This window comes from Apodemus sylvaticus, chromosome 10 (genome assembly GCF_947179515.1).
Source record: "Apodemus sylvaticus chromosome 10, mApoSyl1.1, whole genome shotgun sequence".
Lineage (NCBI taxonomy): Eukaryota > Metazoa > Chordata > Mammalia > Rodentia > Muridae > Apodemus > Apodemus sylvaticus.
Window position 1 is genome coordinate 27,093,435 of NC_067481.1, and position 70,509 is coordinate 27,163,943.

The 70,509-nt window shown below is 48.4% G+C and overlaps 1 protein-coding gene across 4 annotated transcripts; it reads left to right on the top strand.

Annotated features, from left to right (window-relative positions):
* The first annotated feature begins 3,771 nt into the window (after positions 1-3,771).
* Positions 3,772-42,546, top strand: Igf2bp1 (insulin like growth factor 2 mRNA binding protein 1). 4 transcript variants are annotated; one of them, XM_052195636.1, is made up of 15 exons: positions 3,772-3,946; positions 5,061-5,121; positions 29,244-29,292; positions 29,676-29,727; positions 30,683-30,746; positions 31,603-31,884; positions 32,617-32,751; positions 34,677-34,799; positions 35,583-35,718; positions 37,139-37,261; positions 37,581-37,700; positions 38,437-38,511; positions 39,149-39,280; positions 39,573-39,686; positions 42,454-42,546. In XM_052195636.1, exons 1-15 carry the CDS (start codon positions 3,772-3,774, stop codon positions 42,544-42,546), a joined length of 1,734 nt encoding a protein of 577 aa, XP_052051596.1. The 4 variants fall into 4 exon arrangements, with proteins under 4 accessions (XP_052051596.1, XP_052051597.1, XP_052051598.1 ...); XM_052195637.1 differs by having other exon boundaries at positions 37,584-37,700; XM_052195638.1 differs by lacking the exon at positions 38,437-38,511 and having other exon boundaries at positions 37,584-37,700.
* Positions 42,547-70,509: the final 27,963 nt, after the last annotated feature.

Here is a 70,509-nt window from a genome sequence, read left to right on the forward strand (position 1 = left end):
TTTATTTAACTTCGGATTTTTAACTCATACACATTTACTGTGAAGGTCCATCTTTCCCTAAATAGAACAGTAGGGGACCCCCCCCCCCATGTCTATCTTTAATATCAAGACCAAAGCAAAACATTAATAAAGGGAACTGAAATGTTTTCTCCTACACTGCCCTAGGAATGTGAGTTCTAACAAGAAATAAGCTTCTGGCAGGTTCATTTTAGTGTTGGGCACATTCATAGCAGAATAAAGCATCAGGCTACACCATGGAGTTTCCCCCAGCCCCAATCTAAATAAATAGCCATGACACCGAAGCAAAACTCATGAGGGGGTTTCAAAACTGCACCTCACCCCAGCCGCCTCTATCTCCTCTTGCCTCCTCAAAAACTTTTGTAGTCCCTGACTGTCAACACAGAAGCCCTGTTTTGTGGGGGGAAGGGGGAAGGGTGGAGAGAGGATTAGAATTTAGTGCAATAGCTAACTCTAAAAAGAATCAGTGTGAATAGAAATAATTGGTACTTTGTTAATGAAATAATTTTAAAAGATTTAAAAAACAGACTGTTAAGTACTCTATTCTGAAATTTGTCATTACAAAAAAAAAACTTTTAAAAAACTGATTACTTCTAGCTAACTTTAAATTATTTCTTAAATGGAAAGAGAGTCAACTTAAAAGTGAATTTAATTAATTACTATTTTTAAGTTTTGCTTCTCTTGAGCTTTAGGACAGTAAAGGATGGGCTACATTTTGCAGGAGCTTACAAGTCTGGGTAGGAGGTTTTTTTTTTTTTTTTTTTTTTTGAGGGTTAAGTTGCTTTTGTTTTAGCAAGAAAGAGTAGTGGTTAGGTTACCCAGGGAGATTATCTGAGATGTGGTTTTATCAACCCCTAACGATTTAAAGTAAACGGAGCAAAGAGTACCTAAAGTTTTTGGGAGCTGGGATGTCCTGCCAAGGGAATTTCTTCCTTGTCCCCCAACACAAAAGATCGGGAGACAGTTACTATTTATGAAGACCCAAGGACTGTAGCTTCTAAGACCATCTTTTAGCCCTTACAAAAATCCACACTTCACTAAGAAAAGTCCCTCCCTACTGGACTTTTAATTTTCTTAAATTCTTTTTCTTCTAAGTTTGTTTTGCATTAAAAAATGTTTACTGTTGAGTGCCTACTATGCGGCAGGCACAGTATCCAGCTCCTTGGCTTAGTTTGTTAAGAATTACACTGTGATGAAGAGCTGACAAAACACCAAGTTGGTGGGAAGGCTGGGGGAATGTCTGGGAGGGCCTGTGGGGACAGAAACACAGACATCTCCCATCTTCCTGGACAGAAAACACTTTTTTCCTACTAAGCAACTAATAGCTTGTAATATTTAGATCCCTGTTGCTTCATGGGAAGAAAAATGTCACAAAAACAAAAACCCCAACAAACACGTGGCTGGCTAGAACAAAACGCTGATTCGAGAGAGTGGGTTCTGAAGGTGGTGGAAGGAGACTCAGAAGCCGAGTTGGAAGCCCCCCCCCCCCCATTTCTTCCTGGAGCTCCGGGAAAACGAGGAGGGGGGACAAAGGTGCTGGATGTTGTGTTTTAACTCCCGACTTTTCGAATGGTAGGGAATCATCCGGCAGATGGGCGGTGAGCTGAAGTCGGAGTTGGCTTTACAGACTCTGCAAACGAAAAAAAATAACAATAAAAAATTCAAGCCATTTATATCAGTGTAGTCAACACGTGTTACGGAGCCGGCCCGGGCCGCAGGCGACTGAGACAATGGGATCGGGATGGGGAAGGGGAGAGTGACCCCCTTCCTCACCTGCCCTCAGGACCCGTGTCCCGACAACCCTCCTCCCACTCGCAGACTCGCGCGGCTCAAGCAACATCTCTCTTTCTAGGGGTGTTGCCGCTCGCCCCTTCTTCTCCACGTTGGCCAGGCAGGGGGCTTCTCCGGGGTCTCCATGCCACGCTCTCCACCACCCCCTGGCGTCGATCCAGCCCCAGCCGCTGGAAACTCGGTGTCCCCCGCGTAGAGCCGGGAATCCCGGTCCCGAGTGTGCAACGCGTCCCGCGCTCCGCTGCGTGTCGCGGACTCCTAACGCGCGGCCCCCTCCCCCACCTCACAGACGGGGTGCGACCGCCCACGTGTCGCCCCTTGCCCAGTCCGGTATTTCCCTCGGGCTCCCGGAGCCGGAGGATCCGGAACGCGTAGGTCCTAGCCGAGGGAAGGGACCTGGGCGGATCCACTTCCCCCCCCGCCCCATGGAGAGGGGGGGAGGACCGCAGCCCCCTCCCCCGCTGCTCGCTTCCTCAAGCGCCGAGCGGAAATTACCCCCTCCCCGCCCCGGGCTGACCTGGGGACGTGGGCGGAGCCTCGGCACCCCCCACCCCCGGCGGCCTTCCAAAATGCAGCACCCCAAACTAAGTTCTGCGATCTACACCCTGCATATGGACCACCGCTCTGTGCTTCGCGGGTGGAGCGGACGCAGGCGACGCCACCTGTCCGCTCCTTGCGTGGGGAGGGCTAGGGGGAACCTCGGGTCTCAACTCGGTCCCTCCCTTCTGAAGCCAATCCCTTCGGTTCGGGGGGCGCTCTATGGTACGACCACTCCTCGTCGTTTTTTCCCCACCCAGTTGGTCTTCGGGTGTGATCTGGAGCCGGGTCGTTCAGGCTTCCCCCCCCCCCCCCCAAGAACGCTGGAGTGTTGTCATCCAGCAGCTGGACTGGGTGCAAGCCAGCTTTTTTTCAGTGGAGATCCCGAAACACGATTTCCTGCGGGTCCCTCGTTTTCAGGCGGGTCTCCCGTGTTTTCGGCTTCCTGGTCCCGCGCTCTCAGGGTGCCTTGGATCAGGACCCGGGAGGCCAGGGAAGTCTGGGGGTGTAGCGGGAAAGACAGTGATCCCCTACTTAGAAACGTAGAGGAAAGGCGTCTTTCCTTTTAAATAAGCGGTTCCTGCGACCCCCTCCTGAAGACCCTAGAGTCCTCAGCTTCTCTTTGTCTGTCTCGGCCGTCCCCCGCCTGTCAGTCGCTAGCAGTTTGCCGGGGTGGGGTGGGCAACCCAGTCTCCACAAAACGAATAAAAAAATTACCGTACATTTTATTTCTAAGAACTGGGGAGATTTGGGTTGCCACCGCCCCCCCACCCCACCCCCGTGCAGGTCAAAGTGGCAAGCTGGATGGGGGCGGGGCGCCGCTTTAGGGGCCAGGTTCTTGCAAAGGGGAGGGGGGATAAGGAGAGCTGGGGGGGACCCTGCCTCCACTTTCCTGGTTTACCCCTGGGGTGCGCTGAGTGCCGCCCCCCCCCCCAAGATTGGAGACTGTTGGGTTGGTCCGGGTTGGAGGGCCAAGGGGCCCGGTGGCGTCGGGGGTCTTTCCCTGCAGGGTGGGTGGGGGCTGTCACCACGTGGCTTCGCCTTTTTTTTTTTCCGCTCCATTTTTTTTTTTTTCCCAAGTCGATTTTATTTAGAGGCGGCGCCAGGGCGGCCGCGGAGAAACGTGACACACCAGCCCGCTCGCAGGGTTTCGGACCGAAGGGAAGGAGCCGCGCCGCGTCGTCGTGAGCCTCCCTGCACTCGGCGGGCACTTTCTCCCGGGCTAACCCGAACTCTTCCGTGACCTCCGCGTGCCCTCAGGCCGCCCACCCGCCCGGAGCTCCGGACAACACCAGGGGTGGGGTGCGTAGAAAGTTTGCGGCTCCCGCCGCCCGTCTCCACGCCTTTCGGCCTACGAGGCTCTCCGCCCGCGCCCGCCCCGTTCGGCCTTGCCTGGGACCGTGTCCTTGCCCCGCCACTGCCATCATGAACAAGCTTTACATCGGCAACCTCAACGAGAGCGTGACCCCCGCAGACTTGGAGAAAGTGTTTGCGGAGCACAAGATCTCCTACAGCGGCCAGTTCTTGGTCAAATCCGGCTACGCCTTCGTGGACTGCCCCGACGAGCACTGGGCGATGAAGGCCATCGAAACTTTCTCGGGTAAGAGCGCGGCCACCTCCCCAGCAAACACGCACACGCGTAAACGAAATCCGGGAACAACGGGGACCTGCAGCGCCTCTTTCCTTGCCCGCCAACTCTTCCCGGGTCCGGGAGGGCTCGGCCTCCGTCCCCAGCCTCGACCGGCCTCCCTCGACGCCGTCGCCCCGCGCAGAGATATTCGGGATTTCCTCACCCCTTCCCCCAGCCGGAGACGCTCGTGCTCCCTGCCCCCCTCCCCACCGACGGGGCGGGAGCCCCGGTTGGCAACTGGTGGGGGTGGGGGGGTGTCTCGAGCACTGGGGTTCGGGTCTAGGCGTGGTTTTCCCGATCCCCCCCCGACAGCCCCCCGCCCTCTAGAACACCCCCAACCCCCCTGTCCTCCGTCCCAGGCCTTTCCAGGAGGGGGTTTCGCGCACCTCGGCTGTTCCCGCTTTTCTTAGAGACTAGCCCTGAGGCAGGACGTGGGAGGAAGGGGCTCCCGTCTCCCGCCCAAGGCCTGGGGCTTGAGCCATTTTGATTTGAAAGTGGGGCGTGAGCCGGGTGGCGCGGCGGCGGCGGCGGCGCCGGGTCGCCATGCTGCTTCCCGAGACGCCGAGGCTGGGCCGAGAGGCGCGCGGCTGCTGCGAGGGACCCTCCCCACCGGGCCGCGCCGCGCACCCCGGGGCCCTCCGCTAGCCCGGTGGCCCCGACCCGGCCTGGTCGCCCAAGCTCTTCTCCGTGGCTCTGCAGGGAAATAAAGTTTTAATTCTCTACTCCCGCCCCACTTCGAGAAACGGGGTGCTGCTTTCCCCTGCTTCCTTCCTTCTACTTCGGGAGCCGCCGAAGCAGCGCGCTCACACAAACGCTCACACCTTCCCGAAATCTGAGCGGTCTGTTCAATTAGCCCACGTGATTAATGGAAGTACAACGAAAAAAAATGAAAAACAACGAAATTATCGCATCAACCAAGCCTGGAGCAACCTTCCCCCCCCCACAGACCTCTGCAGTTAGTGCCTGGATTCCTAGGAGGCCCCAGGAACTCTAGAATTTAGCTAATGTCCCTTACCCACCCGTCCTCCCCATCCCCCCATTTCTTTACCCTCATGTCTTTTTTTTTTTTTTTTTTAATCTTCAGGGAAAGTAGAACTGCAAGGAAAGCGTCTAGAGATTGAACACTCGGTCCCCAAAAAACAAAGGTAGGAAAAGAGTTCTTTTGGGGAAACTGAGAGTAATATTCAGGGGTCCATAGCATCTCCAGTGGAACAAACCCATTACTGCCCCCCCTCCAACTCCGGATGTTGGGGGCTGGGAGAGATTGGCCAAGATCGTGTAATGGTTGTTTTACAGCTTTAAAAGAAACCCACCAACTTGGGATTGGGTTGGGCTAAAAGACATTACTTGAAGAATTAAAGAGGAAAAAAAATCAATAGGGTAGAAGCTCGGTGGAGTTAGTTCAAAGTGTGGGACTGGGACCATTTTTTTGTATAGGAAGTTTAAATATGGAGAGTTCAAACTAATGGCAGAGGTGATTTTTATGACTTCCTATGCGGCCTCCTTTCTCCTATGTTTCTCATGTTTTTTACATCGCAATTTGTAAGTAGATTTAAGGGAGTTCTTTTCCTATTGGGTGAATAATGAGCACCGTGCGTACCTCATTCAGATCTCCTTATGCTGTGCTCATAATTTCTGTTACAAGGATGGATTTTGTTGCCCCCACACAGCCCTCATCCCTACTCCCTCGCATCTTATATTGATTGCCTCCTCAACTGGATTTTCAAAGACTATGCTGGCTCTGGCTGTACTATTCCTTTGCAGCCCCCCCACCCCCACTCCTTCAGTCCATTGTTACAAGGGACCATCTGGGGTGAGCTTTGTGCAGAGGCTGTGAGCTGGGGCTCTTTGGAGGGTCTGTGAACTGGGGCTCTTTGGAGGGTCTAGAACTCCGAGGATGAATGGGTGTGTGTGTGTGTGTGTTCTGTGAGTTCCTTTTACTCTGTATTCTGTCTTTTCTGCAAAATCTTGCTCCATCTTGCCTCTTTAAAATTCAGGATGGATTTCCAGTCCCCTCGAATTCCGAAGTCTGCGGTTTGAACTCTGGCTGTGGAGTGTTGGGGCAGTGTTTCTCACATCAGACTTTTTGAACATGTTGACAGTGCAGTTTTCTTTGCTGTCCTTCGTTGGAAGCAATCCTCAGTACATTTTTTGGTCCCCTCAACCCCTGTTTCAGCTGGGAACTTGCTGTATTTCTGAAGTTTGTGGCCCTTCCTAGGTGGGAATCTTGTGTGTGGGCTGTGCTTTTGGAGGTGGGGGTGGGGACATATTTTTAAAGAATTTAGAAAGTTTAGCTGGAAATCATCTCTTTTGTGGTTTGGCTTCAGATTTTTAAGTAACTGAATTATCATAGTTAAAGAACGTCTGTACAGCTTGTGTCTGTTTATAGAGTATGTGGTTTGTTGTCAAATGCTTGAGGCCGATACTGGGAAGGTGCTTAGAATTAACAGAGGCACTAAAATTGGATGGAAAGAAGCTTTATTTGAAAAAAAATTGGAGATGAGAATAATACAGTGGAGATCATGACTCTATGAATTCAGAGCTGTATGGATGGGAGATCTAAGAACTGAAATTCTGAAATAATGCGGTCACCTTTCTTTCTGTTCTTTTGAGGATGGTTTAAATTTTAAAGCCAAAGAAGGCAAAAGAGAAACAGCAAAATGTGGTGAAGTGGAACTCAAAACATTTATATTTTAATTTTCATAGTGCCCTGTATTTGTGAATCTCTCTCTTCAAGCCATCTGCTTGCTTTGAAGGCATTTCTGTCCAGGCCCCCTGTCCCCTCAAATGCCTTACTCGGGGCTCTTTTTCAGTTGGAATGAAAGGGGGATTTGAGAGAAGGATTCTTGTCTTTTTTAAATTTCTCCCTTCATATCCATAATAAATTAGATCTTTTGTGTGCTCTCCCCTTTTCTGAAATAATTTTTTCGAACTAAACGTTGAATCAGTTGTCTCTCCCCGCCCCATCTGGGTAGTGGTGGTAAGAAGAAACTGTTTCTAGTATGAACCAGTTTTTGAGGTCCCAGGCTTTAGAAAAAGTTTGTTTTCCTTAAGTCAGTTTGTGTTCCGTGAGGAAGCATGTTGTGTTATTTTCTAGTTTGTGTCTGATCACACTCCTTCGGTTGTGTTTGTTACTGGCATTTTCAGTCTCTTAGAGATATAGAAGAGAATTCAGTCAGGACTAACCTAAGCTAAATGAACTGTAGAGGTGTTTTTTTCCCCCCCTATATGTATTGTGTTTTCAGTGGTGATTAAAACTGAACTCTTAATATACTTCATTGCTAATGAATTGTGATTTAAAAGTATTACCGCATTTGTTTTCCCTTTGAATGTATTTGATAGATGGGATTTATACCTTTTTAAAACCCAAGAGACTGAATACCATATTTAAACTGGAAACAGCAAATAAGTTGAATTTTTAGTATGAGAGACCTTAGAATTTACAATTACTTTCCCCAGCACTTGTGACCAGTGTTGGGACTTTGGTTAGCAATTTCAGCCTTTCCTGAGAATTTTATTTCCTGTCCAATGCTGGTTAAAAGGAGGACCCAAAGCAGTTGGGAAAGTTAGGCAGCTTTTGTGTTTAGATGTATTTTCTTCCCAGAGACTTGGGAGTCTTGGAGGCAGGGAAGAAGATGTTGCTTAAACTTGCTTTGGGAGGGACTTGATTTACTTTTCAGGAGAGTGAGACTTCCTACACATACCCCCAGGCCTTCTTTTAGGAGTGTGCCCTAAACCTTGCATATTTACTGTCAACTGGTGTCATCAAAACAAAATGTTGCTGTTAACAGTGTTTGAAAAGATGTGCATTGCTTCTTTTTGCCCCCTAGCTGATTCAGAGCTTGCTGGTTTCTTTAGGCATGTTGACAGTAGTTCTTTCCTTTAAACCTTTTTAAAATGAAGTGGGTTGATACTTTCTCCTAAATCCCCAGTGATTCAAATGAAAACTAGGTCTGTTTTCCAGGGGTGGAAACTCTAAAGAGAATGTATTCAGTCTGATTCCTATTTTATAAGTTTAATTTCTGAACTCAGCGCCTTAGAATCAGTGAATAACTGTTTGTTTTATTTATTTATTTATTTATTTATTTATTTATTTAATCATGGCAGGAAATATTTTCAATTGATTAAAAATGAACTGTAGAAACGTTGAATAATTGAGTCACTAAGTCCTAAGTCTTTTCAAAGCATGTTAAAAACTACCTTCAGAAATCAGTGTGCATTTAATCAAAAAGCAAATAGTAGTTTGGAGTTAGGGACTGAAAATGAAAGGAGAAAGTTTGAGAGATAGGAGCCAGCCTGGGCTTTTACAGTGTCCCGATTACGAATTAATACTCAAATCCAAAAGGACCTTAACTCAGATAAGACAAAACACCTATACACATAAAAATTACGCATAAAGTTTGGTGGCATACACCTGTGTGAGTTCGAGGTCAGCCAGGGCTACACACATAGACCCCCTATCTGGAAAACAAGCTTAAAATAGATAAAACTTTTTTTTAGTAAAAAGGATGTTCGCTTAGGTGTTATTAAATGGAGAAATGGTTGTCTTAATTTTCTGAAGTGTTTGGAGGAAACAAACACTAAAGTTCATTCCCCCTCCACTTTAGGTTCCATTTAGAAATGAATTTTACACATTTATGAATTTCCTTTACCAGTAAAACCAAGGGTTTTTTGTTTGTTTGTTTGTTTTCGAGACAGGGTTTCTCTGTATAGCCTTGGCTGTCCTGGAACTCACTCTGTAGACCAGGCTGGCCTCGAACTGAGAAATCCGCCTGCCTCTGCCTCCCAAGTGCTGGGATTAAAGGCATGCACCACCACCACCCTGCTTCACTGTGAGTTTCTTAACCTTGAGTTTTCTGATCCAAATTAGAAAGATAAGATTTTACTGTGACTGTTTCTCAGACGGGGAATGTTCTAGTAAAGAAGGGAAGATTTGTGGTTCTCATCACTAAATCCAGGGTGACTTTTTCAGTTGTGTGGTTTTGATGGTGTGGGCTTTGGTGTCCTAAGTGTGGGGTAAGATAAATAACTGCAATGGGAAGACTCCTGGAAGTCTCTGGGTGTCTGCTCTTAAAAATTATCCTGAAAGATCACGTGGGGGGCTTCTTTTAAGACGGAGGTGTTCCTTTGTTTTGTTTTTCCTCTTTATAGTTTCTTTGTACTTTAATGTATAACAGCCAGTTGACAAAGGTAGTAGTGACAAATTGTTAAGAAAAAGAAAAGAAAAGAAAAAAACCAAACCACTTCCCAGTTTTTAAAAACCTTATCCCAGTGATGGGAAGACTCGTGATTCAAACTCTCTGGATGTCTGCTCTTAAAATTACCCTGAAAGATCATGTAAAGCTGCCTTTTTTAATACTTAGGTGTTCTTAGCCGGGAAGTGGTGGCACACACTTTCAATCCCAGCACTTGGGAGGTAGAGGCAGGCGGATTTCTGAGTTTGAGGCCAGCCTGGTCTACAGAGTGAGTTCCAGGACAGCCAGGGCTATACAGAAAAACCGTGTCTCGAAAAACCTAAAAGAAAGAAAAAAAAAAGGCTTAGGTGTTCTTTTGTTTTATTTTTCCTCTTTATAACGTAAGTAGGAATACTAGACAAAGGTAGTATTGACCAATTAAAACAAACAAACAAACAAAACCCCCAACTTCCCAGTTTTTAAAAACCTTATGTTTGAGCAGAACTTGGTGGTACCACACCTTTAATTCCAGTGCTCTGGAGGCAGAGGTAGATCTGAGTTTCAGAATAGCCCGGGCTATGTCTGGAAAAAAAAAATCACATTTGACTTGGTTAAGTGAAAAGATGAGTAGCAAGTATTTGATTTGAGACTGGGCCTCATTTTATATTCCAGGCTAGCCTGGAACACAGTGTAGTTGAGGCTGGCCACAATTTAATGGCAATCCTCCTACCTTAGCCTCCAGAGTGCTGTGATTACTGTGTGAGCTATTAGACCTGGCTGGTTATTTGAAGTTTAGAGATTTCATGCTGAAGAAAGGTCTGTTGGTGTATACCTCCGTTTGTGTGTGGCTGCCGAAGGTGGCAGGGATAGTGTCTTGAGAAAGAAATGAACCAGCCGGGCGGTGGTGGCGCACGCCTGTAATCCCAGCACTCTGGGAGGCAGAGGCAGGAGGATTTCTGAGTTCCAGGACAGCCTGGTCTACAGAGTGAGTTCCAGGACAGCCAAGGCTACACAGAGAAACCCTGTCTCGGAAAAAAAAAAAAACAAATCTTTAAAAAAAAAAAAATTCTAAAAAAGGGCTGGGGTTAGGAAAGTGCAACTTACTTTTTTTTTTTTTTTTTTTTGGATTTTGTTTTTTTCGAGACAGGGTTTCTCTGTGTAGCCCTGGCTGTCCTGGAACTCACTCTGTAGACCAGGCTGGCCTCGAACTCAGAAATCTGCCTGCCTCTGCCTCCCAGAGTGCTGGGATTATAGGTGTGCGCCGCCGCCACCACCACCACCCGTGCAACTTACATTTAAGGAGGAGAGTATTAAGGAGGAAAGAGGAAGAGAAACTAAAAGGGATGAAGGATTAGAGAGCAGGGCCTGAGATTTCCCACCTGTGTTTAGCTGCTCTGGGACTAGAACCCCAATCATAAACTGTCAGAACGTGTAACCTTTATAAGCTGTGACATCTGATTGTCCTGAAGGCTGATTGAAACAGTAACAGGGAGTAGTAATAATAGCCACAGGGTTTTTGTTTTTTTTTTTGTTTTTTGTTTTGTTTATAATGTATAAAGATAAGCAGCTGGTATAGCTGACTACTGGGAGGCATCTATTGACTCGGTCTCATTCCCTGTTATTAGGAAACTTGGACTCCTACTGTTTCCACTGAGGGACACTCTTCCGTGCCCCTCAAAATGGAAGCAAGGGTCTCCTAAATAAAAGAAGCAAAAACAAAACAAAAAACCCAACCTGTACTTAAGGTACATGCTCCTGTGTTTATTGATCATTTGATTTGGCTAGAAATGATCAGCTAAGATAAAACATGTGATTGGGAGAACAGATTACCAGCAGTTTAGTGCAGTCTGAGTTCTGCCCCAGGAGAAAGAATTGAATGCCCGCCCCCATTCGATCAGCAAGGACCATGTACTTCGTACATGTCCTCTTAGCGTGGATATTAATTGCACAGCCAGCTTTGTAAGGCCTGCTTTCCCCTCTCCCCCCACCTTTGTAGCACAGTAAGTTGGGGATAAATACGGTAGGAACAAACCTTCTCTCCAAATATAAGCCACTGAAATCAAATGTGTGCTGATGGTGGGCAGATCATGAGGTTTTTCCAAAGTAGGTCTGGACCTCAGAATTTTAATGTACTTGGAGAGAAATCTGATCGCATTGACCAGACATCAGAAATGAGTTGTGGGCCAGGTGGTGGTGGCGCACGCCTGTAATCCCAGCACTTGGGAGGCAGAGGCAGGCGGATTTCTGAGTTTGAGGCCAGCCTGGTCTACAGAGTGAGTTCCAGGACAGCCATGGCTACACAGAGAAACCCTGTCTCAAAAACCAAAATCCAAAAAAAAAAAAAAAAAAAAAAGGAAAGAAAGAAAGAAAGAAATGAGTTGTGTTTATAAAAGTTGGGCAGGAGAAGCAGAGTCGGCCAGCAGGCAACTGTTTTAGGTGAAAAATACCAAAGAGTGGGATGGTGGAAAAGGATTGATTGGGTTAATCAGTATTTTCAAGGCCCCGGGCAGTCTTATGCAATTGGTATTTTAGGGGCTAGAAGCACCGAAGAAACAAATGGGCTGATTGGGGGGTTTGCTGAGTTTGGGGAGGGCCAGGAGAAAAGTTTTCTCTTTGCAGTGGCAAGTATCAAGTGTTTTCTTCATTTTCTCTGAATTGTTGCTCTGTGCATCCTAGTTAAACTATTATTATCTCTTTAGCAAAAGAGAGACTTTTCCAAATGTTTCATTTAGAGTTAATTTCGGGAAATGAAAATGTTCAGTTGTAAAATCTGCGTGGTAGTTTGATTGGACGGGTTTCTCTGTGTGGCTTTGGCTGTCCTTGAGTGCAGAGATTCCCCTACCTGTGCCTCCTGCATGCTGGGATTAAAGGTATGTGCACCCCCCACCTGGGGCCAGAGTTTGAATCTTGAAGAGGAAAAACTTACAAGTCCATTTACTTATTTTGAGACAGGGTCTCATTATATAGGTAGGCTGTCCTAAAGATTTGTTTGCTTTTTATTTTATGTGTGAATGACTTCCTTGCATGTGCACTGTGTGGATGCCTGGTGTTCATGGAGGTCGGAAGAGGGCGTCAGATCCCCTGGAACTGGGTGGCTGTCCGATACCATTTGGGTGCTGGGAATCAAACCCAAGCCCTGTGGAAGAGCAGGCAGTGCTTTTATCCACAAAATCATCCCTCCAGTCCCCAGGAAAACTATTTAAGAAGTTGCATTCCTAATGGCTCACACTACTGTCTCTATGTCCAATTTGTGGGGCACCAGATTGGCCTCCACAAGTGCACTGTGTATATAGGAAGTACCTTGAGGCAGTAGATTTTTCTCTGGCCTCCACAAACACAGACGCATACAGCAAGTTGAAAAGCCTTAGACAGGTTGGTCTTAGCTGGGTGTGTTGGCACACACCTTGGATCCCTGCAGAGGCAGGCTGATCTCTTGAATTCATGGCCAGCCTGATCTACATAGTTCCAGGTTAGACAGCCAGGGCTCTGTAAAAATATACTGTCTCAAAAACAAAAAAGCCAATCTTAAAAGGTGTCTCAGTGGTTTTGGAGTTGAAAAGGGCACGGATCATGCAAAATCCTTTTTTTGTGTGTGTTTTGAGACAAGCTCTCTGTGTAGCCTTGGCTATTCTGGAGCTCCCTTATATAGACCATGCTAGCAATGGTGAGGCATTAGTCAGAGTTCTTAAGGACCAGGAGGGAGGAAGGTTTCCAGGGCTATAGTCGTGATCCAGCCCAGATCCCCTGTATACCTTTTGTAAATGGTCTGGAGGAACGATCATCATCACAGGAGATCAGCGTTTAAAGCGATGGCTCTCAGGTGCTGAGAGTAGATTCAGCACCAATACTGTTACTGCAGCAGTATTGCTTTGAGGACGCCGAGGACGCCTTGGACTTTGCTGCTGCTTCACCTGGCAGGTCTTTATCTTCTTTTCAGGTTTTACAGTTCTGGTCCATGGAGCTGTGGTTGGTCCAGAAGAACTGGAATGGGTCGAGTGTGTTTGTGTTTGAAAATAATGTCTATGAAACGTTTGGACTGTGTATGGCAACGTAGGACATTTATGGTTAGATGAGGTGTTTATATGGACTTGGTGAATTAGGTACATACTTTGTTTTTCATTATTTTATTGCTTTGGTTTGTTGTTGAGACAGGGTCTCACTGTGTAGCCCCAAAAGCATAGAACTCACTTGGGCGGGTACTGTGCTGGTGTATATTGTGCCTTCCTAATGCTTAGCTGTGGGCAGCCTCCCAGAGCTCCCACATCACCGGACGCTTGCATTTGCAGGGATGCACCAGGACAAGCTTGGAGGAGAGGACGAGAAACAGTCATTTATTACTACAATTCCTTTTGGCGTTCTGATCTTGGTTCAGGTGCCTCTTTATGATGTTACTGTTGGAAGTTCCTGTCAAAGGTGTGTGGGCGAGAGAACCACTTGTGTCCACGGATGAAGAGGTTGTGAGGATGGGAGGAAGGGCAGTGGCTTCTGAGCAAGGAAGAGCAGCTTCTCTACCTGATGGGAGATGGGATGGCCTGGTAGTTGGCTTTTATATTCTGTTTTTATTAAGCTCATAAAATAGGCATTTAGAAATGAGGGCCTGGAGGTGACTTGAGTACAGTTCCTCCCTTTATTGGGGCCTTGCACAGTCTCCGTGTTCCCCGTCTAGAAACAGTCCCTCAGAATCCACCTAACACCTGATCCCTGTTCCCTTTCTCCTTGCAACCTGCCTTGTTCCAAGTGGACATACAGACACTGCGTGCACGTCCGCAGCCTGAGGTGTGAACCCTTTTCATATTGGGTACAGAAAAAGCTTTCAATCTGGGTGTGGTTTCTGGCCTCTTAACAGGGTTGTGACTTTAGTCAGTTACTATAAAGGGCTTTACAATTTGTTAATACAGAGTGGTATGACTCATAGTTGGGATGGCTTTGGGCTCATCAACTTCCAGTTACACCTTCCAAGGAGGAGAAAATGGCAGGGACCTGGGAACATAGGTGGGGCTGCTGGGTAAGGGAACTTGAGGATGCTAGTTCAGAGTTAGGAACATTTATTCTGCCTCTCCCAAAGGCTCGGTCACTTGGTTGGAGAAGTCTAACTAACAGAGAGAACCTAGCATTAAAGGGCAAAGGATGATCGTTCAGATAGCTGGGTTTCCTGCATCTTCTAGGACTTTGAAAACAAGTACAATGCCATTACAGGAGCAGGGCTTTTGTGGGGGGTGGGGGTGGCCCTCTGTACTCAGTGGCTTTTTTTTCTGGTGTGGAACTCTAGTCTTGATGAGTGCAAGGCACTTATACCAATGAGAACAGTCCCAGCTTGTGGTTTAGTCTTTTTAACATTTTATTTCTTTTTATGTGTATGGGTGTTTTGCCTGAATGTATTACCTGTTTTTGCCTGTGTTACCTATAGAGGCCATAAGAAGGTGTCCGGGCCCCTGGCTGGAGGTATAGGACAGTTGTGAGCTGCCATGGCGGTGCTGGGAATCCAACCTGGGTCTTCTAGAAGAGCAACCGGTGTACTTAGCCACTGAGCCCTCTCCCTCCCCCTTTACTCGCTGGAGTGTTTTTCACTTCTGTAATGTGGAAAAGTGGCTGGGGCACACCTGTGATCCCCCACGATGGAGAGGCAGAGGCAGAGGGGATCACTGTGAGGTTGTCCTCATCTACACCGACTCACGTGCCGGCTGGGGTGCACAGTGAGGGCGCCTCCAAACGGGAATGCTTTGGACTTGTGGTTGAGGGTGGAGGGAATCTTAGTGAAGATATGCTCTGGGTAGCCGTGGAACGATCTTCAGGAGCCCCGAGCTTGTCTGAGGTAATCAAACCCTTGCTTTTGGTTGGCCACCTTGAATGAATATCTTCCTTGCCATTGCAGCTAAGAGGAATGCTACCTGTCTTCCTTTGCTTTCCTTTCTCAAGAGGCCTAGATTCCACAGTCAGCAGCCTGGGAAGTGAGAGTCTTTTCCAGTCAGCCGCTGGCTGTTACTTGTATGCACACTGCTGCATGTCACCTCCCCTGTTAGATACCTGGAGCAGAATAAGGAACAAGCGAAAGAGCAGCCTTAGTGTTTAGGGGTTTTCCCGACAAGCTTTAGTAGCTCTCACCTTAGGAGTCTGCCCTGCCTCCATTTTCTCAGAGATGAAGCGCTCTTCTACTCTTGCTGACAACACTGCTCTGCACGTTTGTTTTTTTTTTGGGGGGGGGGGGTTATGTAGCAGCATTGGATCTCAGTCAGGGTGGGAAAGGCAGGAAGAGGGATTATTGGGGTGGGGGAGCCTCAAAGAGGGAGGGAGGTACTGCTTTTAACCAGAGGAGGAATGCCACCTATCTGCCCTCGGGGCACTTTCCCTTAGATGCAGGAAAGCTGTGGGACTGAGGGGGGGATTGGAGGGGGAGTGGGGGGGGATGGAGGGGGAGTGAGGGAGGATGGGGGATGGAGGGGGACATTAAACACAAGAGCTTGAACAGAGGGGACTGGTGGCAGCTAAACTGGATTTAAGTGAGTTAACGAGTGTTGGTTCTCTGGCAGGGAGGTGTTTGTGGGAAGGTAGCTCATCTCCTAAGAGTGGAGTTGGCCTTCAGTGGGAGAGTTAGGTGGGGAGAGTTAAAGCGCCGTTACTGCTCTTAGCGAGCCCTCTGAGCAGTATGTGGGGGGGTCACGGGTCAAAACTGGTGCTCCTCCAATTGGAGGGGCTTATGTTGAGTGTCTGACTTAGTTGCGCTTCTAGCTTGGGCTCGCTCGTGTGGAAGGGTGCTCTGAGTTCAGAGGCAGCCTGGGTTACTGAAGAGCCCCAGCTCAGCAAGCAAGGGTGTGCTTGCCTTCACCCCACCACGTCAACCGCAACACCGAAGCTCCACAGTCCAGGGCTTTCCAAAACAGGAGCTACCGAGAGTGGCCCCGGCACAGGCTGCAGCTTTTCTTGAGCTTCATTGGTGTAGCATAAGCCTTTGCAAGGAAAAGCACACTTGACACGCATCTGATCCTCCCTTGAGTCCTCTTCCTTCCCAGGCTGAAGGAAACAAAAATGGTAGTTGTCAGCAGTCTTAACCTGTGTGGAAAAGGGATTCTGCCGTGGGATCCGGGGGTCATTGTTTACTTCCGGGCCTCTAGTCTCCTCACTTTTCCAGAAACTTGATGAAACAACCTGACTAAAGATGTGCAGACCTTCCAGCCTTTATTGGTTGCCTACTTCCTGTTTTTATTTATTTAGTTTATTTAGTTTTTGTGGGGGGGGTGGGAGCAGGAGCCTGGGTTCAGGGCAGACTGAGGTTCCCCCCCCCTCCCGCAGTTAGGGACGAAGAGGTGGTCTTTGGTAATGCCTACTGGATCATAATTCTTAACTGACACATTGGCTTCTAGGGAGCCAGAACCCGTTCCCCTGCGTTTCTGGGGAGCAGGAACAAGCCTTACGCCGTTGCTGGCCATGGCCTTCTTGGGCTACTCAGTCTCTCCGCGCCTCTTGCCACCTGGAAATGGAGAGGTTCATGTTAGCCTCATGTTCCAGGTTCATAGACTTTTAGAGAGCTTGTAAACTCAGTCCATGCAAAGCTGTATCATTAACGCTGCATATTAGTAATGTAATTGATGACACCCCGAAGGGATCGGTAAGTAAGGGCTTTCCGCTCCCTAACACCCTACTTTATTATCGGGACAAGGACTTCGATTATAACTTTGCTATCGAGCTTCCCGGATGCCCAGGGCTCCTAAGTTCTGCCCCACTCCGGATCACATTTCTGCCTTGTCTGTGGAAGGCCTCCCCATCCTGGTCCTGCCACCTCGGGCAGCCGGGACCATGCCCCTTAGGATTGCCACCTCCAGGGCCATTTTCTCCTCCCAGCCTCAGCGGCCCCGCTCCCACCGTCTTCCCGGCTCCCTACCTCCCTGCCCGGACCCCCCCTAAATGTTTGCAGGCCCGTTAGGGGCGGGAAGCCCCCTCCCCCACAGGACCACCTCAGTCACGGCCCTGGCCGCGGGGAGGTCGGGTCTGGATTTACTAAAGAACCCCGGAGGGGGAGGCTGCCGTGCGCCGCCTGCCCGGCTCGTCGATGGGGTCGGGTTTCGGCCGGTGGCTGTGCAGAGGGAGAGAGGGAGAGAGAGGGAGACAAAGGGCAAAGTCCCGGTCCCCACCCCCACCCCAGCCCCCAGCGCGCCCCTCCCCCACGGGCCCTGCGCGGGCGACCGAGGGCCGCCGGGGCCCCTCAGGACCGGCCGAGCGTCCCGGTGCTCAGGGCGCCTCGGGGCGTGACCACTCTAGACTGGCAGCCGGCGGGGGCGCGCCCTGGCCCCTCCCCGCGCGGTGCGGGAGCCCACCCAGGGGCCGGGTGGGAGCGCAGGGCTTCCTCCCCGTGAGGTGAGGGGCTGGGGCGCGGGCCGGCCTCTCAGCTGCCGGCCTTCTCGATGGCGCGGCCTGCAGGCAGCCCGGCCCCCTCCTCCCAGCTGCCGCCGCCACCTCCCCCACCTCAGCTGCCGCCGCCCTTCCCCGGCGGCCGGGCCGGGCGCCGCCTCCTCCGTGCCCGACCGCTCAGCTCTCCGGCCCTCCCTGGCAAAAGGCCGTCCAGGTCCCAGGTCCTCCGAGCTGCTGAAGACCCGCCTTTCTTCCGAGTCGGGTGGCCGAGAGCCATTTTGGAAAGCGCTGGTGGTCTGGCCTCTTAATAATCCCTGAACCTGGGGGAGAGGACCCCGGGGAGGGTGTTGTGCCCCCCCACCCCAGTCCCAGCAGAAATCAGGATGGGCGGGGACGGTGTGCAGGGGAGTCGTCTAAGAACGGAGACCAGCCCTTAGCACATACTCTTAAAGTGGCTCTCCGCCAACAGGTATTGTTGGCATCTGGGGGGAAAGGACCAGAGTCCTTTCTACTGATAAGATAAATTATTTTTTAACCCTAAGGATTTTCAGCATTATGCTAATCTCTTTTCCGGGGACCAGGTTTTGTGTTATCTGATTTCTTTTGAGATTGGCCTAGCTTCTTTGCTCTTCTGAGAACTCCACTTCAGAATGAGAGAGAGAGGGAGATCTCTTTCCAAGGTTTCCCTACATTTTCACCTTCTGATGTTTCTGCCTCAGCCCAGCCTCCAGGCTCTCCAGTGCTAGATCATTTTGCTCCTAGGTTTCCTGAAGAGATTCTGGGTGGTGGGAGCTAAGATAACATATCCAATTGAGGGGTATTGAGGGATCAGGGAGGGTCTGTCAGCTTATTAACCTTCCCCACTGCCTTGGGAAGACCCCAAAACTCTAGCCGTCATCAGGCTGCCCCATGTGGGCAAATTCATTTCTGTGTGTATTGTACTTTAAGCTTTAGTAAAGGTTTCATCCTCACTCACCCACTCCCAAGTTCTTTTTGCCTCCCTTTCTGCACTGTTTAACTCCACTTGGCCAGACCCCTCTAGTTAAAAAGTTAAAAAGTAAAATTCTATTCAAAGCCCAGGGTTGGGGGAGGAGGTAGCAATTGGCTCCAGCAGACCTGGAATTTGCCTAGAAGATCAGCTATCTTAGAGCTTCTGTTGTAGCTTCTTCCGGGGCTGCCCCTGGAGTGAGGGATGGGGTGGGGTGTGGGAGATAAACACAATTTAAAAAATAAACAAAACCTTTGGGCTTTCTTATCAACCCATTTATTCCTGAGTGGATTTGGTGCTTCTGAGGCTGAGGCTCGCTCGGTTCCCAGCTAGCACCTCTCCAGTCGCCTTTACTCCTGTGCCTGCTCTAGGTGGAGCTTGTAAGAGAAGAACTTTGGTGACTCCCCCCCCCCCCCACCGGAACAGATCTCTGACAGCCATCCAGCCGTATTATAGGGTAGTTAGCTATTCTGCAAATTAAATCTGGTGCCCAAATTAGAGCCGCATGCAGTTAAAAGCCAGTTGGTGAGCACTTAACCATACAGAATATGGGCATTTTTCCTGCTCTTAACGTCCGACTCTACTGGCTTCTGCTGTGTTAGCACTTGTCTGTGAATGCACGGTGCGGTTTGGTGACATAGCACACACCAGCCCGGAGAGTGGAGTTCTAGTCTCGCTCCCAGGTTGGCTAATCCTGCCTCCTCTGAGCCTTCTAGGAGATGAGGAGAGAGTTTATAAACTATCCATTTAGACTTCCTCTTCTCTCTGCTCTGAAATACCACTCCGACTCCCCTTAACCAGCAGTTCTTGGCAGCAGCAGGTACAGGAGTACCATGTCCTAGAAGTCCAGTGAGTCCTCAACCCCCGATTTGGCATTAAACACACAGGTTCCTCCCTCCCACAAGAGCAGGGGCTTGCAGAGGGCTCTTTTCTAATGTCTGGCATCCGCTTAGGAATCGGGTACACATGGGACAGTGTGTGTGCTGCTTACATTTAAAGCTCAAAGGCTTTTGCTGCCAAACCCGATGACCCGAGTTTGAACCCCAGGACCCTGAAAGAGAGAACCAAACCTATTTGAGCATCCACCTCACTTGCATGTTGTGGCATGTGCAATGCCCCCCAGCCCCACCCATACACAGAAAACAAATAAACGAGGTTCAAAGGGTCTTTAGAAGGCAGTAGGTGCATAGGTGTATTCCAGTGACGTTTGTGTCTTCTAGGTGCTCGAGTGTACGTGTTCTCTCTCTCTCTCTCTCTCTGTCTCTCTCTCTCTCTCTCTCTCTCTCTCTCTCCTTCCTTGAGGTGGTGATGGCATCTGCCTTGGTTCCAGACTTCTCACTAGGTCCATTTTTTTTAGCCGGAGTCCTAACCTGAGGCTAGCTATTCAGCAGTGCCCGGCGGCTGCCTGGCCTGTCTGACTGCCCTGCCTCTGGATTATTCTGGCACGAAGCCCTGGGCATGGAGCCAGTTCCTCCTCCCTTCCCAGCACCACCCTTTTCTCAGCTACTGCCTGGCCCGCAGCGTGCCAGGCCGGCCCCCTTTAGAAGTTTTCCGGAGCCCTCTCTCTCTTCCAACTCCGGTTTGTGTGTGATTACGAAGGATGGGAAGATAGTATTGACAGTCAGATCTGGAACGCCAAGGACACTTGGGAAGAGCCAGTGGTGAACAGGCTCTCAGCCGGAAAGGGCCCAGCACTGGAAAGGTGCTTTGGTTGCTGAGTTAGCACTTAGGGTCCATTTGTTGCCAACAGCAGACTTTTACCTACCTAGTAGGCACCCATCACGACCCCCCCATCCCCCACCCCCTGCTGGCCGGATCTGTTCCCTTTCCTTTCCAAGCCAACAAGCTGCCCTGGACACCACTGGACTGGAAACTCCTAAGAGCAGGGCCATTCGCCCTTGCAGTTTGACAGTGTCTAGCACCATGGAATAACAATGAAGCCGAAACCACACAAGGAACCAAGAAACACAAAAACTATTAGTGTGTATTCACACACATGGAAGCTTGGAGTTACAGTCTCTACATTTAAAAGGGTTAGGTGAGTGGGTGCAGGCTCGTGCCTGCAATTCTGTAACCCCAACACTCTGGAGTTCAGGCCAGCCCAGGCCACATCATGAGACTGTGTGTGTATGTGTGTGTGTGAGAGAGAGAGAGACAGAGACAGAGAAGAACTATATATTTGTTATCTTTTTTAAAAAAGAAGCCCAGTGAGTCCCGCAATCCCCGATTTGGCGTTAAACACAGAGGTAGGTTAGACCAGCCCAGGCCTAGTCTGCACTTAGAATACCGCGCCTCAGCGTCTCTAGTGCTGGGATTAAAGGTTTACATGGCTCCCTCTGCTGTTTTGGGGTGAGCTTCCACAACCAGCTCTTAGATTTTTTTTTTTGACCAAATATATCAGAAAGATCATCATTCCAGCATGCAATCAATATTGCTTATTACACAAATAGTTTTTTTCTGGTTTTGGGAGGGATAACTAAAGTTAGAAATCTGCTATATTTTATACTGCAAAAAATGAAAACAAGCCTGGCGTAGTGGCGCACACCTGTAATCCCAGCACTTGGGAGGCAGAGGCAGGCGGATTTCTGAGTTCAAGGCCAGCCTGGTCTACAGAGTGAGTTCCAGGACAGCCAGGGCTACACAGAGAAACCCTGTCTCAAAAAACAAACAAACAAAAGAAAATATATATGGTGAGGTGGTTTAGTGGAGAAAAGGCACCTGTCACCAAGTCTGGTCACCTGAGTTGTCCTCTGACCTCCAAGCATGAATACTGTGTATATCCGCATGTCTTTTCCTCCCTCCCTTCTCAAACACACAAAATAAGTAAGTGTAAGAAGTGTTCATTAGAGGTCGTACTGGCTTGACATGTAGAATCCACAAAACCCACAGGTGAGGAATAGAGAGACAACTCCATTAAGCGAGCATACAGCCGGGCAGTGGTGGTGCACGCCTTTAGTCCTAGCACTCGGGAGGGAGGGGGCAGCCTGGTCTACAAAGCTCCAGTACTGATAGGGCTACACAGAGAGACTGTCTCAGAACAAAAGCAACAACAAAAATTGCACACAGCTCTTAGAGCATGCATGGCCGGTGGCTCGTAACGGACTGCCCTGCAGGGCATCCAGCACTGTCCTCTGGCATCTTCAATGAACTACATGTATAATACATGTAATATAACATGTACTAACCCTTAAAGTTCAGTTCACGGTTGCACTTGGTCATGCTTGGGGGGGGGGTCCTTGGAGTCTGCGTGGTTAGTGGCTACCACAGCATGTGGAAACCACCAACATCGCCTGTGGAGTTAGAAGGACTCTTTCCATAAATGTCAAGGAAATTCACAGAAGCCAAGGTTTTGCATTTTGTTTAAAATTTTTTTCGTGTGTGTGTGTGTGTGTGTGTGTGTGTGTAGAACAGGAACGGGTCTCGCCTTCTTGTTGGGTCTCTATTTTCTCTTCCTTCATTCAAGATCTAGCAACTCCCCAAAGTCCCGCTGTGTGTTAGGAGCAGTGAGGTTGTAGATACAAGTGAACCCCAATAGCTGGTTTAGATGGCATGGTATACAGATATACAGATTTGAGCATCCCTGTGGCTTACTTTGGGGCTAGGGTTGGGGCTAGATAGAGTCTTACTACGTAGGCCAGGCTGGCCTTGAACTCAGAGATCCACTTTCCTCTGCCTTTGGAGTGTTGGGATTAAAGGCATGTGCCACCTTGGTTGGCTGTCAGGTTTTTTTGTTTGTTTTATGTTTATGTGTGTGTTTTGCCCACAGACATGTATGTGTATCACATGCATTCCTGATGCCCACAAAGGTCAGAAGAAAGCATTAGATGCCCAGTAACTAGAGTTACAGATGGATGTGAGCCACGAGGCGGGTCCTGGGACCTGGAAGAGCAGCCGGTCTTAGCTGCTGAGCCATCCTCTCCAGCCCTCAGCCCTTCAGCTAAGCTCTTTTGCTGCATTCAGTTATATCAGCAAAACCACCACTAGTCTGGTATTTATTTTAACTTAGGAAATGCTACTTGGTGAGCCATGGGCCACAAGGCTTCATCAACACATCAGGCGAGTGCCCTGTCAGTGAGTTGCAGCTGCAGCTCGATATTTCCTCATTGCCTGGGGCAGTGAGAGAGACACCTTCAGGCTTCCCTGAAAACGTGGACTTCACTCACCTCAAGTTTGGTGTGTGGATGTGTGTGAGGGCCTTAACTTTGGCTTTATGGGTGGGTCTGTTTTGAAATTCTGCACAAATTGCTTGTATTTTTTTCAGTAGAGAGTATTTTTTAGCTCTTACCATATTCCTGAAAAGAAGAAAAGCTAATAGTGCCTTAGACCATTCATGTGCGGGAAGTCCCTTTATTAAGGAAAGCTGCCTATAGGGAGACCGGCTGATCTCTGTCTGGTGACACGGTTACCTGCGATGAGCTAATCCTATACTCCTCCAGACCCCCATGTGAGGAATGGTCCCCCGGAGAGTCAAAGGCTTGACTTGACTGAGGTCACAGGCAGAGGCCGAGCTTGGCCTTGGGGTGGGGTGGATGTGAACCTCCCAGTTTAACCTTGTTTTCCAAGGAGATGAAAGTTTAGGCTTTATTTAAGACTGGAACCTCTGCAGATTAACTAGATTCTAAAATGTTACCACCGCCTTGCCCCCATCTCATCCACTGTGGTTTAAGGGAACTTCTTAACATAGGGAGGAGAAGCCATCAACGCTCCTCCATACCCACCCTGGGTATGGAGGGGAAGGGGGGCACTTTTTCAGAGAATAAGAACTTCCTAAGAGCTGGGCGGAGCACTTGGGAGGCAGAGGCAGGCGAATTTCTGAGTTCGAGGCCAGTCTGGTCTACAGAGTGAGTTCCAGGATAGCCAGGGCTACAGAGAAACCCTGTCTCGAAAAACCAAAAAAAAAAAAAAAAAAAAAAAAAAGGACTTTGTAAGAGATAGCTCAGGAGCTAAGACCACTGACTGCTCATCCAGAGGCCTCAGGTTCAGTTCCCAGCATCTGTATCGCATGGCTGCTTTGAGCGCCTGTTACTCTGGTTCCAGGGTATCTGAGACCCCTTAGCCTCATCACCTCTTCACACGGGCTCGGCACTGAGATGTGTGCAGGTTCATACACATAAGATAAACAAACAACCTTTTAAAAAGACACCTTATAATCCTTATAAGGAAAATCTTATGTCCTTAAAAGAACAGGGAGGCTCAGGAGGCTCAGTGAGGCTGAGGCAGGACGATTGTTCTGAGTTGGAGGCTAGCCTGTGCTAAAGAGTACAACTCACAGGAAAAAAAAAATGAGGGCGGTGAGCTGGGAGTATAGCTAGTATCCCAAAGCCTCGACCTCAGCACCTATCACCCTATGAACTGGACATTGTAGCACATCCTTGCCTGTAATTCCATTGCACAGAAGTTCATTTCAAAACAAAACAGAAAGATAATATCTTAATTGGTGTTTCTAATATGCTAGAAAAATGGCTTTTCAACAAAATCTAAAACTATACATCTGGAAAACTAAATCGCTTCAGGGTGGGTATAGGGAAACAGGCCTTTAATCCCAGCAGCACCCTGGATGGAGGAGGTAAGCCTGGTCTACATAATAGGGTAGCCAGGGCTATGCAGAAAACCCCATGTCTTAAAAAGCAAACTAGAAACCCAAACAAGCAAACAAAAGGAAATTAGATAGATTTTTGACTCTACTCCTGGCTTTGGCATTCAGTGATTCTGAAATGCAGACAAGATATTCACTGCATATTTTAATCTCGGGCCTGGGCTGTCAAACAAAGCCATCGATAGGTAACACACACAGCTCTATAAGACTTACCGGGCAGACACTCCTAATCTCAGCCACCCCAGCCCCACGTGTGTATACTGTGTGACGCATGTATGACATTCTTTTGCCTCTTTAAATCTCCCTAGCCTGTTTCCCCTGGCTTGTCCTCACATCCCGAGGTCTGCTCCGCAGGGGCTGGAGGTGAGTTTCCTGATTAACCATGTGTCTGCTGAGCTGCCCTCTGTGCCGGATCCCCGACTGAGGGCCAGAGCAGCAGAGGACATGGGAGGGCTGCCGGCTGTCTGCACTTAGGAGCCATTTTGGATGTAGTAACCATTGCCTTTAATGGCCACTGCTGGCAGTTCCATCTCAGGTTTAGCTGCTAGGGGTCAGGCAGTTAATGAGTTTCCCCTGCTCCTCTCTCCTTGCTGGAGCCGGGCTTGGCCCTCCAGGCACTAAGAAAGCACTCAGGTGTGCTCTTTTACCTGTAGGACATAAATTGTTCTGCGTTGCTTTGGTAGACAGGTTTATCGGGGCAGGGTCAGTGTAGCGGAGGTGGAGGAGTGGAGGACTTTCTTTCTCTGTCATTGTGAACACGCTTTTTTAGATTATGTAGTGGCTGTCACTATCCTTTTCTCCCTATTTTCGGGTCTTTAGAATGCTCTCAGGGCTTGTCGGCACTTCGCTTCCATCCACCTGGGGCAACCACGGGGAAGTGGGAGTTGTGCTCACCACCCATCAGTTCTAAGCCAGAGGTTCTCAACCTTCCTAACGCTGGGACCCTTTAATACAGGTCCTCATGTTGTACTGACCCCCCAACCACAAATTTTTTGGGGGGGGGAGTTTTGGATTTGGTTTTTTTGAGACAGGGTTTCTCTGTATAGCCCTGGCTGTCCTGGAACTCACTCTGTAGACCAGGCTGGCCTCGAACTCAGAAATCCGCCTGCCTCTGCCTCCCAGAGTGCTGGGATTACAGGCGTCCACCACCACCACCTGGCACAAAATTATTTTTGTTGCTACTCTGTAGCTGATTTTGCTACTGTTAGGAACTGTAATGTAAAACCTGTTCTGATACTCCTAGGTGACCCCTGTGAAAGGGTAGGTAGTTCTATGGATCCCCAAAGAGTTGCAAACCACAGCTTTAGAGCCACTGTAAGTCCTCAGTACACCAGCCTAACCCAGCCAGCTCTGGGCCTCTCTCTCTCTCTCTCTCTCTCTCTCTCTCTCTCTCTCTCTCTCTCTCTCTCTCATACGTGGGATGAGTAAGTTATCCAAAGGGACTGTAATGTAAGCAAGGGAATTTAGGTTACAGGTCCCAGCATCGCCCTGTGCCGTTTGGGCCTGAAAGGAATTAGCTAGCACCACACTCATGGAAAACCAGGCTTAGAAGACAAAGTTTCTGCCTTGGATGCCTCAGCCCTCCCAGGCCATGCCCCTGGGTTTTAATCTGGGCTGGGGGCTTTGCTGAAAAGGAAGTGTGGGAGGAGCCTAGAGTGGGTTCCCAGGATGGGATATGTGTGCCCTAGAGGGGTGAGGAGGGCTGCTGGGATGTCTTTCTTTCATTGGTTGGGTAGACCTGCCCTCCTCCCCTCCCTCTTCCTGGAACATTCCAGACATTCCAGCCTATCTGCCTGCCATTGCTTTCTGGATGTGGATTAACATCCTTGCAGAGATTGGATTCCACTGCTGCCACTGCTCCTGCCCTACTGAATAGACGGCCCCAAACAGTTTGGACAGGCAAGTTTTGGCCTTTGACCTGGGATTGCACTAATGGGCTGTTTCAAACTAGGCTCCTGTGCTGGGGTTGCCTTCTGCCTTGTTTCTTCCTAGGCAGGCAGCCCTCATGTCCCCTCCACCCTGAAGGATTTGCTGGGAGGAGGTATCCCGGGCTGAGCTACTCCTGCTGTTAAACCAGGGCCCTGTTCCTTGTCCCCCAGATTCTTCACCAGTCTGAACATACTTGGTGTGCCTATTTGGTTAGAAAAGGTGTTTTGTGAGAAACCTCTACAGGGGAGGTCCAAAGTTGCCTTTTGACCAATCCTTGCATCTGGTACCTGATGGAACAAGGTCTAAGGGCTCAGAAACGGGCTTGCTAGTTTCCCATGCGTGTGCGTGTCTGACACGCAGCACACCTTACACAGCTGGATCGGGCGTTGACTTTCTGGTTCTCCTCCAGTACTGTGGGTGTTGGGACTATAGGGGTTTGACACTCTTCTTACCTCTCCTGTGCAGTGCTGGGACTTGAGCTCAGGGCTTTGTGTCTGCTGGATAAGTGCTTGCACACTGTCTGTATGTCTGTCTTCCCTTCCCCTGTGACCTTCCGACTGACCTAATATCGCTTACTGTTCCACAAACTGACGTGCTTCAGTCCTGCTTTAAACTGGGATCGCCTCGGCTCATGCCGTGAGGCCCATCTGAATCTGTTTCCGATTCTCGCTGTATCTACTCTAACTTTGTTAGGTCAAGTTCACAAACCACAAAGATGTTCCACCAGGCAGATCCACCTTTCCTTTAGCTTTACTTTCTTTTTCAAGATGGGATTTCTCTGTATAACCCTGGCTGTTCTGGGACTCGTTGTGTAGATCATGCTGGCCTGCCTTTGCCTCTTGTTGAGTGCTGGGTTTGAGGAGGAAGAGGTTGGGTTAGGGTCAGGGATGACATAGCTAAAGGAGCCTTGGCCACCACTGCTCCACTCCTCTAGCTATGTCACCCCAGATTTTCCTGCTGAAGCTTGTTGATAAGGAGTTGTCATTCTGGGAATTTCAAACTAAAGTGGATCACAGAGACACCTCTGTTTTACACTAGACTCTGCTTTCATAGAGACTGCGTGGGACCACTAAGGCCAACACAGACACAGTTAGGACATTGCATTCCTTTTTGCTTGCCCCACCCCACAGCTGGATACCAGCTCCTGGTAGGCCACTGAGGGCCGAGCATACGTGACTCAGCATTATTTCACTTAGTGTACATTGCCTTCCTGTATGCCTGCGCTCCGTGTGCATGCAGTGCCTGTGGAGGCCAGAAGAGGGCATCAGATCCCCCTCGTTATAGAAGGTTGTGACCCATCCTGGGCCTGCTGGCCATTAAATCCTGCACCTCTACTCTAGAAGAGTATCCAGTGCCAGGATCTTGTCTTTGAACTAAAGGTTTGTAAAGGATCAAAGATATACAGGGATCTAAATGACGATTGACTAACACATCAAGTCAATTTAAATGTCTTAATCTCTGGGATTAAGGTATTGATTTGGGTGGTGAGCAGACTCTCTGGGCCTTAGCCCTGAACCTGCGTTCTTCAAGGAAAATCACTTTTTTCAGAGCCATTTGAAAGCTGGAATGGAGCCGGGCAGTGGTGGCGCATGCCTTTAATCCCAGCACTTGGGAGGCAGAGATAGGTGGATTTCTGAGTTCGAGGCTAGCCTGGTCTACAGAGTGAGTTCCAGGACAGCCAGGGCTATACAGTCTGGGGTGTGTGTGGGGGAGAGCTGGACCAGAGTAAGTATAGTATAGTCACCTGGGAGACAAAAGGCGGTCCTGATGCTGGGCCGAGTTAATCACTCTGGAGAACCTTCACGTTCATAGGTGCATCTAGTTACACTTTAAGGACTTATTCCAAGTCTTTACTAAGCGCTTTACAAATACTATCTAATGCCACCTACCGCCTGTGAATGGGTATTATCCCTGTGGTTCAAAGGGGGAGCCCAGGTCTCAAAGAAGTTAAGTAATCTTCTAAAATCATTGCTAATAACTGGTTTAGATCCCTAGCTGTGCCAAGGGCTTAATCACTGTACTATTATCTTCTGCAATTGTCTGCATATATTATTTCCCCTAATACAGTGTGAGCACCTGGGCCCACATTCCGCCACTTTCCTTCATTGCTGTGCCCCACCCAGCCCCGGGAGCAAAGCAGAGCTTGAAGTGGGTTCCCGTTAGAGAGGCGTTGGATTAATCAATAGTTACTGTCTTACTTGACTTTGGGTTTATTTTAAATTATGTATGTGGGTATGTAAGCAGTGAGTCAGGTGCCTGAGGTGAGCTGGGGTTCGGGCAGTTGTGAGCGGCCTCTCACTGGGGCCTGTAAAAGCCTCCTGACTTTGTGGTGATGGAGAGAGAAGTATGTGGGACTGCCGCAGCAGGCATCAGAACAGTATGTTCTGTCGATCTTTCATACCATTATGCTGAGCACATCTCATAATTCTGTGTTCTGTGTTCCTCTGTTGGGTTTATAAGGTGAAGCCTCATCTGCTCTAAAGTTTGCGTCCTTATGGGGTTGCTATGCTTTTTTTTTTTTTCCTGAGATGAGGTTTCACTATTTATTCTGGCTGTCCTGTAATTAGCTATGGACATCAGGTTGGCCTGGAACTCACAAAGATCTGCCTGTCTCTGTCCCTTAAGAGCTCAGATTAGGTCACCAAGAGTAATCACTGCTGGGCTGGAGAGATGGCTCAGCAGTTAAGAGCACTGACTGCTCTTCCAAAGGTTCTGAATTCAAATCCCAGCAACCACATGGTGGCTCACACCATCTGTAATCTGATGCTCCCTTCTGTTGTGTCTGAAGACAGCTACTGTGTACTTACATATAATAATAAATAAATCTTTGTTGTTGTTGTGTTTTTTTTTTTTTCTTTTCTTTTTCTTTCGAGACTGGGTTTCTCTGTGTAGCCCTGGCTGTCCTGGAACTCAGTCTAGACCAGGCTGGCCTCCATCTCCCGAGTGCTGGGATTAAAGGCGTGTGACACCACAGCCTGGTTTAAATAAATCTTTATATTAAAAAAAAGCTCGGATTAAAGGCACATGCCACCACACCTGGTTTAGGTTGCTGTTTTAAGGCTGGAGATCTAGCATGTGCCACACCGTGACATCAGTCCCTAGCATTGGGGAGGAAGTCACCATCCTTTGATTTTGGTGAAATAGCAAGCTGGGATGAGGAATAGAAACTGCCAGGTCATAGGTCATAGGTCTAAAGCATCTGGAATTGTCTAAGTCATTTTTTTCCTTGCTTTTCAGGAGTCGGAAAATACAGATCCGAAATATTCCACCTCAGCTCCGATGGGAAGTGAGTGTCTGGAGAAATTAATGTACAGGTTTGGTGGAGACTGGTCATAGGACCGTCTGATGGAGTTGGTTGAAATAACCAGTCTCCCCTGGGTGTGAGGTTGGGAGGGTCTCATGTTTCACTCATGCTCTGGGACAAAGGGCATTAAGGAAGTAGGAAGAGTCTTTCTAGAACTCTCTTACGGCAGAAGTCTGAATCTGCTTCTCTAGGCCCAGGGCCAGGTGTGTGCCTGCAAACACTAATGATGCCCTCAGTGTGTAGGGCCCTAGGGATGGAGCGGGAGGCAATCAAGATATCTAGTTCCTCCTCCTGGTGCCCAGAGCTTTGGGGTAAAGGGTGTTCAGCCCCGAGGATGCTCAGACACCTTTTTTCTACCTTTCCAGGTGCTAGATAGCCTGCTGGCTCAGTACGGTACAGTGGAGAACTGTGAGCAAGGTGAGACTAACAAGGAGTTAAATGGCTTCAGCACCAAGCTCCTGATGTACTCTTCTGCCTGCCTGCCTGCCTGCCTGCCTGCCTGTCTGTCTGTCTGTCTGTCTGTGTCTCCTCTGCCCACCAGTCAGCTCTCAACTTCCCTGCTCCTCCCCAGGCCTTGGGAACCATATTCTCCATCATTCAGTGAGACACTTTTCCTTCTCTTTGCCCCGCTTTCCTTTTTTTTTGTTGTTGTTGTTTCCTCTCCCTTACCCTCCTTTTCTCCACCCTCCAGCCCGTTCCAGCCTTTATTCTTCCCCTCTGCTTTTGTGTTTCTGAGAACACATGGTTTCCTATCTTCAGAACCTGCTTATTTAATTTAACTGCTTCCATCTAGTTGTCTCTGATGACTGCATTTCAATTTTTTTTTTTTTTTTTTGATTTGGTTTTTTTTGAGACAGGGTTTCTCTGTGTAGCCCTGGCTGTCCTGGAACTCACTCTGTAGACCAGGCTGGCCTCAAACTCAGAAATCTGCCTGCCTCTGCCTCCCAAGTGCTGGGATTAAAGGCATGCGCCACCACTACCCAGAAATTCCAAATCTCTTGAGCCATTGAGAGAAGGAAACTAAAAGCCTTTTTTTCCTCCTTGACATATTACCTCTGTCAATGACTAATCTCACACACTGGATGTTGCTTGTTTGCTAATTGAACTTTCCCAGGGTAAGTTGCCTCCAGTGCTGGGGTGGGGGTGGGGGGCGCAAGGGGGCGGTATTTGCTTTGCTATGCTGTTGCTACATCTGACAGCCAGACTTGACTAGCTCAGCTTCCAGTGACTGTGAAGGAGGTCCTCTGTTCTTTCACTTGTTCTTTGAGTCTGTTCTCAGCTTGGTAGTCTTGCTTACCTTGTTGACCTATAGACACGTTGGGCTTTGTCAGCAGGGCTCTGACTCTGGTGGGCTGCTCTGTTGTCTCCACAGTGAACACGGAAAGTGAGACGGCAGTGGTCAACGTCACCTACTCCAATCGGGAGCAGACCAGGCAGTGAGTACCTCAGAAGTGGGGCTGGGGAGGGGCCTCTGGGGGTGTAAGGAACTGGGTTCTTGGACCCTTGTAATACGGGAGCGATCTGGGTGGATCCAGGCAGACTGGAATGCTCAGCTGGCTTCTGATGTTGGTTTAACTAGCCCTAGGATTCCACAAAAGGCCTTTTAGGGGCGTGTTTCAGAAATCAGAAATTTCTCAGTGAAACTAATCTGCAGGGAGGGGGATGACTGGGAGAGGAGATGGCTTCTGGGCCCCTGGGAACACCAGAGTCTTGTACTGTGTTGATGGTGCCATCTTTTGGTTACGAGGGAGAACTGCCTCGTACAAAACAGGTAGATCAGAAGTGCGTATATTTCTGAGATCACAGTGGCCTCTAAATTGCTTTGGTAGCCAAGGGCGATCCTGATTTCTACCCCATTTCCAGAGCATTGTGATTATGTGCGTGGGTTACTGCAGCTGTGTCAGGTGTGATGCTGGATGGGTTAGGACCCTGGCTGATGTGTTTCTAGGTCCCTTGAGTCCCCACTACCCATACCACCACCACCACCACCACCACCACCACCACCACCACCACCACCACCACAGGTCCCAGCTCCTCAGCCCTTAGGTTCAGCCTTTACTATTCTCAGTCCTTGAAGTGATCAGAACACATGCTGTTATCAGTTGCTTCCCCTTAGTGTCTGCTCTCTCGCAGACCAGAAGGTTCCCTATGATGGCGGGTTGGCAGACAGGTGTTAGTTAGCTCCACAGTGTTCCCGGTGTGTCCCCATCTGTTCAGTAGGTGCTTTGGGTAAGGAAGGCACTTGGTGTGGTTGGCATGAGCCAGAGTGACCATTGGACTACCTGTTCCCAGAGCCATCATGAAGCTAAATGGCCATCAACTGGAGAACCATGCCCTGAAGGTCTCCTACATACCTGATGAGCAGATGGCACAAGGTCCTGAGAATGGGCGCCGTGGAGGCTTTGGGTCTCGGGGCCAGCCCCGGCAAGGGTCACCCGTGGCAGCGGGGGCTCCAGCCAAGCAGCAGCAAGTGGACATCCCCCTCCGGCTCCTGGTGCCCACGCAGTATGTAGGAGCTATCATTGGCAAGGAGGGTGCCACCATCCGAAACATCACAAAACAGACTCAGTCCAAGTGAGTATTTGGAAGGGGGCGTGGGTGCAGGGAGGAGTTGGCACTGGGGCGGCTCCTGGAAGCACACGGTTTAGGCGTCATCCCTTTGTCCATGGATCGTTGCTTTGTACTTGGATGGTCACTGTTGCCAGTGGTACCTCTGGGTTAGAGTTGGGCAAACGGGGAGACAAATTGGGGTCTGGGTTCACTGTCTCCAGAAGGAGACATAGCAGATTGCTCCAGGATACTCAGTCCTGTGAGTTGGGAGTTAGCCTTGTCGAGTATTCTGATAACAAGCTGGACAGTCTGGCTGTAGTTGTGTGTTTTTGATATAAGTCATAATTATGCCCCTACTCCCATTGTAGTACAGCCACCTGCTTTCCCATTGTTACAGATAAACAGCCATTATAGGGAAGAACAGCTCAGTTCGCATTCTTAACATACATAGTAAATCACTATCATTTACTAGTAGTTGGGAGTGTGTCTCCCAGATACATTGTTTGAAAAAGGACACTAGAAGGAGAAAAATAACTTCACAGCCACACACAGCTTGGGAGTGTCCCCATCCAGTGGCTGTGAGGTGGCCTGCATTGTCCTCTCAGAGGTGGGCAGGCCCCTTCTTGACTTTCCTCGTTCTAGACTTGACAAGCCCCATTCCAAGGAGAGTCGATTCTAGACTTTTAATTGACAAGAGGCAGGGGAAGTCTCATGGTATAGGAGACAGCTAACCAGCTTTCTCCTTGTGCTCCTCAGGATAGACGTGCATAGGAAGGAGAATGCGGGCGCTGCGGAGAAGGCCATCAGTGTGCACTCAACCCCTGAAGGCTGCTCCTCAGCTTGCAAGATGATCTTGGAGATTATGCACAAGGAAGCAAAGGACACCAAAACGTAAGATGGCTGCACTTGGGACTACTGGCACGCGGCGTTGGTTTTATTTGGGGTTGTTTGTTTGTTTGTTTGTTTGTTTGTTTGTTTGTTTGTTTGTTTGTTTTTGGCTGCACTAGGAGTGAAGCCCAGGGCTTTTCACACACAAGCCAGGCAGAAGCTTTGCTGCTGAGCCACACCCCAGCCTCTACTCACACTCATTAATAGCAACAAAACAGAGTTGCAAACTGCATACAAACATAAGAGCTGGCAGAGAAAAGCTGACCATGGTATAATTGTATACAAGGATTTATCTTTGTATAATTGTATAGAAATTTCACATAATTACAATGTTTATATTTGTATCTGTTTGTATATACACACATATATGTATATATGTGGATGTGTATATATTAGGATCTTCATAAATAGAGTATGCAGGTAAATGTTTATGTTAGCACAGAGGGTCAGGTTGAAATCCCCCTCTATGCTTTTATAAATTTTTTTGTCAATACATCTGTCAGTAAAAAGCTCCTATAGAGAGAGAAGTCACAGGGATTGAAATACAGCACAGCAGCATGTGGTAGATGCCTATGTGCTTGAGGACCTGAGTGTGGGCCCCACTGACTCAGAACAGTACTGGGGATTCACTCACAATGCTTTCCGGGTCCTTTGGTAGGACCCCTATGCAGCATTTGAGGCAGGATCACTGTACCCTAGTGAATCCTGAACTGCTGAAATTCTAGTTCCTGCTGCACCACCATGCCTGGCTTTGGTTTCTGTTATGTTTTCTTGAAAATGGCTCAGGGTGGAGAGATGGCCCAGCAGTTAAGACAGATACTGTCCTATTAGGACCAAAATTCAGATCTCCCCCGAGGAGATCGGCATTTTAATACTGAGGTGCTCACAAACCTTTGGAACTTAAGCTCCATTCGATCCAGTGCCTTACCTCTGACTGACTTCCATGGTATCTTTAACACATTTCTCCCCACAGTCTTTTAAAGAGAGTGGGTCTTCCACAGGCTGTGTGTTCATAGTCCTCTTGAGGTAGGTGATAATACATGCATCAGCACACTAAGTTTCTGTTGATTTCCTTTTTCACTTGTTTGTGTTTTGTTTTGAGACAGGGTTTCTTTGTAGGCTGGCCTCGAACTCACAAAGATCTGTCTGCCTCTGCTTCCCATGCACCACCACTGGCTAAACGGTTTTTCTTTTTCTTTTTTTCTTTCTTTTTTTTTTTTTTTTTGGATTTGGTTTTTTTCGAGACAGGTTTTCTCTGTAAAAAGCCCTGGCTGTCCTGGAACTCACTCTGTAGACCAGGCTGGCCTCGAACTCAGAAATCCGCCTGCCTCTGCCTCCCAGAGTGCTGGGATTACAGGCCTGTGCCACCACTGCCCGGCTTTTTTCTTTTTTTCTTATTCAGCTTTATTAGGGTTCGACCGGTATAATAATGTTGTGTTTGCTTGAGGACATATTGCCTAGGTTAGCCTAGAATTCCTGGACCCTCCAGCCGCAGCCTCAGCCTCAGTAGGTGGGACTGTAGGCAAATACATGCCAAGGCATTGTTTGTCCTGGGTGCTCCCTTACCTCCTTCTCCTTAGGGGTGGAGCCTGGGGCTCATGCATGGTGGACAAACAAAACAGCACTACCTGAGCTAAATCCCCAAACTCAATTGCGCATATTTTCTGAGTGTTCAGTTATATGAATTTTGATTTGTATGTGTTCTCCATTTGCCTGTTGACTGTGATCACAACCGAGTTAAAGTTGTGGCTCCCAAATTTCAACCTGTCGTCCTCATCCACCATTTTTGTTTGTAAAACACTGATCTGCTGGGTTTATAATCTGACATGTGGCTCAGGGTTTGTCCTGGGTTCGTACATAGTTGGGTAGCCATTTAGTTGGGCCTTTGTTGACATCATTGACCGAGCTGTCCCCCACTTCCTTTCCAGGGCAGATGAAGTCCCCCTGAAGATCCTGGCTCATAATAACTTTGTGGGGCGACTCATTGGCAAGGAAGGGCGGAACTTGAAGAAGGTGGAGCAGGACACGGAGACAAAGATCACCATCTCATCGTAAGTCTCAGCGGTTGCCTCCATAGCAGTGGGGAGCACAGGGTGGGGTACGAGGGACCTGCCGCTTAGCCTTAGCACCTGCCTCTGGGGACAGTTCAATCTGAGAAGTGGAGAGATCATTTTGTCCTGCTAGAGCACCCTAATACCTCCCCTGAGCCCAGCATTCTAGATACACGCATCCCCACGAAAGCCTTCAGGGGGCACCTGACTTTCCACTGTGAGGGGTGCGCAAGCCTTGGTCTTCTCAGCCCGGGCACACTGGACGGCCGCTGAAGAAGAGTGACAGGCGTGGGTTAGCTGCCTATAAACAGCCTGCTCTCCATTGCCTTAGAGCTGATGCAGAGTAACTGCTGCACAGCAGCTCAAAGGACTGCCTGCAGCCAACTGTGTCTGGCGACCACAGCCTTTCAGGATAGTTCATGTTCCCACAGACAGAATTGTGGCTATGCTGCGCTCCCTGGTTACCTGAAGGCTGGAGACACGGCTTACCTGGTTAGATATCCTGCCGGGCAGTGGTGGCTCATGCCTGTAATCCCAGCACTTGGCAGGCAGAGGCAGGCAGATTTCTGAGTTTGAGGCCAGCCTGGCCTACAGAGTGAGTTCCAGGACAGCCAGGGCTACACAGAGAAACCCTGTCTTGAAAAACGAAAGAAAAAAAGAAATTAGACATTCTGTAGAAATGCTGGAGCTGTCACTCAGTTGGTCTTTGGCCTTGTCCCTAGCTGGGGTCTGGTTCCAGTCCTGCACTGCCCACTGCTTGACATTGTCCTGATCTCTTCCCAGGCTCCAGGAGCTCACGCTCTATAACCCTGAAAGGACCATCACTGTGAAGGGCGCCATTGAGAACTGCTGTAGGGCCGAGCAGGAGATCATGAAGAAAGTCCGAGAGGCTTATGAGAATGACGTGGCCGCCATGAGCGTGAGTGAGAGGCAGCACCGTCCGCGTGTGTTGCTGGGAGTTGAGTCTAGGCCTTGGAGAGAGGCAGAAGTGACAGCTGTTAGCTGCATCCCAGGTTCCTCTTGCACCCTTCTCTGAACTTAACAAGAGCAGCAGCAGGCAGGGCGACCAGCACAATCTTGAAGAATAGCTTAGGAGAGGAGTTTACTTGTTTTGTGTGTATGCGCGTTTCCCTGTGCATATCTCAGGACATCTTGTATATCCTAGCTTCCCACAGAGACTGGAAGAGGGCATTGGATTCCTTGTAACTAAAATTATAGATGGTTGTGGGTCACCATGTGGGTGCTGTGGTGTCCCTTTGGAAGAGTAGCCAGTGCCCCTAACCACTGAGCTGCCTTTCCAGCCCCTCAGTTCATGCTTTTGGACTTAACTCATCTAAACTTGTTTTTGTGGTGCTGCTGCTGCTGGGGATCCGACCTGGAGTCTTGAACCTTGTAGGTGAAGTCTCTTGTTGGAGTGGGTGACTGCATTAGCTCACAAGGGCTCACTCATCACGTGGCTGCCGGGTTGGGGTTGGCGACAAATTCTTGGATTTCCTGGGTTCTATACTTACACAGTACTGTATAGTATGTAGGCTGGAACTGAAGTCAGTCCTACCTTAGCCTCCCCAGTGCTGGGCTTATAGGCATGCGCCACCACGCTCCGCTCATAGGGTCTTCCTTTCTTTTTTTACTGTGTGTGTGGGGGCGGTTAGGCGGACATATATGTAGAGGCCCGAGGAGGAGATTAGGTGTGGTCTTCCTATTTCATTTAGACATGGCTTTTACCCAACCTGGAGTTTGGTGGGTGACAGCAAAACCCGGTAATCTGGTCTCTGCCCTCTAAACTCCACCAGGCTTAGGGTCATGTGTGGTTCTCTGCTGCTGTTTATATTTGGATGTTGGTGTTACATTGAGACAGGGTCTCAGGGGCCCTCCGGGCTGACTTAGAACTTAATAAGTAGACCAGGTTAGCCTCTGACTCAGATTCGCCTGCCTCTGCCTCCCAGTGCTGGCCTTTATTCTCACTGTGACAGCCTCAACTTGATCTTTGAGTGGAACCTGGAGATAGCAGAAAGGTTCAGAACTGCTGTGGGTTCAGAACTACTTGGGCCCCCAGATTCAAAGGAAATGTTCTCTCAGCTTCTCATAGAAGGGCGTCACACGCAGGTGATGAGCCTGGTGTGCTCTGTCCGTGTGGCAGACACAGCTAGGGAGCACGCTGCTGTTCTCCTTCTTGGACATACCAGTTCAGTCCAGAGAAGACGTGACCATGGCCCAAGGGTCCATCGGGCCAGATAGGTTTTTGTAGAAAAGCAAATGAAGTTCCGTAGGGCTCTGTCTGCCCCGCGGGTGCCAGGGTTCTGTCAGCAGGCTGACCTGTGCCTCACCTCTCCCTGCAGCTGCAGTCCCACCTCATCCCTGGCCTCAACCTGGCTGCTGTAGGTCTCTTCCCAGCTTCGTCCAGTGCTGTCCCGCCTCCTCCCAGCAGCGTCACTGGGGCTGCTCCCTATAGCTCCTTCATGGTAGGTGGAAGGTCTTACTACCCGGGCCTAGGGGAGTGTGAGGGCTTGGGACATGGGCAAGAGGGAGGGAAGAGAGGCCTCTGCAGCCAGAGTGCCAGCTACCAGGAGAGGAGCCCGCTGAGGCATCAGCCCTGGTGACAGCGTCCCTTTAGTTGGAAGAGAGCTAAAAGAGTTCATGGCTGCCTCCATTGGCCCTGGGTGCAGCTAGGTCCCTGCATCTGGTACTCTTGGAGGCTGGATGGCAGCTGAGCGCAGGGGCTCCTGGGTCCTGCCTCGCCCCACTCCCTGGGCCTTTGGTAAGGAGTCCCTATCCTGGCAGCAGGCTCCGGAGCAGGAGATGGTGCAGGTGTTCATCCCCGCCCAGGCTGTGGGCGCCATCATCGGCAAGAAGGGCCAGCACATCAAGCAGCTGTCGCGGTTCGCCAGCGCCTCCATCAAGGTGATTTGCTCTTGAGTTCACCCACGTCTGGCATCACCTCCAGCCCCCTTCACGCTTCACACTGGGAATGAAAAGCCCAGTCCCTTGGGTATCTTCAGTGCTTCTAGGTTTCCAAGCTAGACATGTGGCAGGACTAATGTCCTGAGTGAGATGCTACAACAGTGTAGAATAGACCTGGTCCCAGCCCCATTCCGAACCCGCACCCCTACCTCCTGCAGCAAGTCTCAGTGTCCTTCCCGGTGTGGCAAGTCTATCATGTCCTGGTGCAGGACACCAGGAAGCGGGTGGTGCCTCACAATGAGCACTGTCTGTGCTTGTCTTTTAACCTAACCATCCTGGAACCAGGATCCTGGAGAGCAAGGAGGCTGTCCTCGGGAAGCCAGTGTGTTAATGTCACAGGTTTTGTGCAGTGGTAGTTAAGCCCAAGAGGGCTGTAGTCACTGTGTGCTCTACCCAGTCATCTCATAGTCCCCTTTCTCTCTGCAGCACTTTGCTAACACCCTCAGGTGGGCTTGGTGTTGGAGTGCAGTCCTACTGTGTGCGGGTCACTGACTGGGGCAGGTCCTCCTAGCCTGCTGTCCATGCAGTCACCACACTTCCTGTGTACAGACAGGAACTTGGGCTTGGGGCTCTTGGTTCTTCCCTTCTCAGAATGGGCCCTGGGAGGGAACTAGAGAGGCCAGAGATGCCTTGTCTTCTCCTGGAAGCTACCACCCTGACCAGCTCTGTTTTGTAGATTGCTCCACCAGAAACACCTGACTCCAAAGTTCGAATGGTCGTCATCACTGGACCCCCAGAGGCTCAGTTCAAGGTCTGATCCTCCTCGATGGGTCAGGGGAGCTGGGGGTGGGAATTCAACACATGCAAGAAAAGCCATGTGTCAGCCCCTGTCTGTGTCAAATCCTGTCCCATCTTCCAGCCGTTTCCATGGGACACAGCTGCTTGTCAAGTGCTGCCAACCTTAATTCTTGCTCATTTCCTCCTTCCTTCCTCACTTCTTTGTGGTCCACACAGGCATGTGAAAAAGAAGGAATCTGAGGTGTTTGCATTTGATGCCAAGACACCTTCTTTCTGTCTGTGCTGCTTCACCAGATCTCTGTGTGGATGGAGACTGGGGGCTGCCTAGGCACCCAAGGCGTGTCAGTTCATGCCATTCACGGCTATTACCGCATTCATTCAATAGTTATTACCACATCTGGATAAGTCATCCTAGAGCCTGGGTGCGGGATAGTCTTTGAGGTGGTTGGGAAGAGATTAAGGAATGGTCTTAGCACCTAACCCTAGCCGGCCCAGAACCGGCTGTGCAGACCAAGTCCGCTATGAATTGTGATCCTCCTGGCTCTGTAGTAGAGTTCTGGCCAGCTAGATAGAAAAGGCTGGACTGGAACATGAGGCCACACTACCGCTTAGATGCATAACTGATCTTACCTGTGGCCTCCTCTCCCTAGGCTCAGGGAAGAATCTATGGCAAACTGAAAGAAGAGAACTTCTTTGGTCCCAAGGAGGAAGTGAAGCTGGAGACCCACATACGGGTGCCAGCTTCAGCAGCCGGCCGGGTCATTGGCAAAGGCGGCAAAACGGTGAGAGCCCCAGCCCCGGTCTCTGACCCCACACCTTTGTCTGGTGTTTTCACCCCAGCTGTCATTTGTCCAGTGCCCTGATTCTGTCCACTGCCGGAGCCCCGTGCAGAGTCCATCTGTAAACCTTTCGTCCTCCCTCCAGTCCCACCATGGTGTTTTTTTATTATTATTCTTGTTGGTGTGCTATGCATTGAGCCCTGGACTAAGCAAAGCGCTCTACAACGGAGGTGCCCTCACCCCCCATGCGCATTGCATTGCTGGCATGCTGAGCTGCTCTTGCACCCGCCCCTAGGTGAATGAGCTGCAAAACCTGACCGCAGCCGAGGTGGTAGTGCCAAGAGACCAGACCCCAGATGAGAACGACCAGGTCATTGTTAAGATCATCGGACATTTCTATGCCAGCCAGGTATGTACCATGCACCCCTATCTCCAGAGGACTCGGGAGCCAGCATCAGAGAAATGTGGGCTCTCAGAGTTGATTGGGGTGACTCGCACAGGTGCTGTTACAAGCTCCCCATAATCTGCCTGCTCTGGACTGCATCAGTCTTGTTCAGGTTGCAAGAGTGAATGTGAGGATGTGTTGCTCCCTTTTAGACTTTGCAGTGGCTCTGTGGGTAAAGTGCTCTCCACTCTGTGGGGCGTGATGGTGTGTGTCTTTAATTCCAGCCCTTGAGCAACAGAGGCAGGCAGATCGCTTCAGTTCAAGGCCAGCCTGGTCTACAAAGGGAGTTCCAGGACAGCCAGGGCATCACAGAGAAACTGTCTAGGGGGGGAAACATGTTTACCACTAAACACAAACCTGAGCGCAGTCTCCAGTGCCCACAGGATGGCAGAGAACCATGATTGTATCTTTGACTGGATAAGAAGTTAGCATTCAGCCGGGAGTTGGTGGCACACGCCTGTAATCCCAGCACTCTGGGAGGCAGAGGCAGGCGGATTTCTGAGTTCAAGGCCAGCCTGGTCTACAGAGTGAGTTCCAGGACAGCCAGGGCTATACAGAGAAACCCTGTCTCGAAAAAACCAAATCCAAAAAACCAAAAAAAAAAAAAAAAAAAAAAAAAAGAAGTTAGCATTCAGCTCTGGTCTTGGAAGGATGACAGTAGGGCTGGGGTTTCTCTTTAGATCTTTCCTGGTTCTTTTCTGTGCCCTGTTCACCTTCTGCCCTACCCATAACTCAGCATCTAGGTGAGGCTGGCTCCACCCCACTTACCATTTCACGCCCACTGCCCTCTCCCTTCTCCTTCTTGTTCTGGCCCCACTTGCTCCGGCCCATAGGTTTTTTATTTGTTTCACATTACGGATGGTTGTGAGCCACTGTGTGGTTGCTGGGATTTGAACTCATGACCTCCAGCAGAGCAGTCAGTGCTCTAACTGCCAACTCAGCGGCCCCTTTGTATGTGTCATTTCTAACTCTTCATCCCCTTTCCCACTAGTCAGTTGCTGGCTACGAAGCCAGGAAAGTGAGCCAATCTCATGTTCAAACTTGGTTGACCCTCAGCAAGGGGCGGAAAAGAAGGTTGACAGAGAGGCTCTCCTAAGCCCCCAAACGTCACCAGGGTGTTCTATCCTTAGTTTACCAGTGTGCTGTGGTCCCCAGGGGCTGCTTGAGCGATTAGCTAGCACGGCTCAGCCCCACATACCCTCTGCGCTGTTACCTGGCATTGGTAGCTTTCTCTTAAGGATCTTTGAGGAACAGTGAGAGCCATGGCGGTCATAGCTAAGATTTATGGTTATAATAGATTTAGCATTGTCTCACGGGCGTTGCATCAATGAACTCAGTTACACCCCAAAGCACACACTATTCAAATGAGGGAATGAGGCTTGTCAGGAGGAATGGCGGATCCCAGCTCACACGGTACTAGGTGTATCATGGTACTAGGTTATTATGGTTGTTCAGAAAAAGGAGTCAGTGGAAATCTGTTAAATTAAAACAAAACAAAACAAAAAAAAACCCCATCAAAGCCAGTGAGATCTTTTCCCTCCTTCCCTCGTGTGTGTGGGTGTGGGTGGGTGGGTGGGTGTGTGTGAGTGTTCGAGACCAGATAGGCTAAATATGTAGCGTGAACTGGCCTCAACTCTGGGGCAGACCTGCCTTCATCTCCCATGTTGAGATCATGTGAGGTCGGTCACCATACTTGGTCTGTTTCATAAACACTGCTAATGGAGCAGTTTCTCTTCAGTGGAGCGCTTAGTTAGTCTATGGGATGGAGACAGTCAGGAAAACCTGCCAGAGCCCACTTAGCAGATAGTTGATTTGCCCTTTAACACTTTACTCTTACTCCTTGGGAAACTTAAAAAGATCTCACTATGTAGTCCTGATGTGGAACTGGCTACATAGACCAAGCTGGCCTCTAACTCCATCTGCTTCTGCCTTTCAAAAGCAGAGAATGGACCACTACACACAGTGGGAAGAAAGGTTTTTTAAAAATGTGAATGTGTGAGCTGGGCGGTGGTGGCGCACGCTTGTAATCCCAGCACTCTGGGAGGCAGGGGCAGGTGGATTTCTGAGTTCAAGGCCAGCCTGGTCTACAGAGTGAGTTCCGGGACAGACAGGCTATACAGAGAAACCCTGTCTCAAAAAAACCAAAAAGAAAACCAAAAAGTGAATGTGTGTTTTGTTTGCATGTGTGTCTGTGTACTGGGCCCTCAGAAGCTAGAGAATGGCTCTGGGTTTCCTTGGAAACGAGCTAACAGTTGTTGGCTCCCATGTAGGAGCTGGGATAAGAACCAGGGTCCTGAGCAGCAGCGAGTGCTCCTAACTACTGAACAATGGGAAAAGTTTTTAAGAAGGGAAGTGGAAGCTATTCTTGGGTGTTTCATCTATTCCATAGTGGAGGTGATTGTGCTATCACGGCGGGGGCTACAGGACTGCCCTGTATCTGCACATCTTACTCTCTCGCCTGTAGTTTCTCACCATAGTAGTTTGAAGTAGTGCCTTCTAATTTATGAATGGAATAGCATGAAATGTTAACCATATGCCTAGGAACTACAGCTCCATTTCAGCATCAGTAGCATCAGTGTCAACTTGAATGGATGGACAGGCAGGCAGGCAGGCACACCCTTACTCAGGTCTCCCTCTATTTAATAGTCTGTTGAGTTTCAAGTGCCATTTCTGTTGCTGGTATGCATAGCTTCTCCCTTTGGAGATCCTCACCTGCCTGTTCTGAACGCAGATGGCTCAGCGGAAGATCCGAGACATCCTGGCTCAAGTTAAGCAACAGCACCAGAAGGGACAGAGCAACCAGGCCCAGGCACGGAGGAAGTGACCCCGCCCTTTCCAGTCCCATTGGCTCCAGATCAGCAGGCAGAACACAGAACTGGAGGGCTGGTGGAGGGCCAGTGTGCTCTTCCCAGCAGGCCTGAGAATGAGTGGGAATCAGGGCACTCGGGCCTGGCTGGAGATCAGGTTTGCACACTGTCTTGAGAAAAATGTTCCAGTGAGGAATCCTGATCTCTCGCCCCCAGTTCAGCCAGCTGGCCCCAGCCCACCCCTTGGAATATAACCATTGCAATTGTAGCTTGGGCTGCTTTTAAACGTGGATCGTCTTGAGGAAGTTCTCCAGCCTCCATCAGAAGGATGGGTCAGATCCCAGTGGGGAAGAGAAATAAAATTTCCTTCAGGTTTTATAAAACCTCAAAGGATGGTTTGTTTCTTAACCTCTAATCTCTGCCTTCTTGGTTAATTCATGAAAATTTCCTCCCATTCTTAATTTCCTGATCAGTACCTTACCTCCTCCTGTATCCATTTGTACTGTTTTAGCCTTGTTGCTATGGGGTGAGGGAGGGGTGGGGAGGAGGGCTAGAACAAGGCTTTGTTTACAATATTAACTCTGGAGAACACCTATCCTGTATAGCTTAATTCTGATTCTTCCTTAACCAACCACTGGGAACAGCAAGCTATGAAGGAGAGAGTTAATCATTAGAGTATGCACTGATCCACGTTTAAAAGGAGTCCTTGGGCTGAGGGTAGAGCTCAGTGGTCAGGGTGCCTAGCCGGCATGGACCAGGCCCTGGGTTCCATCCTTGGCACCACAAAAAGAACAAAAAGAAAAAAAAAAAGCATGCCCTTGTGGCTAAGCTCTTGCAGATCTTGAAAAATTGGCACAACAGAAATTTCTCCCGCCCGTCTGGGGCTTCCCCACCTCACTTAGGTCCCAGTAACCCCACACGTGGGTCCTGCGTGGTACCCTGGTACTTGGGAGTGGTGCTGCACGCTTCAGGGTAGGGCTGACCACGGCCCCTTATTCCCACCATTCTCTCAGGCGGATTTTATATTTTTTTAAAGTCTATTTTAATGATGAGATATATGAGCTCTGGGAAGGGGGTGTGAGCTCCCTTTGGTAAAGTCTCGGTTCTGTGGAGGAGTTGAGCGGCCCAAAGGTGCTCTCGCTCCACCGGTGTGCTCTTACAAGGGCTGAGGCAGGCGTTGGCAGTGTGGCCCCACCACGGCACTGTTGTTTCCTTGTGGTGGTCGGCCTACAGCCCAACCCTGAGCTCCTGATAAAGCTTAAAAGTCCATCATCTGGCAAACTTAGTACATTGGAGAATGTTGCTTCTGTTTTTATCTAGAGGAGTATGTAACTGACTGCTTATGCCTCCGTGAATTGTCATTGTCTTTATGAAAGGTGTGCCTGAACATAAGCCAGAGTGCCAGCCGCATTATGCACAAAGGGTGAACACGCTTAATTTATTAATTTACCAGGCTCAATGAGATCCTGTTGGAAATGAACCCTTATGGAGGACAGCGGCCATCAGTTAAGTGAGGCTAGGCCTCCCCTCCTGATACTGTACTGACTGTAATGCATATTAGCCAGGTGATGCACTTTAGCTATCCTGGACAATACTATCAAGTGTGCTGGGAAGAAAGGAAGGCCTCTCTCTCTGCGTGTGGAAAAGCCCATGCTTGGAGGTCCCCGGAGGTCCCAGCTTTCTGACATTGCAAGGACAACAGTGACAAAGCTACCATGATGTGTGGGCGGGGTCAGGCAGCGCTGTGTGAAGTAAACTACCTCAAGGTGTGACGTTACCTCAGCAGTGGTTTTCCTTTTGTTCCCTAAATCCCGGTTTTTAATTCTTTTCTTTTCTTTTTTTAATTTTTTTTTTTTTTTGCGGCTTGCTGATATTTTATATAAAAAAAAAAAGAAAAAAGCAAAGCAAAAGAGAAGCTGATAGTCTTGAATATTTTATTTTTTTAATGAAAAGAAAAAATGAGAAAAGTTATGTTTCATAATTTCATAAAACATGAGCCAGTAACTCTTTAGGAGCTCTGTGGAGAACAGGCCCTGTGGGAAAGGTGGGGGTGGGGGCTGGATCCAGGGGAAGAGGCCATGGTGGAGTGGGAGACCCCAAGGAGCCCAGGTCCTCCCTGGGTTCTAGTCTCTGACCTCGTAGGAGGATGTAAGATCTAGCAGAGCCTGAAGCCTCGGGGGGCCAAACTGGACGCCCTCCTCCCTCTGGTGAGACAGTACCTTAGCTGGGCCTTCCCACCAGGGGTGCTGTTATTTTATATTGCCTCCGTTTTATCGAGGAAAGAAATAATAACTAAAAAATATACTGTTTTATGAAAAACCTGTATTTCTTAAAAAATATGGGAGCCAAGACTCCATTTATGGGAGAAAGACAAGGCCACCCTGTCACCGTCAGGCCACCTGGTTTGTCATTACAGTGCTTTTCCTGATGATTTTTTGGTTATTGTTTCATTCCCACCCCACCTTGTTCTTGTCTGTGTCATTCTGAATAGACTGCAAGGCCAGCAGGTCCTCAGTAACTGCTCTCCCCGTCTCCCTGTCTTCATTTAGGTTGATCAGGTTGATTCTAAAAGTGGACCTGTTAGGACATTCTTGGTTTTAGAGTGGTGGGCAGCCAAGAGGAGGAAGAGGAAATGCTGAGTGACTGGGACAGGGTCTCACCATGTGGTCCCCATCGCAGCCCCTCATAGGCTCCAGAACGAAACAGTCTTTAGGATGGTAACAGGCCATAGAATGAAGCTTCCCACCTGGCTCTGTCTGCTTTGTCCCCATGCAAAGCAGACAATGTTCAGACATCGGCCATTTAGTGATTTCAAGTGGATTTCTCGCAGCAAGCATGATTTGATACCCAGTTCAAGTGACCATGGGGGGTCCCACAGTACCTGGAGTGAGATTGTTGGAGTCTCGTTCCTTGGGAACCTGCTCCTTTCACACCTTAAGTCCAAGTCCTTTCCTTTAGCTGATTGAGCTCCTAGAAGAGATCAGAAAGTGTGGCAAGGGACCTGAAAACTTAGCGTACGTGGACTGGGCAAGGTTCCACTCTTGGTCGGACTTGCCCAGCAGCAAGATTTGAAAGTTGGCTTACTAGAGAAAGCAAGAATACAGCCTAGAGGCAGAGGTCAGCAAGGAGAGAGAGCCAGATCTATTTGGCCAGATCTTAGGGCAGCTCCTCACCCTGCTTGTCACCTCTTTTTTTCCACCCTGTCCTAGGTAAGATAGCAAATTATTACAAAAAGCACTTGGGAGATTTGGACAGTTGAGAAAAGCGATCTTTAAAAAACTGCTTCGGTGCTCAAAGGTGTATGTAGAGAGGTGTGCGTGCGTGAATGCGTGTGCACACACACACTACACACGTATATTTTATGAATGAAAGGATCACCTCTTGGATCTATTTTTTAAATCTTGGAAACACATAAAAAACCAAATGGTTTGACTCACTGACTGACTTCGAAGCTGCATCTGCTGCTTACACCTCAGTGGCTTTAACCCCCTCTGGGGTCTGGTTTGCCTTTTGCAGTTTGTGGACTTAGTTGCTGGAAGGGGGTGTCGTGTGGCCTTTGACTCTGTCTTTCATTTCCCTGAGCTTTCCACTTTTGGGGGAAAACTCTTGCCTTGCTGTTGGCTGGAGACACTATGTAAGACCTGAGGATGCTAGAGCATGGTGCTAAAGTTGGTTCTGTATGTCCGTTTTCCTTTGTGCCAAAGACAGACAGACAGACAGAGGCTGAGAGGCTGTTTCTAAGACAAAGCAGTGGCCGGCCATCTTTCTACATCTCCTAGGCCTGTCTGTGAGGGGAGGGTCCTGGAGACTACACTAAAGACAAGTACCACTCTTCTTAAGCTCCTGGGGTGTTGGGAGTGGTGCTTGCCAAGGGCTAGGGAGCAGGGAAAAAAAGGGGGGCGTCCTTTGGCTCCCTGTTGCACTTTGGGGAAGGAGGGAATCTTTTGGGTTCCTCGTGGAACTGTTCTCCTCCCCTGTCCCCACTGCAGAGATGGCACCGTGGAGTTCCCTTCAGGCCTGGCAGACTGGCAGTGAGGAGGGGCCTCAGTTAGCTCTCAAGGGTGCCTTCCCCTCCTCCCTTCCCAGACACCCTCTGCCAAACTGGGAACCAGCAGTGCTACTAACTACCTCAGCCCCAGAGGGCGCCGAGCCTAACTGAGCCCCAGGAGGAGCTGTGGATTTAGGCAGCTCTTTTCCCCCTTCTCTCGGGATGAGGTTGCCTTTCCTCTTCCTAGGTGTTCCCGGGGGAGATCCTAGTGGCTTTGCCATTCAAACCACACAACTGTTTTGCCTGTTTGTTGAAAACCAATAGAAGGAGAACAGCTTGGCAGGACATTGCAGGAAGATCGAAGCGAACCCCTCATCAATGCCAGGGGATGTAAAAGCCATTTTCCTTCCAGATACTAGATGGTTTAGGTGCAGAATGTTTCTCTTGTATTCAGACATAGAGTAATACCAGCGGAAACGCCCTGTTTCTTTTCTTTGGATACATCTCAGTGAGGGTTCAAGATGCGGGAGAGGCCGCATGCCTCAGGGGTCGAGAGGATAGGCCAAAGCCTCATCCCGCAAGACCTGATGTGGCACCCTTACCCATGCCCTCAAATGGTTGAATATGGACTGACAAAAGAAGAGAGTTTGTTTTTCTTAAATAGCAGTACGCTCCTGGAGCATGTGTTTTTCGAAATCACAGATAATGAATACTACGAGTATAAATGGATCAACTACCTCAGTCCTTGCAGTAAGATTGGAGGTGAGGGCAGGGTCTCATGCCGAGGGGAGGAATCCCTGCCAAGAGAGAGTTTTGGCTTATGTCACACAAGGTTTGTCATGGGGATTGGGCAGGCCTGCCACGATCCCCACTCACATTGGTCGGGTTGGCAGGGTTCCGTCATCTCCTGTCCCCCCCCCCACTCCCCTCTCTGCTCTCCTCACCCACTCTGCTCCCCTTCACTCCAGCTCCTCCCCCTCCCGCCTGCTTTAGCTTGGATGGACCAGCAGGTGAGGAAAGGAATGGGCTCCTCCCTTAGAGAGCTGGCTGGGCGCAGATCGGGGCGGGCCTGGGATCCCCCAGTCAGCTCCCAGGTTTGGAACCAGGGCCACTTCAACAGGGTTTCTTGAAGATCCTCTACCTCCACTGAGTCCCCTTGGGGGTAGGGGGCAGTTGTCTCTTAGACAAAGGAGCAGGACCCTTTGCCCTGGGGCCTGGCCCAGTTTACCACGCCCTCTCAGGCCACCTTTGTAGTTGGACCGCCACTGGGTACCCTAGCCCTCCCTGCCCCTAAAGGACCTCCTTAGAGAAGCCCGTTTCACTTTTGGTTTTAATCTACCTCTTAGCAAAACAATATAGAGAAATTTAGGTAGTGGCAACTCCACTTGCTTAGGTTAGGGGGGGTAAAAGGTTTCTTTTTCCAAAGGAAAAAAAATATTACCTTAATAATACTTTCCAAAAAAAAAAATCTTAAAAAAAAATAAAAACCAAAAAAATTTTTTTCTTTTAAAGGAGGGAGACAATTTCCAGTAACCATGGGATTAATTTCCTGCGCAGTTTTCCCCCATACGTACGTCCCTCTTTGGCAGTCTTCACATATCGATATGGCTGTGAGCAGGTACAGCTTTCCCAGTGAGCTCCGTGATTTGTCACATCCCCACCCACCCCAGGGGTGCTGGTGAGACTCACCTGTGCTTCCTGTCACAACTCTTGCAGCCAGGTGACCTCAGCGTCCCACACAGGAAGGAGCACTGGGTTGGGGCGCTTCGGGCCTTGGTAGGTGGTTGGGGACCCACTTGTGACTCCAGTTTTATGTGAGCCACACTGCTTCTGTGCTCATTTGAAATGAATTGAAACATAAATTTGCATGATGAATAAATATCTTCTACCACTGTTCCGGAGTCTCCCTTCTCTACAGAATCTTGATTCTGGCCTCCAAAACCAGAGTTAAATCAGAAGAGCCCACTCCTCTAATGCAGAAGGATTGATAGTCTGAAGACACGGCTTCCAGGGAGGACTTTCTTTTTCTGAGTGGAAATCTGGGGGGATCGCAAGGTTGCTGCTTGTGACTGTTAGACTCTGTAATCGCGACAACTGTGGAATTGTATTTTACCAGAACTCTGCCGGCCATCACGACCCTGAATTTGATTGTGCCTTCCTCCCACCCATCTGTTCTTGAAGCTGGGGGAGGGGCGGTGGGCTCGGACTTGGCAAGTTTGTTTATTGGACGGATGAGCGCTCTGGGTCCCTTCCCGGAGAAAGATGTTCCAGCCACAAAGCAATTTCATCCCACTGTTTCTGTCTCAAAATAAAAAGGAAACTTATATTGAAAACTGAGTGTGTCTGTACTTCTGGGGAGGTGGGATGCTCCGGAATGAGGAGAGGGCTTTGTTAGGAAGAAGAGTGCCACCCTGGGTGTGCCTGGGGGATCCTAGAGAGTTGACAGGAAGTGTGTGTGTGTGTGTGTGTGTGTGTGTGTGTGTGTGTGTGTGTGGCGAGAGCTGGCCTGATCTCCAGGCTTAGACCTGGATTAATTAAAACTAAGAAACTCAAAGCACAGGTTCCCCCTGCTCCCTCTGTGCTCAGAGCTGCTGTGCTCTGCCACACCCTTGCACGATGACCTGGACAGTGCCTTAGTTACAATGCTAAGTTGTTCTGTCATGTGTTAAAGGAGTAAAAGTAGCTAGTGACTAGCTCCTGTAGTAAGAGGTAACTTTCCTCAGGCTCAGCTCCCCCTCCCCTTTGGCTTCTGAGGTGAGTTCTCACTGTGTAGCCCACTGACCTCAAACTCTCAGTCACCTGCCTTAGTCTCCAGTGCCTTGGCTTCTGATGGTCAGGTTCTGGGCAGGAGCGAACCCACCCGGAAGCCATCTCCCTCATATTTCAAACCTGATCTGCATTGCTGTCTCCTGGAGGGTTCCTCACACTCTGCACCACAGCAGGTTGTCAGCAAGACTTCATGGTTCCTCCCTTCTAACCTCACCAGTTTCTTGTTCGGCAAACTCCAACAACAAAAATATTGCCATTCATAGCCTATAGCTCCAGATCTGTTTTTACGGCCTGGGCTAGTGTCTGAGCTTGTCTGCCTTTGACCACATCAAATTCAGTTGTTTCCAACCCATTTACCTGTGAGGGCCTTGAGGCCACCAGAGGGGGAATTGGCTTGACATGGATGTGGGAACCATTGCTTTGTCCTAGAAGGTAGGTAAGCTTTTTTCTGGGTTTCTCTTCAAGATCTACTGATCAGCTTCATATTGCTTCTTAATTGCAGCATGGTGATTTCTGGCGAATTTGTGGACAGTTCTGCAAAGGGCAGAATGAGACAATTCATAATGGCCTATTGCAGGATAAGGACCGTCACCAGACCATTCTGGCCCCTTTGAGACAGCCTCACTGGAACCTCTGTAGACCAAGCTGGCCTTGAATTTCATAGCTCATGCTACCTCTGGCAGGAGTACAGGTGTCCCCCACCACGCCTGGCTCTCCAAATCCAGGCTGGCCTCAAACTAAATCACCTGCCTTAGACTTCAGTGTTGGCATTTGGCGTGTAGGATACCACACCTGGCCAGGTCTTGGCTCCTTAAATTTGAGTTAAATCCTAAGCTTGAGAAGTGAGAAATGGCAGGGCACAGTGACCTTTAATCTCATCACCTGAGGGGTAGAGGCAGGTGGAGTTTGAAGACAGCCTGGTCTACACAGAAACTCTTGAACAAGGTATGAAATGCACTCCCAGCTCTGGAGGGCAATTGTCACCCGAGATCCTACAGAGGGCAACTGTCCACCGAGGCAGGAAGGGCTAACAGAAATTGTCAATTTGTGGGTATCAACCCTTGGATTGGTTAAACTACCCTTTCCCAGGGGCCACCTAAGACCATCACAAAACACAGTTACTTTAAGATTCATAACAATAGGAAAATTGCCGGGTGGTGGTGGTGCATGCCTGTAATCCCAGCACTCTGGGAGGCAGAGGCAGGCTGATTTCTGAGTTCGAGGCCAGCCTGGTCTACCGAGTGAGTTCCAGGACAGCCAGGACTACACAGAGAAACCCTGTCTCGGGAAAAAAAAAAAAAAGGAAAATTACAGTCGTGAAGTAGCAACCAGAAATAGCTTTACTGGATGATTGGACGTAGTCTCCTGCCTGGGAATCAAGGTGTGGAATTCTCAAGCTCCTTCTCCAGCACCATGTCTGCCTGAACACCCCGTGTCCTGCCATGATGATAATGGACTGAACCTGAGACTAGGCCAGCCCCAAGGAAGTGTTTTCCTTATAAGAAAAAGCAAGTAATGGTTGGGGTCACCATGACACGAGGAACTGTATTAGGGACACAGCATTTACAGCATTTGGAAGCTTGAGAACCACCTTGAGTTCCAGATAGGTTTGAACTGATGTGGATACAGCGAACCGAAGTTGGGTCTTCTGAGAGAACACAGCTCTTAATCTCTTAGCCATCTCAGCAACTTTTATTTTATTTATTTATTTATTTATTTATTTATTTTTGAGATACGGTCTCTATACTCTGATTGTCCTGGCACTCAATATATAGACCAGGCTGGTCTCACATTCACAAAAATCCTGCTTTTGCTGAGTTCTGGGATTAAAGGTATGCACCACCACTCCCAGTCAAACTTAACTTTTTTAAAAGATTTTATTTATTTTATGTATGTCAGTATACTGTAGCTGTCTTCAGACACACCAGAAGAGGGCATTACAAATGGCTGTGAACCACCATGTGGTTGCTGGGAAATGAACTCAGGACCTCTGGAAGAGCAGTCAGTGCTCTTAACCACTGAGCCATCTCTCCAGCCCCCCCCCCCCTTTTTTTTTAACTTAATAAAAATTACACTGATTTGCTTATTGTGCAGGGGTGGGAGTTGTGGAGGTCAGAGGATGACATGTGGCTCCTGGTGACTAAAACCCAGGCTATGGCCCTAGCAGCATGTATCTTTATCTGCTGAGCCATCTCGCCAACCCCTAATCTGCTTTGGCCCTGCCCTCCCTCCACCTCTTTAGTGTAGCTGAGACATCAAAAAGGTGTCCAGCCACCTGTCCTGTCAGAGGCGTGGCTTCCTGTCCTCCAGGAGTTTAGAGACCTATGGGGGAGGGACAGCTACAGAAAGCTTGGAGTCCCGCCCCCCAGGTGCCAGTGCAGAGTTGTGCAGACAGGGTACCTGCGTGGGGCAGGCGGGCTGGAAAGGCTGGGGGTGGGTAACGGGCTGCTCAGGTGTGACGAAATGTTTCTTTCCGTTGTGCTGGCCTAACACAGTGCTGTGCAGAACATAAACATCTGTGTAATGAAACTGCATAGGGATCAGAGAGGAAGCTGCTGTGGAGGGAGATTGTGGCAGAGGATTGATTGCTTAGGGCCTCGAGGCCTTAGTATTCTAAGCTTTGGGTCGTACTGGAGTTTGGTTTGCAAAGAGCCTCTGACAGTTGGAAGTGGCCCTTGACTTTAATCCCAGCACTCAGGGGCAGGTGGATCTCTGAGTTCAAGGTCAACCTGGTCTACAGAACAAGTTCCAAGACATTCAGGGCTGTCCAGAGAAACCGTGCCAGGAAAACCTGACATCAGGAGGGTTGGTTAGCAGGAGTCAGTGGAGATGTGAGCACGTAAGGCTTAAAGAGGTAGGAGATGGAGAGACCAAGGGCAGTTCCAGGCGTGGAGCATGTTGAGACTTTGTAGGAGTGTCGTGCCTCCAAAGTTTGGCGCCTCAGAAAGCAAGTTTATGGGTGATGTTACTGGTTAAGTCTTGAAACTTAGATATCTGAGGAAGTGTGCCTAAGCTTGCTTTCTCTGCCCCTGCCTTATTTGTAGAAACAAGTCAAGTACCTGGTTCGTAGCCCATGGGTCATTTGCTTTCCCCACCCCTTTTTGGTTCTGAGCTTCAAGCCTGGGGCTTTAGGCATGCTAGTCGCACATCTATCACTGACCCACATTTCTCTCTCACACATTTTTTTTTTGAGGCATGGTCTACTTTCTCTAATATGTAGTTCTGGCTGTCCTAGAACTCATCATGAAGACCAAGCTGGCCTCAAAGTCCCTTGAGAGAGCTACTTGTCTCTGACTCGAGTGCTGGGACCACAGGCGTGAGCCACCACATTTAGCTTCTTGATGGAAGGGATCCCTTGCTTCACCTTTACTATGCTAATCAGTAAAGTGACACAAAGTACAGAATGAGAATATTTCGCGTCAGGACTCTGTGGCATGCCACCAAAGCTGTCTTAAGAGGCCCGTTGATATAGGAGCCAACGAGGTGACCCAGCAGGTAGAGAGACATTTAATGCTGCCTTGCATGCAAGTGTGGCAACTTGAACCCATGGAAAAGAAAGCAGAAAGGGGCTGGAGAGAGGGCTCTGTGGTCAACAGGGTGTACTGCTCTTGCCAAGGACCTTCGTTCCGTTCCCAGCACCCACATGGCGGCTCACACGGGCCAGGTGATCTCTTCTGTCTGCCAAGGCCATTGCACGCACACAGTACAACAGAACTTAGTACACAAGCAGGCAGAACATTCATACACCTACAAGAGAAACAAATCTAAAACATACGTAACCCTCTTGTTTTTATTTAGAAAGAGAGAACTAGGGCTAGAGAGATGGATGGCTCAGTGGTTAAGAGCACTGGCTGCCCTTCAGAAGGTTCAAATCCCAGCAACCACGTGGTGGCTCACAACCATCCTTAATGAGATCTGGCGCCCTCTTCTGGAGTTTCTGAAGACAGCTGCAGTGTACTTAGAATAATAAATAAATCTTTAAAAGAAAAAGAAAAAGAAAAAGAAAGAAAGAAGAGAGAGAGAACTAACTGCACAAAGTTGTCCCCTGACTTTCACACATGAGCTACAGCATGTATATGGGCTCCTCTCATGTACATATATTTAAGGGAAAAAAGGTACATTTGTAGACTTTTTTCTATATTTAGTAAATAGTAACCACCGACACTTAATGCAGTCACTTTGAGTAATTTGACCTGAAGAACTGGATTAATTCTACAAGAAATAAAATTAAAATTCATTCAGAAATAGAGCTCTCTCCAAGCAGATCTGAGACTCGGGGCTCAGTGCCCAGGGACACGGATGCTCAGGTCGTATGCCCTTGGTTCTGGAGAGATGGCTCCCTTGCTTCTCTCGCAGAGGACCCAGGTTTGGTTCCTTGTACCCACACGGCCAAGTACAAACATCTGCAACTCCAGTTCCCAGGAAAATCTGACATCCTCTTCTGAGCTCTTTGGGCACCGCCCACAGGCGGCACACATACACACGAATAAACAAAACACTCATACACTTCTCCTAAAAATGCTCATGCATCTGTAAATTGTTACTAGGGTAGTAAGAAAGAATAGTTATTAGGAAGCAAACTCAAGAATCAGTGCTTTCGAAAATCTCAGTAAAGTTAGTAAATTCTGGAAAATCTAACCAAGATGTAAGGAAAGAATAATAAACCAAGAGCAGAGAGAAGGTGCAGGCTGGGCGTGATGGCACACACCTTAAGTCCCAGCACTTAGGAGGCAGAGGCAGGAGGACCTCTGCGAGTTCAAAGCCAGCCAGGGCTACCCAGAGAAACCCTGACTCTAAAAGCCATCCTCTCCCCCTCCCCCCCCCAAGCAAAGAGAGAAGAAAGAATAACAAGTAGGTATTAAAGAGTTAAAAATGCAAACCTGGAACAACTGTGTATTATTGAAAATCTCCAGGGTCTCTATAGGAAAACCAAAATTAACACCTGACAGGCAGGGAAAAGGGCCCTTCTGGTGGTACAGCAGGCAAACAGGCTTGCCTAGCATGCACAGACCCCTGGGTTTCACCTCTAATACTACAAAGTGAAACCTAACAAAACCCCAAAGTCATGGCAATTCAGAAAACATTAAATTGGGGGGAGTGTAATGATGTCTGGGTCACCTGAGACTTTATTTCAAAACACCAAAGGAAAAAAAAAGTGGGGGAGGGTTGGAGAGGTGAGGCAGCAGTGAAGAATATTTGTTGCTCTTCCAGAAAACCTGAGTTAGATTCTCAACATCCAGATTAGGCTGCGCAAAACTGCTTGTAACTCCAGCTCCAGGAGATCTGAGGTGGAGGTATCTGGACTTTGCTGAGGTCCACTGAGGTAGGGTTACTTTCTGTCAGTTAAAAGAACAGCATCTGGGCTCAGGCACTCATTTAGTATACATGCATACAAGAAGACAAACACTTTTTAAAAATTATATATATGTATATATAGTTAATCCAAGTGGGTCTCTTGGATTATGTAGCCAGAAGTTCAGTCTTTCAAGAAATCTGAGCTGGGCAGTGGTGGCGCACGCCTGTAATCCCAGCACTTGGGAGGCAGAGGCAAGCGGATCTGAGTTTGAGGCCAGCCTGGTCTCCAGAGTGAGTTCCAGGACAGCCAGGGCTACACAAAGAAACCCTGTCTCAGAAAAAACAAAAACAAAAACAAAAACAAAAAACAAAACAAAACAAACAAACAAAAAAAACAAAAAAAAAATCCAAAAAACCAAAAAAAAAAAAAAAAAAAAAAGAGGAACCCCCAAATCTCTGGGTCACACTGTCTCTGTCACTAAGTGCTAGGAATACAGGATGAGTCACTGCAGGCTGGTTTTAGCGGAGGCCACCGAGGACCGCGTGCTCTGCGTGCCTGTCAAGCTCCTTCAACTTCTCCCTGGAGATTAGCTTACATCATTAGCCTCTTTTCAGTGCCGGCTGGGGCACTTGGCCAGAATACCTCTCAGAACGGAGCATGTTCTGTGTATTTGATTCCAGACAGGTTGATGGGCCAAAAGCCATGCCCACAGTTCTGTCACGCTTTCTCCCCAGACTTGATATCAGATATGCGGTTTAACAAAAGGCATAGCAGGCTTTTGTGGGACCACACAGTTAATCATGCTAGGAACCTTTTTGTCCGGTTGAACGGATCTGCAGGACCGCCTTAATCCCCTCAAATGTCCCTTTAAATGGGTGTGATAACCACACCTTTTGTTTAGTCTCTGCCCTAAAGCCAAGTGGTAGACTGCAGAAATGGCCACTGGTTCCTCACGCCCCTTTGTATTATGACTGTGACAGTGCTCACGGGAGTTGGCATCTGTTTCTTACTTTTCATTGAGTTTAGCCAGCTGGCTTGTTCTCCATTAGCTAAGTGACAGAAGGGTTTGTACAGCAGCAGCAGCAGCAGCAGCAGCGCTTGGGAGGCAGGAGCAGGCAGGTCTCTGAATTCTGGTTTAGCCTGGTCTACAGAGCAAGTTCCATGATGGGGCTACAGAGAGAAATTCTGTCTTAAAACAAAACACCAAAACAAACAAACAAACACCCAAAAACTCAACCAAACCAAAGGCTTGTCAGGAGTAGTGTGTTGCCTCTTGGCGGGGAGGCCTGGTTCAATTCCTAGCACTGGCTGAGCTGGGGCGCCCTCTCCTGCTGATCTCTCAAACCCATCTTGTGAAGAAACCTGAGACACCTGCTGGAAGATGCGGGACCAGACGGTTTAACCTTTTCAAATTAATTTCAACTTAATTGAAATTTCAAGGCTTGGGCTGGAGAGTTGGCTCAGCTGGAGAGTAAGAGCACTGACTGACTAACTGACTGCTCTTCTGAAGGTCCTGAGTTCAAATCCCAGCAACCACATGGTTTACATCTCTGTAAAGAGATCTGACGCCCTCTTCTGGCTTCCTCTGGTGTGTCTGAAGACAACTTAGATATACTAATAAAAAAAACTTTAAAAAATACACTAATAAAAAAAATTTCAAGGCTTAGTTTTCTTTTTTTCTTTCTTTCTCTCTCTCCCTCTCTTTTTCTTCCTTCCTTCCTCCCTTCCATTCCTTTCCTTTCCTTTTTTTTTGTTTGTTTTTTTTTTTTCAAGACAGAGTTTCTCTGTGTAACCCTGGCTGTCCTGGAACTCACTCTGTAGACCAGGCTGGCCTCAAACTCAGAAATTCACCTGCCTCTGCTTCCCAAGTGCTGGGATTACAGGCATGTGCTACCATGCCGGGCTTAATGATGGTTCTTAAATACTTTACCCTTCCTTTTAGCCCACCAGTCACCAGAGGTAGTGGACAAGAAAGTATACGGGGGTGTGTGGTTGGGGGAGTGGACATGTTTAGAAATGGTTCTTTGGAGCAACTCTGGTTTCTGTAGTCTGGAAATCAGCAGTTCAGTTCACAGGTTCACAGCGGCGCCTCGATCCACTCGCAAACAAACACTTCAAGGATACACCAGCAGTCTAGTTCAGGATAACAAACATGAATCAGTATCGGTGGCACTACCCAGCAGAGACAACCAGGCCTCAGCCTCCACACAAGTCAGCAGGAGGGACCAAGGCCCACAAGGACAACAGCAGAAGTTCTCGGCTGTGCCTCTCTGAGCGAATACTGAAGACAATTAAGTCTTGCACAGGGAGCTCTGTAAACAAGCCAAGCTCAGCTGCATCACTGTCTGTGGAGTTCTATTTATAGCCTCCAACCATCCTGTGTCCTCCATGGGACTTGCCTCCGAATGTGTCTTGCTTGAGCACGTGCGTCTATTTTCAGGTGTCATCACCCTGATCCATGAAAGAGGTAAAAAAATGCCAGGGCATACCGCCGGAAGGTTTTTGGTCTGTTTCTCTCTATGGCATTCTGACAAATGCAGCGCAACCACGCAATGTAAGGTGGACTATCTTAGGGTTTTACACCCTGACCAAAGCAAGTCTTATAAAGGACAACATTTAATTGGAGCTGGTTTACAGGTTTAGAGATTCAGTCCATTGTCATCGACTGGGAGCATGGCAGCATCCAGACAGGCATGATGCAGGAGGACCTGAGAGTTCTACACCTTCATCTGAAGGAAGCCAGGAACAGACTGGGCATCCTCAGGCAGCTACGAGGAAGAACTCCCAGTCTACCCCCACAGTGACACACTTCCTGCAAAAAGGCCACACCTTCTGATAGTGCTACGCCCTGGGATGAACATACGCAAACTATCACACAGACCAAGTGTGTCATTAGCAAAGACTCCTTCATCACGTCCTTTCACATGCTTGCTTTAGCAGAACATCCTTTCTCCTGTGTCTGCTTCAGCTAAACAGTCTTTCACGAATCTACCTTGCCTTTCACCTACATAGGTGAAAGTTGTCTATGAAGGCGAGGCTGTGCCCTGGAGTAGGCATGGGGGTCATCCAGTGGGGACCAAAGGGACAGCTCCCCTCAGCTGACAGAAGCAATAACCTTTCACTTCAGGAAAACACTCCATGTGTTTCTTGTGCTCCAGCAGAGGTGTGATTTTTTATCATCTGCAGTTAGCTTATGTTTGGAATTCTGGGGACTGTTGAGAGGGTATAAATTCCAGAGCCCTGAGAGGGCCTGCTGCTCCCCCGCTGCCTCTTGCCTCTCACAGTTGCTGGTCCCTGATGCTGCTTTTGGTTTTGCTATTACTGGATTGCTGCTTTGTTGGATCGCTGTTTGGGGATATCTGATGATGGAGATTGACTTGCCCCAGGGTTCCCATGTTCCTTATCTGCAAGAAGTAGTCTAAAGAGGTACAACCTCTCCTAATCTTCTTTCCCTCCCACCTAATATTGGGAGTCAGAAGGGATTGGGGTGAAATAAGGATGGAGAAGGGTGGAAGATATAGGAACCCAATAAAGCAGCCCCCCAAAACAGACTTCTGATGATGAGCATTAGGTTTAGAGGAAGAGTTTGGACAGGGGCAAGAGGTATATAGAGCTAAACCTAGCATGACGAAGGATGCCTGTAATCCTAGCCTTTGGGAGGCTAAGGCAGAGAAACACTGAGTTCAAGGCCAGCCTGGGCTACACAGTGAATGAAACAAGCACGCACGCGCGCACACACACACACACACACACACACACACCCGCGCTCCCAGAAACGAAGCAGGTCTGGCCAAGGTCAGGTCTGGTTCATTGTTTTCCCAGTTCTGGTCTTTCAAGGTGCTTAGATGAAGAAGGATTCAAAGGGTTATTTCCCATGTACTGACTTTGTGTGCATTTGTGCATGTGCCAGTGTAGATATGTTCTTGTCACTGCGAATGTGTGGCGTGCAAGGGACAGCTTATGGGAGTTGGATCTTTCCGTGGGGACACCCTGCAGATCAAAGTCAGGCTGTCAGGCTTGGCAGGAAGAGCTTTAACCAGCCGAGTTAACTTGCGGGCATTGTTTGTAATTTTGGAGGTAGGGACTCACTGCGCAGCTCTGGCTGGCTCACTGTGTGGCTCACTGTGCACACCAAGGTGACTTTGAACTGGAAGAGACCTACCTGCCTGCCTTTGCCTCCAGAGAGGCGGCAACCACCATGGTGGGTTTTACACTGCTCTGTAGAGCAAACCTGGGGCTTCATGTATAGTAAGTATTCTTCGTATTCTATAAACTGAGCCCCACCCCAATTTCTCAATAAGCTGTAATGGGCTGGGGGGCGGACTGAGGCAATAAAGGGCTAAAGCACAGTTGAGTGTGCTGGTACATGTTTATATTCCCAGCACTGGGGGGCAGAGACAGGAGGATCACAGCTCTGGATAGACTGGCCAACCTAGCCTGAAGGACAAGCTGTGAACCAATGGAAAAATCCCTAACCTATCTCAAAACCTGTGGATGGCAGGAACACCACTAGAGGCCACTCTGGTGTTGCCCGAGCTCAGGTCATGCCTTGCATGCAGGAGGCCTTGGGCTCAATACAAAAGGTTACTGCTTCTGTCAGCTGAGGGGAGCTGTCCCTTTGGTCCCCACTGGATGACCCCATGCCTGCTCCAGGGTACAGCCTTGCCTTTGTAGACAATGGCCCAGCTGCCCTCTTTAGGGGATGGTGTGTCCTGCTATGCTTTGTTGTTTCCTGGACCCAAAGTGACTTTAGTTTGAGGACAATGACTTATCTCTGTTCCTTCCACATTGTAGGGCAATGAGATAAGCCAGGTAGAATCAAGCAGGACTTGGAGCCAAAGTCTAGGCAAAATGTTCTGGCAGAGGCGTTAGACTTCCACGCTAGTTGTAGTCACCTAGGACCTCAAGTTTGAGAACAAACAGCTTTTAAGTGCTTGTGAGAGGAGGTGATGATGATGGGTGGTGGTGGCGTACATCTTTAATCCCAGCACTTGGGAGGCAGAGGCAGGTGGATTTCTGAGTTCGAGGCTGGCCTGGTCTACAGAGTGAGTTCCAGGACATCCAGAGCTATACAGAGAAACCCTGTCTTGGAAAAACCAAAAACCAAAAACAAACAAACAAACAAACAAACAAACGGAAAAAAAAAAGAGGAGGTGATGACCAGTTAGAAATAACTTGGGGGCTAGAGAGATGGCTCAGAGGTTAAAAGCACTAACAGCTCTTCCAGAGGTCCTGAGTTCAAATCCCAGCATGGTGACTCACAACCATCTGAATGGGGTCTGATGCCCTCTTCTGGTATGTGTGAAGACAGCTACAGTATACTCATATACATAAAATAAATAAATAAATCTTAAAAAGAAACAAGAAACAAGCTGGGGTGCAGATGAAGTGTCTCCCCAAAGGGGAGACTTTACCCTTACTCAGGAGGGTGCCCTGCTCCCCAGATAAAAAAAACAAGCACACCTGGGCAGGAAGTGTGCTTGGCTTTTATTCAAAGTAAGATGGGGACTGTGCCTTCTCTTCATTGGCTGGGCTCTGACCACATATTCTTTTGCAATTGGCTAGTTTCAAAAGAATCAGTTCAGGAGACTGGCTGGAGAGATGCAGTAGCTCAGTGGTTAAGAGTACTTGGCTGCTTTTCCAGAGGGTCATGGTTGTGTTCCTAGCACCCACACAGCTGCTCAAAACAGAAAGGGAAAGAAGTAGGGAAGGCCATGACAGCTTCTAGGTGTGGTGGCGCAAGAGTTTAGTGTAGATAAAGGGAGAGAGCATAGACAGCCACTTGTCCCAGCATCTAGGAGAGTCCAAACATGACCCTCAGCCCGGCCATATGAGGAGGACGAGGCCACCAGTGTAGACCAAAAGAGGGTAAGGTGGCCAAAATGGCTGGGTTATATAGGGAACAGTCTCTTGGGGAAGAGAAGCCCAGCCCCTAGGTTGGAGAGTTCAGGGTTAGAGGGGGGTATATGTCAGCCATACCCTGTAATGGATAGGGACTGAGGGATGCTGGGAGAGGCTGGTGGCTAGGTCCGCTGTGATATGTTAAATAGGCACCTCAGCCACTTGTCCCAGGATCTGAGACTTAACAAAAACCATTGGTAACTCTAAATCCAGGGGGCACCACACCCTGTTCTGGTCTTTGTGGGCACCAGGCATACCTGTGGCACGCAGGCATACTTGTAAGCATTATCTCCATGCTTAAGCTGGGCAATGTCTTTAATCCCAGCATTTGGGAGGCAGTGGCAGAGACAGAAGCAGGCAGATCTCTTGAGTTTGAGGCTAGCCTGGTTTACAGTATGAGTTTCAGGACAACTAGGACTATACAGAGAAACTGTCTCATAAACAAAAACAAACAAACAAACAACAACAACAACAACAAATCCCACTCATGTTTAAAAGTAAAATTAAAAATTTTTTTAAGTTGTTGCAAAGGAAAGTGAGAAGGAGTTGGCTAATTAAGGCACAGAGAGAAGGCAGGGCCTTTTTTGTTTTACTGATGAAAGATTTCAAACATTTGCAGAAAAGTCTTACTTGATGGAGGAGATGGAAATATTTGAACTCTGTAGTAAACACAAGTTTTATCGTGTTGGATAGGAAAAAGCAAAAAACAGAAAAACCTTGTCAATCCAGAGTTTTGTATAGACTGAATAGAAAGTCCTTAGGAGAACTTGGAGCATGCCTTTGAAGGAATTATAGAAGCTTCGAGTCTCTCTGGCTTCTTGTTTTGAGACCTTCTAAGTTTCACTAGAAGCTGAACAAGGTTGTTCTACCTTGAATTTTGAACCTCCAGAGCTACGAGCAAATTAATATTCTTTTCTTTGTAAAGTTGACTTGCCTCAGGTATTTTATAACAGTAACACCAAAAATACTACTTCATTGAGTCTTTAGTCTTTTGTGTTGAGTCAGGGATTCATGTCTCAACTAGCTTCAAAGTCACTCAAGAACTAAAAATTTTTGTTGTTGTTTTGTTTTGGGTTTTTTGTTTTTGCTTTGATTTTTGAGACAGGATTTCTCTGTGTAGCAGTGACTATCCTAGAACTTGCTCTGCAGACCAGGCTGGCCTCAAATTTAGAGATTTGCCTACCTGCTGGGATTAAAAGGTGTGGGACACTGCCTGACATTTTTGTTTCTTTAAAATAGGGTCTCACTATGTTGCCCTAGCCACTGAAAAACCTAAGCCCCTCATGAGAAAATTAGACCCCTAGCAAACTTAGAGCCTGAGACAGAAATAGAGTCATAACTGCATGTTTGGCTAAGCCCCACCTTACTGGACCCTTAGTTCTGGGAACTGGCCTGGCCCCAGGGCTAGAACATCCTGCTTCGGGAACTAGGTAAACACAAAATTTGAGCCATCCTGTACTTCCCCATCCTATACTTCCCCATTTCTTGCTTGTTTTTACCTCCACCTCTTGCCTTGTGGATTTTCCCCTTTAAATACCCCTGACTTCAGTTGCTCGGGGTCAAGCTCCTCTACCCTGAGTGGGATATGAGGTCGACCCCAGCGCACTGGTTTCCTGAATAAACCTTGTGTGATTGCAGCAAGGACTTTTTTTGTGACTTCTTGGAGTTCTTGGGGGTCACATTATCCTGCGATTTGAGTGAGTGTCTCCCCTCTCTGGAGGCTCTTTCATTTGGGGGATCCTCTGGGATTTGTGACCACCTTCATCTCCGAAGACCGACTTGGAGGTAAGGGGATCCTCTCTGGAATGTGTGCATGCTGCCAGTGTCTTTGTTCTGAGTGTCTTGAGTGTCTGTCCTGTTCTTTTTCTGAATCTGAATCTGATGAGACGCGTGCTTTTGGTGTGCAGCTGTCCTCTCGGACCATGAGGACCAGAGGACCGTGGTTAGCAGATGTGCTCAGAGGACCACAGGCTGCAGCCCTGGGAGATGTCCCAGGAGGTTTGGGGGAACTCAGGGACGCCTGGAAGATTCCTGTCTGGGTGTCGGAGAGGACTGTTCCTACTCTCTGTTGGAGCAAGACATACTCTCCAAAATGGGGGGTGGCAGATATGCTTCCTGCCCAACAGGCTGCAGCTAACTGTCCCCAAAAGAGAGACTGACCCCTGCTGAAAGTTACTATAGACCGGAGCAGTTTTCTCCATGATGGACAGAGATAAGCAGGTGCTGCTATGGTGGACGGCACAAATGTCATCTGGGTAGAAGAATCTTTACCCCCTGGCATGTCAACGCAGAAAGTGGAGCTCGTTGTCCTCACCAAGACCTTGGAACTTGGAACCAGCAAGACAATCAACATCCACACGGATAATGGGTATGCCTTTGCCACAGCCCATGTCCACAGGGATATATGCCAAGAGGATTTCTCACATCAGAGGAAACCAATAGGAAATCTTGGACCTCTTTGATGCCCTAATGAAGCTGGCAACTGTGAGTATTATTTACTGCCCAGGATGTCAAAAGAGAAAAGACTCAATGGGCAATAACCAGGCAGAGCAAGTGGCTCCAGGAATGGATATGCAGGAGCCTATACTTGTTATGGTTCTGTAAGAGACACCCACTGGGAAATGGGACAAAATTAAGAAACAGCCTCACTTAAAATATGTTGAAGAAAAAAAGGACTGAGATTGCTAGCCACCCTACCAGCTATTACCAAGAGAAGGTGCACACAAGAAGGGAGAACTATACTCCCCAGAAAGTAAGTCAAAGACTCACTAGGTAGGCCAAATGCACGGGATGGACTCATTTAAGGGATTATATTTATGACTCAGGTCATAAATGGTATGATATGCCAGCAAGATATGCCAGCAAGTAAATGCTTATGCAGCAAAGAGTAAACAGGGCAAAAGACCTAGAAGAGAACAGCCTAGGATATATTTAGAGATTTTATAAAAGCTAAGGCAGGAGAATATGGTTACGAATACCTTTTAGCATTTGTCGATACTTTCTCTAGATGGGTTGAGACTTTCCACAGCAAGTAGAAAGCAGCAGCCAGGATTAGAAGAAACTTTCCCGAGTTTCAGAGTGCCCAACGTAATTGGATCAGACAATGGTTCTCTTTTTTGTTTCTAAGGTTAAGTCAGAAATTGAATATTGGAAATATTATTGGATGTACTGTCCCCAGGGCTCAAGACAGGTAGAGAAAACAAACAAAACTATGAGAGACCTTAACTAATTGACCTTGGGACTGGCTCAGGCTGGGTGGTGCCTGTCCCCTTGTTTCTGAACAGACCCTACCATTTTAACCTGACCCCCCTAGAGATCTTCTTTGATACCCCAATTCCTTTGGTGTCCACTGGGCCCTCCCAGAAGGTGTCCCACAACATGAGATTTGGCTCAAACTGTCTGCCTTAAATGCTCCAGGCATGCCGGAGACTCCTCACTGCTTCCAGACAGGTGACTGGATCTGTATGAGAAGGCTTCAGGAACAGTTGCTGAAACCCTGATGAAAGAAACCCTCACCAAATTGACCACAGAGACTGGTGTTAATGATTAGATAGCTCTCCTGCCCTTTGTGCTTTTCAGGCTTTTGTTCTCTAGGCTCAAGGCCCTCAAGTGGGTGAGGCAGCGAGCATGGAAGCAGCTCTGGGAGGCCTACTCAGGAGAAGGAGACTTGCAAGTTCCACATCGCTTCCAAGTTGGAGATTCAGTCTAAGTTTGACGCCTCTTCGCAGGAAACCTTGAGACTCAGTGGGATATGAGGTCGACTCCAGTGCACTGGTTCCCCCCCACCCCCAATAAACCTTGTGTGATTGCAGCAAGGATGGTCTTTCATGAGTTCTTGGGGGTCGTGTTATCCTGCGATTTGAGTGAGGGTCTCCCCTCTCTGGGGGGGGTCTTTCACCACATATGCTAAACCTACCCAAACAACACCAGTAACTGGAGACCAAGTAAACACCTGAGCCTACAGAGGATATTCTCATTTAAACCACCACATGCCCAGGACGTTAGGACAATATTAAATATGGGTTGTTTTGCAGCGTTCATGATAATTCGATGTCATTATCTAAACAATCTATGCTTCCAATTTCTTCCTTAGGGAAGAGAGAATTTGACTTTTTCAACTCTGAAAGTCTCCAGATCGCTAACTTCTAAAGATTACATCTACATGCAGGCCCAAGTGTACTTAACAACACACTTGGGAGCTGGAGAGATGGCTCAGCAGTTAAGGTCACTCACTGGCTGTTCTTTCAGAGGACCTGGGTTCAATTCCAAGCACCCATGTGGCAACTCGAAACTGCCTGTAGGCAAAACACCAATGCACAATAAAATAAATAAATAAATTAAAAAATACTTAGAGTGGTGGTGTACAGAGAAACCCTGTTTACGTGGTGGCGCACGCCTGTAATCCCAGCACTTGGGAGGCAGAGGCAGGCGGATTTCTGAGTTCCAGGCCAGCCTGGTCTACAGAGTGAGTTCTAGGACAGCCAGGGCTATACAGAGAAACCCTGACTCAAAAAACCAAAAAAAAAAAAAAAAAAAAAAAAAAAAAAAAGAAAACAAAAATCGTACTTAGAACCTTGGAACCAAGGTTAGTGTTAGGGTCAGGCTTACCTTGAATTATTTCTGCCACCTGATTATCTGGGACTAAAGATGTATGTATGTTCTGAGCTGGGTGATGCCTCCTTTCACAGTCAGCTGATTTAACCTGATATTGATCAAGGTGCCTTGCTGAGGGGTTTACCACAGACTGTGAGGTAGGCATAGAGTTCCTGTTCCCTGAAACTTTCTGACCAATTTCCTAAGTGCCTGAGCTCCAGGAATCTCCCCTGGTCTGTGTCCTAAGATGAAATGGGGGGAAAAGTCTTGATCATTCATCTGTGATAAATCAACTTAGTGAGAGATAAAATAGTAATCAGAAAATCTACCACATATTGGACCTTGACCAGTCAGAAATAGCCCTGGGCTGAGGGAAAGACTTTCTGAGCCAGCATTTGCTCCCTGAGTTGTTGTAGTCTCTATCCATAGCCTCTATGGACTTTATCCTGGGGAGGGGCAAACACTCCCTGTGATCTTATTCCCATCTGCAGATGGTCTGCGTGGTCTGCAGACTGGAACCTGGGTTGCATCTCAAGGTAATCAAGTGTGCTCTGTGGTGGAGGGGAACTCACTCTTCCACACACTGAGGTGTGGAAGGATGACCCGGGAATGACAGAGTTCACAGAGTGACAGGCCCTTCTCTTTTTCTCCACCTTCCAGTAAGAGAAGGAGTGGGTGCTGAGGGGACCCGGGATTCTTCTATTGCATCCTATTTCCTGCAGGCCCCGTGCTTTCATCTACAACCTTTCACCATAGGAAACAGCAAGAACTAAGACATCTGCGAGATGAATTACATTCACCATCCTTAACCAGTGTCCAAAGGCAATCTGGGAATTGGCATTGGATTTGCATCAGCTGGGTGTGGTGGTGCATGCTTTTAATCCTAACAGAGATAGGAGTTATGTGAGTTCAAGGCCAGCAGCCTCTTCTACATAGTTCCAGAACAGCCAGGACTACATAGAGAAACCCTGCCTCAAGACAAACAAAGCACCAAACAAAAAGCAGAACAAAAGAACAAGAAGCTGCCAGAACACCATTGCAAGAAGAAAGACAGGAAGAGAAAGAGAGGGAAAGAAAGAAAGAGAGAGAGAGAGAGAGAGAGAGAGAGAGAGAGAAGGAGAGAGAAAGAAAGAGAGAGGAGAGAGAGAGAGAGAGTTGTGTATGTATACACTAGCAAACATGTGCATTATGTGTGGTTTCAAGTGGAGACCAGAGATTGATGTTGGCTGTTTCTCTGTACCACTTTCCAGATTAATTTTGAGACAGGATTTCTTCCTCACAGAACCTGGAGCTCACTAATTCATCTAGGCAGACTGGTCAGTGAACTCTAGGGGCCTGCTGGTCTTCACCTCCTAGTGCTGGGATTATAGACACTTGCCCATGCACATGACTTTTCCATGGGTGCTGTGGATCCAAAACTCAGATCCTCACACTTTTACAAGCCCTATTTATTACTACTACTACTTATGTGTGTATATGTGTGTAAACCATGTGTAGGTATGGGTACCATAGGAGGCCAGAAGAGACCATTAGATCTGGAGCTGGAGAGGTCTTAAGCTCCCTGTTGTGGGTACTGGGATCCCAACGTGGGGCCTCTGGAAAAGCAGCATTTTTTTTTTTTAAACATCTGAGCCCTCCCTCCTTCTGCCAAGCATCATATTTGAATGACCCAGACAGATCCTATTTGCTTTCCGGTTTAAAGGTTCCTCTTGTTTATTTTATGGGCCAATGTACACACCATTCTAAATAGACCATTCCTAGTCACCCTACATAGAGAGGGAATGGCAAACCAAAGAACTGATTCCACCCAAATACAGCTTGGTGAGCTGGTGGCCTTACTGGGAGTAGTCAGCTGTTGTTTATGAGCCAGGTGCACATTGGGTGACAAGATTCATAGCTGAACAGGGTCCTCGACCTGAACGGCACCTTCTAGAATTATATAAGCTAGTATCTTAGTAAGAGTTACCATTGCCGTGAGGACACACCATGACTAAAGCAACTTGGGGAGGAAAGTCTTTAGTTTGGATTACACTTCCATATGTTCATCAATGAAGGAAGTGATGAACTCAGATATGGTGAGAGCCTGGAGGAAGGGGCTGATGCAGAGGCCATGGCAGAGTACTGCTTACTGGCTGGCTTCCCATGGCTTGCTCATCCCAGTTTTTTATAGAACCCAGGACTACCAGCCCAGGGATGGCCCCACCGGTAATGGGCTGGGCCCTTCTAGTCTCTAATGAAGAAAATGCCTCACAGCCCGACCTTATGGAGGGAGGCATTGTCTCATTGAGGTTCCCTCCTTTCAGATAACTCTAGCTTATGTCAAGTTGACTTAAGTGTAGCCAGAATAGCTCGGGAGGATCCAGGCTAGAACTCCAGTTTGACTTCTCTGTGCCCTGCCCCAGAGCCTGTAATGTCTCCAGCAATAGGGACTTACTCTTGATTTTTGGCAAGGTACTGACATGTGTTGTTTGGGGAGCCTCAAGAGCCTCACTGACCAACAACTCATAGGTTTCATTCCTGATACTAAGATTTTGCTTCACCCAGCAATCTTATTGCTCCTGGGAGTATTTTTCAATAGATACACACAAGATACTTTCATTCAAACATCTGGAAGATGCTCAACAACTACTATTAGATGCTTTCATATATATATATGAAAGATTTATTTATTATATATGTAAGTACACTGTAGCTGTCTTCAGATGCACCAGAAGAGGGTGTCAGATCTCTTTTTTGGAGGGTTGTGAGCCACCACGTGGTTGCTGGGATTTGAACTCATGACCTTCAGAAGAGCAGTCAATGTTCTTAACCACTGAGCCATCTCTCCAGCCCCAAATATGTATATTTTAAAGACAGAGTCTCTTTATGTAGCCCTATCTGCCCTGGAACACACTCTGCAGATTAAGCTGGCCTTGACCTCACAGACATCTTGCTACCTCTGCCTCCTGAGTGCTGGGCTTAAAGATGTGTGCCACCAAAACTCCTTCCTGAATGAACTGTACTGTGAACTTAGTGCCCTTGGATCTAGTGAGCCGGCTGTTGGGGTTCAGGAATCGCCACACAAACTGTACGAACACTGATTTCAGTTAAGCAAGAACAGTTTAGAGAATGCACACTCCAGTGCTGGTCAGAGCAGGGACATAGCTCAGAATTATCTCAACTATGACCACAGACGTGTTTCTCTATCAGCTTATAAAGGAAAAAAACCCCACCAAAACCACAATGAGTTCATCAGAAGATGCAGGAAGTACTGCCCAGTGGTCAGTTCTGACTCAAGATATTTTAGACATAACGGTTCCTATTGATGTTTGATTTGATGGGTCCTATGTGGAACTTTGTGGGATTTCTTAAGATTAGCAGACCTCATATAGAACATTCACAGCGTACAGAACAAAACAGGGAATGTGATAAGCAAGTCCTTGCTGTGAGCCAAGTCACTTCCCTGTGTCGGTGACTGGAAGGCATGGGACAAAATGGCAAGAGTTATTCTGGGGGCATGTGTGTGTGCATGCATGAGTGCGTGCGTGCGTGCGTGCGTGTGTGAGTGTGCATATGTGTGTGTGAGCGTGTGTGTAAGTACATGTGTGCATGCACGCATGTGTGTGTGTGTGAGTATGTGTGTGAGGGAGAGAGAGAGAGAGAGAGAGAGAAAACATAATACTAGTGAAATAACAGCTACCTAGACCTTAGCAAAGACCACAACCCTGTAGTAAGAGTAGTCACAGGCAAATATTCTGGTGAGTGTGAAGTCAGTCCCAAAAGACTTGCAAGCACGTGTAACATCAGGTGCTTCACCCAGGGCCTTTTATTAGAAAGGTGTTATTCAGGGAGGTGGATGAGAGTTGCTGATGCTGGTCCCACCATGTGGTAGCTTGACCAAGCCAGCTCAGACAGTCAACAGGTTCTCCAGCCCAGGAGTGAGGATTAAAAAGAAAAAAGACAATTAGACAATATTGTATTGTGACCCCAGCCAGCTCTGAGGCTGAGGCAGGTTTATTTTTTCCCAATCTGCTTTTATACCATTTTAATTACATGCAAGTATTAAGTATTAGTCCACTGAGTAACAAGCAGGACAGCAAACAAAGCCCAGTGACTACTCCCTGACAGTTGTTTCCAAGGGTTTGTCAGAATGACCAAACTACCTGAGCCCACTTCCTTGTCCAAGCCCATAATTCTTCCCTGAAGCCTACTTCTTTTGTTCCATCCTGAGATACAAATTCCTGCCTGAATCTACTTCCCTATTACACTCTAAAATTAGATTCTTGCCTGAACTTAGTTCCTTGTCATGGCCTAATGTCGGACTCCTGCCTGAAGCTCATTTCCTTGTCCTGGCCAAGGTTGGAGTTCAGCTAAGCCGTACCCCCAAAGGCTCTCCACAGCAGCTAAACTGGCCAATTCTCGAGATAAGTAGAGCTCTCATAGTGCGTTTTCTGCAATCTACCAAGCTGGATGTTTTCCTTGGAAGAACTGTTTCTTGGCACATTTGCCATTTATTTAAAAAAAGAAAATTCCAAACGTTTGATTTACCAAATGAAGACTTGGGAGCCAGATGCTGGGGTGAAAGCCTGCTGACTTAGAGAGCAGAGAAAGCACCCAGCTGACCCTCCGACTCCACCGATGTCACCGAGGAAAAAGTTCCTTCTTCTGCACTCTGCTTTAAATACCCTTTAACTCAATGTCTTTCCTTTTCTTTCCTTATGTTTACTCCCTGTCCACTGGTTTCTAGTTCTGCCTATTGTCCTAGGGTTGACTTTAATCATGTTTACAGAAAGGTCTCTGGATTAAAGATGTGCACCAGGGCTGAGCCACTCCACACAGTTTTTGCAGTCCACAATTTTGGTGTTCACAATGTGATCAAATATCCTGCAACAATTCAATGACAAGGAGTCAAGCTGTTTTGGTTAAAAAGCACTGGCTCTTAATGTGAGCCTAAAAAGTTTCAGCATGCTAAAATCTTTTTTGTTTTGTTTTGTTTTTTGGATTTGGTTTTTTTTTCAAGACAGGGTTTCTCTGTGTAGTCCCAGCTGTCCTGGAACTCACTCTGTAGACCAGGCTGGCCTTGAACTCAGAAATCTGCCTGCCTCTGCCTCCCAGAGTGCTGGGATTACAGGTGTGTGCCATCACCACTCGGCTGCTAACAATGAGAACACTGAGCCGTTGATTCTGACAGGACCTCACCTAAAGAACCGTTAAAAGTCAAACCATGTTCTGTTTGTAAGCTTCAATTTTTCTCAACCCTATTTTTAATAATGGTTCTTAAATGCTTTAACCTCCCTTCTAGCCCACCATCTACCAGAAGTTGTGGGAAATAAAGGTTATTAGGATATGGAGAAAGTGGACCTGTTTAGAAATTGTCTTTTGGAGCAAATCCCATCTGCGTTGTCAGAAATCAGCAGTTCAGGCCACAGAACTTAGCAGCAGCAGCTGCCTTCG

What these genes read in the sequence shown, in the direction of transcription:
- Igf2bp1 (XM_052195636.1), top strand. Translation starts at nt 3,772, where the DNA reads ATGAACAAGCTTTACATCGGCAACCTCAACGAGAGCGTGACCCCCGCA. An exon ending in GGCCATCGAAACTTTCTCGG is followed by an intron (nt 3,947 to 5,060) that starts GTAAGAGCGCGG and finishes TTTAATCTTCAG; the next exon opens with GGAAAGTAGAACTGCAAGGA. An exon ending in AGTGGAGAACTGTGAGCAAG is followed by an intron (nt 29,728 to 30,682) that starts GTGAGACTAACA and finishes TTGTCTCCACAG; the next exon opens with TGAACACGGAAAGTGAGACG.